At 45.0% G+C, this 61,901-nt stretch overlaps 1 protein-coding gene across 1 annotated transcript; it reads left to right on the plus strand.

Annotated features, from left to right (window-relative positions):
* Nucleotides 1-17,004: 17,004 nt before the first annotated feature.
* PTTG1IP (PTTG1 interacting protein) lies at nt 17,005-46,483 on the plus strand. The gene is made up of 7 exons (XM_077825626.1): nt 17,005-17,186; nt 26,053-26,105; nt 32,861-32,969; nt 37,305-37,410; nt 37,549-37,614; nt 38,745-38,791; nt 43,921-46,483. Exons 1-7 carry the CDS (start codon nt 17,087-17,089, stop codon nt 43,965-43,967), a joined length of 528 nt encoding a protein of 175 aa, XP_077681752.1. The 5' UTR covers nt 17,005-17,086; the 3' UTR covers nt 43,968-46,483.
* Nucleotides 46,484-61,901: the final 15,418 nt, after the last annotated feature.

Consider the following 61,901-nt stretch of genomic DNA (forward strand, 5'->3'; position numbering starts at 1 on the left):
CTCTTAGTCATCAGAAAAGGGAAGCCAATTCCTGTTGGGGCCCAAGGATCTCACCTAGCCTATCCCTTTGTCTTTAGATAACCCTGCTGTGATGCTGGGAGCACATTCCCCTGCACAGAGAGCAGGTAGTATATTCCGCCTTTTCTACCCAGCATTGCCATCCAGTCCCTGGAGAGGGTGCTGTACCTGGAGGGAGTCACTGAGTTGTGGAGCTGATGGATGAGCAGAGAGCATGGCAACTGGTGGAGGAGACCCTGTCCGAGGGATCTGCTGTCCTTACCAGGTGAGGACAGAGACTGTCAGATTCAGGCTTCCATTCTGGAGACCTGTAGGATCACACCAGGGGAGGACGTTAAGGGACCGAACAGAATCGACTGAGTGCAGATTTGTTGAGCATACTTCAATCTGAGCTATTATTCTATGGCTGTAGTGAAGTACCCACACCTTCTCCCTGAACATCCAAGACTCCACCTTCCCAGCTTCCATGCCAGGGAGAGTGCTGTCCATTTCCATAAATCTGCCTCTGTACAGCTAATGTACCAACATGCCTAACTTCCTGTGGGACAGGGAGAGTTGCTGTCATTTAAAAGAACGCAGGCTCCAAACCTTCTCTGAAACCTCCCACCCTGCCCAAGTCACCTTCCTACCAGTAGCCATCTCTGCGCTTGACTGTTGCTAAATGGGGCAAGAATTTGCTTTACGTTGACGAAAGGAGATTGTTTCCGTTTGCTGAGTCTCAAAAATGACTGACCCCTTTTGGGTCAAATGTCACAGAAAAACTTCCCCTGGACAAAAACCTGGCCCAAGACACTCAGCCTGGAGGAGAGCGCATTCGAAAGGTCTGATCCCCTGTGATTACTACTAGTCAGTTCAGGGTATTCCATCAGACAGTGTTACAGTCCAATCCAGTCTCCCTGTTTCTTGTACTTCCTCCTTCCCCCTCTCATGGCACTGAACACTGCTCTCCTTGCAGGGGGAAAATGTTGCTGTGTCTGGACCATGCTCACAAAACTGAAGAGGCCAGAGAGACAGTCCAGGGTAAATTGTGCTCTTTGTCTTGAACATTAATGGCTGGGTTTGGCACATTGGCCAGCCACAGGACAACACAGAAAATATTATTAATAGGGAACAGACACACACTCCCCCCGCCATCCATCCCCCACAGTGGAGGGCTCCAGCTTCCCCACCCCTTAGTGTTGATTGGTGCCACTTCACAGAATGTGCTTATTATAACCATGAGGCTCCTGTACCTGCACACTGCCCCCCCCCACCAACTAATTCACTCAATTACACAACACCCCCAATCAGGGTAGGGCCTTGTCAAGGTTCCTTCCCCACTCTAAACTCTAGGGTACAGATGTGGGGACCTGCATGAAAACCTCCTAAGCTTACTTTTACCAGCTTAGGTTAAAACTTCCCCAAGGTACAAATTAATTTTACCCTTTGCCCTTGGAATTTCCACTGCCACCACCAAACTTTAACTGGGTTTACTGGGAAACGTAGTTTGGACACGTCTTCCCCCCCAAAATCCTCCCAACCCTTGCACCCCACTTCCTGGGGAAGGTTTGGTAAAAATCCTCACCAATTTGCATAGGTGACCACAGACCCAAACCCTTGGATCTTAGAACAATGAAAAAGCATTCAGTTTTTTTACAAGAAGACTTTTAATAGAAGTAAAGGAATCACTTCTGTAAAATCAGGATGGTAGATACCTTACAGGGTAATTAGATTCAAAACATAGAGAATCTAGGCAAAACCTTAAGTTACAAAAAAGACACACAGACAGGGATAGTCATTCTATTCAGCACAGTTCTTTTCTCAGCCATTTAAAGAAATCCTAATCTAACACATACCTAGCTAGATTGCTTACTAAAAGTTCTAAGACTCCATTCCTGTGCTGTCCCTGGCAAAAGCAGCATACAGATAGATCCAGACCCTTTGTTTTTCTCCCTCCCCCCAGCTTTTGAAAGTATCTTGTCTCCTCACTGGTCATTTTGATCAGGTGCCAGCGAGGTTACCTTTAGCTTCTTAACACTTTACAGGTGAGAGGACTTTTCCTCTGGCCAGGAGGGATTTTAAAAGGGTTTACCCTTCCCTTTATATTTATGACAGGCCTGACATACACAATCTGGATCAAGACTGGGAACCCGCCTCCCAGAGAGGCCATGATACTAACATGGGACCATTGGGAAATCCAGGTGACAATATCACTTTGGATCCCAAAGTCAACCCACCATGTTGGGCATGAACGGATATTGCAGAGTCAACAGGTGCCAGGCCAGATCTTACTCCCCAATATCCACTGAGACACTCTGTCTCTCTCTCTCTTTCCTGTGAGGGTGGGTGGAGGAGGAGGTCCAGCATGTTTCCAGTGTTAGGAATGGGAGAACAGTCACTTATAGGTTAAGGCCAACATTTTCAAAAAGTTTAATATCCACAACAGGGACCAGCGTGCTATTCCTATCTCAGCACTTCAAAAAGCACCTAATGTGATGAGATCTCTTGAAAAATAGAGACACAGGTATCACAATGGGAGCTGGTGGGAGCTGAATGTGTTTGAAAATCGGGCCTCACTTGTGGGTGTGGCAAATCAGGCTCTGAGCTCTTTTAAAAATCTTGGCCAAGGTCACACAGGAAGTTTGTGGCAGAGCTGGGAGTTTAGCCCAGATTTCTTAAGTGCCTTAACGACAAGATCGTCCTTCTGCTTTGAAGTCTTTTATTATGGACAAAAAAGACAGAAGTAGGAGTGACATATGTAAGAATGTATGATTATACATCTTGTACCTGATTCTCCTTTCCCTTTACACTGGTGAAAGTCTGTTCCAGGGAGTTACTCCTAATCTCCATCAGTATAAGTAGGAGATTCAGATCTGCTGTCTTCATGTTCTTCTTAGTGATATATTACTTTCTGAAATAAAATTATAATGAAAGAATAAAGAGCAGAATTCTGTGTGCTCAGTGGAGCCAAAGACTCTCCTTACTCTACTACAGTCCTGAATAGATTATCACAGCACAGAAACTAAGCCTTGGAGCTCTGGAATTCCTCAAGCAGCTCCCAACTAAGCCCCCATGATGAAAAACTATCAGAAGAATTATTCAGATCTTCAATTCCCCCTCCACTCACTCCCTTGACTCCCTGCATCTCCCTCTTCAAAGCCAAACTCCACGCAAACTTACTGATTCTAGCACCCACAGCAGCATCTCCAACAAGATGCCAAGCCCCGGAAAGGATTCCAATAGCTCCTTTTTTTCTTATTTACCATCCCAGAACAAACCTCTTCAGTATTTGGGGCTAAGTCACCACTCATCCTGTGAACAGGCTGAGGGCTAGTCTACACTAGAAGTGCTACAGTGGGGCAGCTGCACCAATGCAGCTGCGCTAGTGTGTCTGGTGAAGACTGCCGATTGGAGAGAATTCTCCCGTCCGGATAAAAAAATCACCTCCGCAAGAGGCGGTAGCTAAATTGGCGGGAGAAGCTTTCCTGTGGACACAGCGCTGTCCACACCAGTGCTTAGGTCGGTGTAATTTATGTAGCTCAGGGGGATGGATTATTCACATGCCTGAGCAACATATATTATGCCGACATAAGTGGTAATGTGTAAAAGCCCTGAGAGCAGCTGAAGCCAGGCTCTGGGTAAGCACTGTACCGGGTTTATGGCGCCGGGCCCAGAGTCAGAAGGGGTCCCGGCCAGCCCGACTGTTTTGCGGGTGCCTCGGCAGATGAGCTGTTTCATATGGGTAGCCTGCGCGCAGCTGCGATTAGCTGTTTGGCGGGCAGGCCCAGATCAACTGTTTCGTGCCTCCCTGCTCCGGCAGGGACTGAGTGAGTCTCAAAAAAAAAAAGCCTTAGGGTTAGGCATGGGCGGAAGTGCTGGGCTATCAGCAGCAGCACAGCCAGCCCCTGCTCACCTAGGGTCGCCCCACACCTCTTGGGCTGATGGCCATGGCATCCACCTGTATGGTTGCTCTCTGCCAGCCAGGCTCAACTCTGGCCACAGCAGGCATCATGTGACCCAAGGGAGCCCAGCTAGGCTAGGGCTGGGTGCAGTCGTGGATTAGGAGGAGGAGAAGCCCTGGACCCTGGCAGGAGCCACGCTGGGGGTGGGATGGGGGGAAGGTGAAGCCCCAGACCCTGGCAGGAGTCACACTGGCGGTGGGAGGGGGGCAGATGGTGGAGAAGCCCTGGACCCTGGCAGAAGATGTGGGGCTGAAGTCCCAGGCTCAGGATCCCCAGCCACCCTAGTGGCAGAAGCTGCAGGGCTGAAGCCCCAAGCCCACTCTGTGCGGAGCTGGTCTGAGCCCCACTCTCCCCCGTCCCCTCTGCAGAGCTGGCTCTCACTCTCAGGCTGTGGAGAAATTCAGCCCAAATCTACCCACATTGGTATCTCCATTTCCCCCATCATCACACAACCATGAATGGATTTAGCCTGGGAGGCAGGGTCAGCATTAGCCCCAGTTGGCAGGTGGGATCTAGGGCACACAGAGGTGAAGTGACTTTCCCCAGGCTACGCAGGGAGTCTGTGGCAGAGCAGAGAATCAAATCAAGAACACCTGAGCCCGAGGCCTGTACCTTAACCACTAGGCAACCTTCCCACCCAAGGAGGGGGAACCTCCTCTGCCACTCTGAGTGTGTGGGTGGGAGCAGGCACTAGACAGATCAAGAAGGGGGAAACATCAGCAAGGGGAGCAAGGACTTAGAGAAGAAACAAGAGAAAGGGAAAGGGGCAGGGAGAGCGAAAGGAAGAGAGAGGGGAAAGACTCTCCACTGCTTGTCCCTCCCATCCACCTTCTTCCCACAGCCATCAGTGGCCCTCCCTCAGCTCTCAAACAGGCCCTAAGCAGTTGTGAAGCCCAGAGCGAACATAATGTCTTTAAACTGGGATGTTAGTGAAGATAGCTTGTAGCTGAGTGTACTGATTTTAATATACTGTAATTCATGCTAATATAATGATATAGTTCATTACTATTTTAATAATGATTACATTGTTAAGATGCCAATGATAGACACACATTCAATAACAGAATATGAAAGAAGTGTATAAATATGCTGAAAATTGCCAGTTTTGGGGGGAGACTAAGTCCCCCCAAACACACACACCTTGCCTTCAAAGCAGGAGGGGGCAGAAAGGAGTGAGCAGTGGGCAGGAGATGCTCAGGGGAGAGGACCTAAGGGGAGGGGGCAGATCGGGGGCAGGAAGAGGTGGAGTGGGGCAGAGTGAGTGTGGGGCCTTGGGGAAGGGGGCGGAGCCAGGATGGGGCACCCACCAGCAAAACCAGAAGTCAGCACCTATGCCTGCATCTGTACCACCCTGATGAGCTGCCCCAGACACCCTCCCCGCTGAGCCCCAACCACCTACACCTGGACCCCCACCCAAATGAACCCCACCTCCCCTGCACCAGACACCCCTCTTCCCGCTGAGCTCCAACCACTTTCACTTGGTCCCCCCTACAGCCTCCCATTGCCCCTCTACCTGGAACCTCCCTGTGCATCCAGATCCCCCACTGAACTGCCTGCACCCAGACTGCCCCCCACACAACCCTCTTACCCCCATCTGGATCCCCCCACACTAAGTCCCTCTGCACTTGGATCCTGCTGCCAGGCTGAGCCTCCCTGCCCACATCTGGTGTGCCTGGCGCAAAAGGGGCAGGGCCCCAGGGTATTTCTATGGCAGGCATGGCCCTTGTGCTGTGTCAGAATCAGGTTCAGCCTCACTGCCAAGTCCCTGTCCCAGGGAGGCTGCAAGGTATTCTCCCACCTCAGTGGCCTGTGCTCCCCACTGCCTTGGTGGAGTTTCCACATTTATTTATTGTAAAAAAAAATGCAGAATTTTAAAATATTATGCACAGAATTTGCTGCAGAATTCCCTCAGGAATATGGGGTGCTGTACAGCTATGATGGTGGGACTGTGAAGGGAGTACTGGACAGTAGGGGATCTGTGGGTGGGGGAGCTGGTCAAGGGGTATGGTGTGCAGGGTGCTGTGCGGTTGTGATGGGATGTCAGCAGGGGGGGTCTTTGGGAAGTTAACCCATTCCCTTCTCCTTTCCTCCCTCTACGGCCTCCCGTAACCTGCAAAGGAACCTTTCACTCCGCACTCACACCTGCAACCTTTCCCACAATACATTTTACCACATATACAAGCGCTAGCAACATGCAATGCTAAATTGCTTACCCAGGGGTCCCCATTGGGGAGGGGAGGGGCAGTTATATTGTGACATTCCCCCCCTTGATCCTGAATCAACCTTTTGTTGTGAGGGGTCACCACTTAGGTTGTTTTTTTTTTATTTTGTTTTTTTGACATGGTGGCTCGTGTTACCGTTGGCCTCTTACACAAACAGCAATATAGCACAAAAAATGGTTAGGGCGGCAACAATTGCATGCACCAGCCAGTAGTGGGTTTTGGCTTCATTAGTAACATAGCATAGCACACTTCTTTGTTGGCATAGATGCCCCATCCGGATGGCTGTCGCAAAGGCAGCCTTTTTTAGATTAAATGTGTGCTGCACCACAGTAAAGGAGGAGGCATTTTTGTGGAACACGGTTAGTTGGTTTTGGGTGTGCGTTAATGGAAGAAACACAATGGGCGTAATTTATGAAAAATTAAACACAATATAGTTAGAAATATTAGCCATACTTTGCATAACTGCGGGTTAATGCACCGAAAAATTTTGCGCCTGAGAGTGCAACAGCAACTTAAGGGGCACCCTAGGATAGGCGGTTTTTTAAACACATGCGGAGCTGTTGGTGAACATGTGTGCTTTAGTAGGGGCGTATTTTGATGCCTCCCCTTTCCAGCAGATGTGTTGACCCACCTTATAAAAGCGGCCTGGCATTGCCTTTTTTTTTTTTTTTACACATTATTTGGGGGGGCTTTCTCAGCACAGTTGCCAGGTGTTGCCCTTTGCAGTTTATATCTGCTGATAGTTAGAGGATGTAGTCAGCACATACCGCTTAGCCGTGTCATTGGGGGAGCCAGCTTTTATACGTTGCGATGGACCACCCAGTTCCAGAGGCAGCCTTTTTAAAGGCCTGGCTGGATTTTTATAGCTGGGGCCCACACTTTTTTTATGGGGCCAAATGCTGTAAAGGAGCAGGCAGTGCTTGTGCAAGTTTAGTTTGTGTGCCTTCAGGAGTAGTGAAAAGGCCATTGCTTTTGGGGCATTTTTGAGTGGAAATAAATTTTTTTAGGCCAGGCTTTATAGAGCACATTTTTTTGGATGCTGTGGACTTGCTGGGTTAAATATTGTTGGAGCTGGGAGCACACCGAATTCCACACTAGTTGGTCCCCAGCTTCAGTTATGGTTCTATTTAGTTCCCACAAGGTGTTCCATGTGTGGAGGGCCAATTTGGCAGTGTGTTTGAGGGCAGAGGTGGCCGATGTAAGGTGCATGAGATTTGCACTTGTGACCAGCCTCATGGCCTTTTTTAACTGTTTTAACTGTTTGTCTTTTATGGCCCCTTGCTGAATGTTTTAAATATTAGCTGCCGTATTGGCCCCATTTTACAAGGAGCTTACTAAGGTTTGCCTTTTTTGAGGGGGACAAGGACAATGTTTGTCTAAGGAGGGCAAGTTGGAGGGCGGCCCCCTTTGTACAATTGGGAAGGAAGGCGGGGACCTGAAAGCGTGTTAGGGGCAGGTAAATATTTAAAGCTTTTAAGGTGGCATTAAGGAGGATTTAGCGTTGAGTGGCTGCTTCCCATTTGGTGGCTGGTAACATTTGCCACCACCGTTGGTGGGGGGAGATATGGAGGTGCATTTTTAGAATTACTTTTTGAAGACTAGGGACTATGCGGAGGAGGCTACAATTTATAAGGGATGCTGGAAATTGTTTGGGGCATGTAATATTTACCTATCCACACTGGCGGGACGTGTGTGTGGATGAGTGGGTGATATACGTGATATACCAACATTTGGAACTGTGGGGGTTAGGTTGAACCCAACACCATCTGGGGACTAATATGGTGACTACCTTTTTATGCCAGATGTTAATGTGGAGTGTTGACAGCATATTAAACTTTTTTGTGATATTGAAAACCTTTTTATGTACCTTTTTATTGGTGGTTTACTTGAGCCATTGCTTTAAAACAATTTTTTTTAAGTGGAACCATGAGCGCTGGCAGTATGGATAGAGATTTTTTTTTTCAAGGGAGGGGCCATTGTTTCCAGGTGGAAATAAACTTTTTGGGAGGGGGGTTTAGGTGTCGATGGGATGTAACGTTGTCCCCTGTGGTGCTACTTGGTGGGGTACGCGGGTTTTTTGGGTTAATTTTGTTTGGGATTTAATTGGGGAGGGATATGCAGGGCCGGGGACCTGGGGATTTTGGCAGGGGGCCGCCCTTGGAAAAATACCCAGGTAATATGTGATGCCACATTTTTAGGATGCTAAGCCACAATTGCCCCCCTGCCAATGGATAATTGACTTTTTTTTTTTTACCACAGCCAATTTTGAACAGTGGTAAAATTAACAAAGATGTTGGACACCTGAGGATTTTTACAGGAATGGACCACCATAGATACATTGTGTTACACTGGCGAATTTTGCAGGCCTGAAGCAGCAAGAGTGGTTTATCACTTTTGTTTAGGGTGTTTTGGGGCTTTTGCTATTACTGCCCTGTTTTGTTAACAGAGCAAATGGGAAAAGAAAAAGAACAATGTAAATGCATTTATTTGAGAAACTGAGGTAGGTTTAAAAATTTTTAAGGCATTAGTTGTTTTGTTACAGCCTTTTTTGGCTTTTGTTATGGATGCTGTTTGCCTGGTTTAGGAGGTTACAACAACATTTTGTTTAGGGATTAGGGACTGCTATTGTTTGCCAAAGGGCTTTTTGTTTTGCTTTAGGCCACCACAGGAGGTACAGGGTTTGTTTTTTTGGGATTTATGGAAGGTCCAGGGCCACCCACCAGGTATTTTGCTGTGGCCCTATGGTGTTTATTTGAACTATGCATTGCCCCCACGGCTTCTCCCCTTCAGCCTTGCGCCACCCTGTGGCTCGGGCCCCATTGTTAGCTTGAACCATGGAGAGTTTTTGGAGGTATTTTTCCTCCTTATAATTATAATTATTTAAATAATTTTATGGACAGATGGAGACCCGGATGGTCTAGGCAGGTGGCTGGTCCACAACTGAGGCCCACAACGCCATGACTAGAAACATATGTTTTGAGCTGATTGGCATGCACCCATTTTAGTTTACTGGGTAGCTGACGTTGGTACACTACCGGGGAGATGTGATTTACAGTGGAGTACAGACCCACCCACTTGGCGTTTAGAGTGTGGGTCACCTTTTTTAGCTTTTGCAACATTACCTTTTTTTTAATTTGCCATTTTGGGATGTTTTTAATGACGATTTTTTTACGCTTGACCTTTTTTTTATTTCAAGCGGCCTTTACGGCTTTGCGGGTATTTACATGGCTTTTTTTTTCCCCTGGGCAAAGCTGAGACTTTTTTGGCTGTGGCAAACAGTAAATGTGATTATTGCTAAACACAGTACTTACATTACATTTACATTTGTTTATTAGAAGGTTGCTAACATTTTAATTTTTTTAAACACGTTTTTTAGGAATTAACACAAACACATTGCCCATTATACAGTACTTTGGTTTTATTATTTAATTTATTTAACATACAGGATTTTAGTGAAATGTTTTTACTACAGGGCTTTGGAGTAACAGGCAAGGACAAGCACACCCACTTTTGGGGAGTCCACTCGGTACAACCTGTGGTGTTTAATAGCATTTTTTCCTCCCAGCCCACTGGCTCAAGGTTTGGGGTAGCCAGAAGGATTTTATGTGCCATATGAGGAGTGGGCTAACTTTTTATATTTTTGCTTTTAGAGCTTGTTGGTGTGCATTTTTAACAACAATTTTTTTAATTAAAAGGCCTGGCCTTACTATGCTAGAAACACACTGCATTTATTTGTATTGATAAGTATTAAACCGTGTTTTTTTTTGCTTTGCTTTAGCAAGTGTATTAAAACCTTAGTGTTTTTTGATATTACCCAAAACATTTTTTGTTTTAAGGTGGACAAAGCAAGTATTTGCATTTTAATACATCCCATAGCTATAGCAGTATGGTTTTTTATTTTTATTTGTTTTTGTATTAGGCTGTTTTGTAGCTGGAACAAAGAGCTTAAGTTATTTTTAATTACCCTTAGGTTTACCGTATTTATAATTTTTGCTTTAAAACCAATGTTTTTTAATATGGTGCCTACTACCTGAGGATGTTTTTTTTGCAGTATTTTTTTTAATACACAACAGTGCTAGCAACAAGACAAACAACACACGAGAAAACATAGAACACAGAACACAATTTTTATTGTGACAGTAGATTTATGGAATTTTGGGTTACTTTTTAGCTGGTGTCAGCTTTTTTTGATTTTTTGAAAGACAAAAATAACATGTTTTCCCCCTTTGGGGGTGGCAGATTATTGCTTAAAAGAAAAAAATATATATATATATATATATATATATATATTTACAAATACCCTTGCTGATTGCAGGCAAAACAGAGGAATTACCCCCATATTTTTTTGTGTTTGTTTTATAGGCAGGCCAGGTTTTAATGGCTTTTCCTTTTATTAGTTAGATAATTTGCATTAACACAGACGCTTTTTGGTTTGCCTTTGAATTTAAAGCCATTAGCAGCTTAGAGACTTTGTTTTAAAAGAGGCACAATTAACTTTTACAGGGTTTTGATTATTTTTTATTTTTAACTTTTGCTTTAAAACATACAAAAATTTGAAAAAGAAGACACAAACTATTGCGGCTTTTTTTGGAGCCCTAATAGGATTTTAATTAAGTAGTATGGTATGTTTCCATTTTTTTTACCCCTTTTACAATATACACTGCACATTTTTTTACACTGCTTTGTTTTTACATAGCTGTATATAGATTACATTTTTTTTAACATTTGGGGCAGTTAGATTTTAATAGAACCCCCTTATATATTTTTTTAGCAAATTTGAGTAAATTGTACATAGTTAAAGTATTTTAATTAGATAATTTTTTTGCCTGGACTATTTACAGACATTTTTTTGGAAAAGGGCCCATATTTTTTTTTTTACAATGGTTGCAAAGAAACCAAGAATTTTTTTTTATAACACTTTTTTTTTAACAGTGTTATGATGTTTACCCGCTTAATTCCCTCCAGCCTTTGCAGAGTTAACTTTTTACTTTTTTTTTTTAATTACTTGCTTATTTTTTAAAATGACACGTTTATGAACTTAGATTTTACCATTTTAAGTACTATTTTAGGGATTTGATTTTTTTATGTTTGCACTTACTTTTTTTTTTTACTTTTGCCACTATGCCCTTAGGACTTTTAACCTGTTTTTAACTTTTTATTTGTTGCCTGGCTGCTTGTTTGGGCCCAGTTTTGCTGTACCGTCCCTTTCCATGGGCACTGGCTTTGTTTTACTACCAGTTTAGCAAGGAGTGTGGGCTCCTTAATTAGCCCCCACCACTCCTGGTCTCTTTTCTGAAACATTTTTTTTTAAATTGTGAAATTACCACAATATCACTTACAAGAAATACTACACTGCCCAAACTTTTATATTCTTTAGAGTTTGGTATAACAGAGCAAGATTTGTTTAAAATGAGTAATTTTTTAAACAAAGTATTATTTTTGGATTGCTTTTTTTAAAACATTTTTTACACTGGTGCTACCACTATTTGCCCACACTTCTATATCCTTCAGAGTTGGGTCTTATATAGAAAATACTGCTTGAACATATTTTTTTCTGAATTTTTTTTACCTTTATAACTTTTTTGTTACACTTTGTTAGTACAGCTTTTAAGGTTTTTTTAGTTACTTGAAATTTTACGTTGCCCACGCCTGCACCAGGGCTTACAATGTTTATTCCCCTGGGCTGGAAGGAGAGATGCTAAGCCTCCCTCTGTATTACTCGGTCCTTTACCACTGAGGGTTTATACACCAAATTTAAAACCCTTTTCATGCAGAGTGAGAAACCCTTTTTTTTTTTATGCTTAGTTATGCTACGACTGAGGGTGTATGCACCAAGGATTTTTTTTTTGCACTTGGAGTGAGGGTTTTTAAGCCCTCCTCCTATTGCCTGGCACTTTTACGGCCGGCGGTAGATCCACCTACACCTTTCCCCCGCCGACCAGGGTGGAGAGAGGAACGCTAAACCTTCCTTTGTTTTTTAGTTATGCTACGACTGAGGGTGGGGCATATCTTTAATCCTAAAATCCTTAACATGAAATACCAACCATGCCGGGCAGAGCAAACATGGAATACCAAGGGCAGACCAGTTGGTGTGCTCCGCAGGGCCACCCCCCTCTGCAGTTCTCCACCAAAACTGTGACAGATTTATGTTACCAACCTGCCTGAGGCGTCAGGTGATCAGGCTGAGGCCGCAGGTTTGTTAGGGGAGGAGATGAAGGAGCACACCAACTGACTAAGTTTTAAAGTTTTATTAATAAAATAACAGCGGTTAGTGCTGGGGCTTCCCATGTTACTCAGGGGAAGAAAAAAAGCGTTAGTGTCCGTGCCCTAACCCACTTTTATACTTACACACGCACAACCCGAGGCTGGCCAAGCCTGGGTGTAACATCAGAAGTAGAGGGGGGAAGGGTGTACAAGAGTTCTGTTCTGTGCACAGGCCGTCAGAGTCCACTGTTGATCTTCGATTTACTTGAGCTCTTGGGAGGGTTTTAAGTCCTGGGGTCTTTTGGGGGCATTCTGTTCAGGGACCTCTGTCCCCCATACTCTTTGTACCAGTCCAAACCGGCCTTCCATGGCTTCCTCAGCTTTCCCAAAACACACCAGCTTCAGGGACGCAACACTGTGGTTTTCCCCCTCGCTGACCTTTACTGTCTCACTAGTTTTTGCAGCCCCTGCAGTTCTGTTCAGCTGAATCCTCCTTTCTCACAGCTGGTCGGAGTTGGAATCCAGGCCCCCGTCTTTTTTGGCAGGCAGCCAAGAGTTGGTTGTGTGTCGTGGCTTTGGGCTGGAGTTAGCGTCTTATCTTCAGACCTAGCTGGAGTGTCGAGTTAACCCATTCCCTTCTGCTTTCCTCCCTCTACGGCCTCTTGTAACCTGCAAAGGAACCTTTCACTCCATACTCACACCTGCAACCCTTCCCACAATACATTTTACCACGTATACAAGTGATAGCAACATGCAATGCTAACTGCTTACCCAGGGGTCCCCATGGGGGAGGGGGGCAGTCATATTGTGACAGGGGCATTGGGCATAGGGATCTGTGGGGGAGGTCTCTGGGCATAGGGATCTGTAGGGAAAGTCTCTGGGTGAAGGGATGCTGGGCATAAGGACAAGCGGGCAGTGTGGAAGGGGCACGCTGGCAGTGCAGGGCTGGGCGGGCCAGTGTGTATCTAGCAGTTGTGGATTTGTAAACAGTGCCCTGTTCTGGGCTGAGTGGGGCCACTTCCGCTGCGCTGCGCCTTATTGCCCCCAAACAGCCCCTCATTCCGCAGACTGCCCCTCATTACATGCCCTATTTCCCCAATGGAGGCCCACAAATATGTTTGGCACCGGGCCCACAAAAAGTTAATCCGGCCCCGAGTATGCATAAATGATGCTTGCACCCACAATGGCCTATCATTTGCACAGGCAGAGCCTGTGAAACAATTGATTTAATTCACAGTAAATGGAAAGGGAATGGGGAAAGGGTAACTTATTGAAGCTGACACATGTGCTGGGCTTCCTATTTCTCTGTAAATGTTCCTCCTTTTCTAAGGGACATGCACTGACCACATCTTGGACTCAAGAGTTATTCAGCTAAAACTCCCATCTTCTTCAGGGAGCGCTTTGCATGATCAAGTTTGGAGGAAAAAGCAAAGAATTTGGCACTATTAGTAGCAATCAAATAGGTGGAGCTAGCAGCCCTGACTATTATTAAAATTTCCCTTGCTTTTCATAATAAGACACTTTTCAGAGTAACAGCCGTGTTAGTCTGTATTCGCAAAAAGAAAAGGAGTACTTGTGGCACCTTAGAGACTAACCAATTTATTTGAGCATGCGCTTTCGTGAGCTACAGCTCACTTCATCGGATGCATACCGTGGAAACTGCAGCAGATATATACACACAGAGATCATGAAACAATACCTCCTCCCACCCCACTGTCCTGCTGGTAATAGCTTATCTAAAGTGATCATCAAGTTGGGCCATTTCCAGCACAAATCCAGGTTTTCTCACCCTCCACCCCCCTACACACAAACTCACTCTTCTGCTGGTAATAGCCCATCCAAAGTGACAACTCTCTTCACAATGTGCATGATAATCAAGGTGGGCCATTTCCTGCACAAATCCAGGTTCTCTCACCCCCTCGCCCCCCTCCAAAAACCACACACACAAACTCACTCTCCTGCTGGTAATAGCTCATCCAAAGTGACCACTCTCCCTACAATGTGCATGATAATCAAGGTGGGCCATTTCCAGCACAAATCCAGGTTTTCTCACCCCCCCACCCCCATACACACACAAACTCACTCTCCTGCTGGTAATAGCTCATCCAAAGTGACCACTTTCCCTACAATGTGCATGGTAATCAAGGTGGGCCATGTCCAGCACAAATCCAGGCTCTCTCATCCCCCCTTTCCCCCCCCCCCCCCGGGACACACACACACACACACACAAACTCACTCTCCTGTTTTCAGTACCTTATAACTTTGCCAAACTTAAACCTTTTGGACTGAAATTCTACTGGCCTCAGACTGAATACTTTTGGAAAGTTTCTGTCGAAGTTTCAGCCATTTCCAAGAATGAGGCGAGGGAAAAAATACATTGTTGTGCCACATTAAAAAAAAATTCTTACAGTTGTTTTTTTTTTAAAAGCTTTCACACCTTCATGCTTTTGGTGCAGGGACTTGAAACTTGGCATGGGGTGGCCTTTGTGTCCGGAATGTGCATTTTGCCATCCCCTATGAAAATCCACCCAAGTGTGAACAAATCTTTGACAAGTGAGTTTGCTTGTGTTCAGAGACTTTGTAGACTGTAGCTAAACTCTCTGAAGATACTGTCCTCCTCACTGAGCATACTCCAGACTCTTTCAGTTCCTGCTGTTGACTAGCCTGCACATGCATACCCAGAAAGTGACTGAGCATGCTAAAGACCAGGGATACAAGCATCAAGCAGAACTTTCCCTGCAATTGTTGCTCCCAGCTGCTGCAGACTGGTGTAGGGCAGGGCACCAGAACTGGGAGCATGGAAACTTTCCCCTTGTGCTCTCAGTGACCTGGTCACCACCCTCTGCTGGCAACCAGGCAGTGTAGAAAAGGAAGGTGCCTGACAGAGGTGACAAAGAGTCTGTGGGGGAAAGGGAGGGGAGTGGGATTGATTAGGAGAGGAGACTGGGCCTGAGAGCTGGAGAGGGAAATGGGGTGTGGGGACTGGGAGCCAGTGAGGGAGGAAAGACTCATATTTATGAAAGAGCGGAGGGAGGTGAGGACACTGTGACCAACTCAGAGGGGGAAAAAAGACTGGGCCTTGGGAACCCATAGTGGGAGAATGGAGATGGTGAGGCGGAGGAGACAGATCTGATGAAAAGCCACGGTGCATGGGGAAAATTGGAACTGTTCTGAGCAAAGAGACTGGGACAAGGTAACAGATAGAAGGTGATGGGGATGGAAGGGAGACTGAAATTGAATAACATACTATTCGCTCCATCATAGGATTGGCATGAATGGCGAAGGCCAGAAGGACCATTATGATCATCTGGTCAGACCTCCTGCATAACACAGGCTAGACAACCTCACTCTGATGACTACAGCAGTGGTATTCAACCTGTGGTCCACGGACCTGTGGGTGTCTGCAGACGATATCTAAGGGGTTATAAATTAATAGTTCCATTAGTTAATTATCCTTACAGTTTAAAAAGTGTGCCTTATTTCTAGTCTGAATTTGTCTAGCTTCAGCTTCCAATCACTGGATCTTGCTATGCCTTTTTTCTGTTAGTAAACACCTTTTTAATTTATCAGAACTCTTGTTCCCATGTACGTATGCATTATGATACAGTGTTTTCACATACTGTTTTCCCACAGGCTGTCTCTGCTTGCTTCAGTACCCAGAAGATCACAACTGGTGAAAAGAAGAGCATTGTGCCTGCTACAGACCAAAATCATTGGTGCCTCCTTCAGAGAGTGCAATCCACCAGAAACCAGGATCAGATGTTATGATCTTGCAAACCAGTATCTTACATCCAACCTTTCTTTGTAGAACAACTTGAAAACGTGGCAACTAGTTGATTCCCACAGCACTTAATCGCTGCTCTTCACATTCCCCGACTCCTGGTACAGAACGTAGGGGGGTGATTTTCAGGGGGCTGCAGCAGAGTCTCACCGTCACTGCTCAGCAGCTTCCCAGGGGGTCAGTGAGGAGGTTCTGCTCCCCTCCAGCTCCTGGGTTACAGTGAATAGGAAGTTTGGGGAATTAAACTAGTTCCTGTTTGATGTGTGTGCGAGGTGTCTCTGCATGTCGATTGCCAGTGCAATCACTGCACACTGCAAACAGCCCTCAGCTCAGCTCCGGGGGAGGTTAGAGAGCGGGCGGGAGGCGATCGGGCCGGGGAGGGGTGGGGAGGAATTGGGCTTGGGGACTATGGGCGAGGGGGTTTCAGGGGCGGGTGGCAGGCAGCGGGTGCTGGGGCCTGTGGCGGGATTATTCCACGTATCGAGCCCGAGGGGTCGGGAGGTGGCGGGGTGTGGGGAAGGGGCGTTGGGGTGGTGCTGGGGGGGGGGGGGGTTGGGAGTGCAGGACCTGAGACGGGGGGAACAATTGGAGGTGGTGGAGTCTGGAGGGAGGTTGGGGGCGGGACCCGAGACGGGGGGGGGGGCGGCTGAGAGTGGTGCGAGGACGGGGCCGCGGTTGGGGGGCGGAGCCCGAGGCGGGGCCGGGGCCGGGGCCAAGGCTCGGGTCGCTCCCCTCAGACATGGTCGGGCCGCGCGGGCCCTGTTGCCCGGCAGGGGGCGAGCGTGGCCGGCTCTCGAAGTGCGGCCGCGCGCGCCCCCGCGAGCAAATAGCAGGTCTCGCGGCGCTGTCGCGGAAGGTCGCGGGGCGGGGGCCGGACGAGATAGCTGCGAGCGCTGGGCTGGGCGGCTGCGAGACCCGCGATGGCTCTGGGCAGCGGGCTCCTTCTCTGCGCCCCGCTGGCGCTACTGCTGCTGGCAATGGCCCCGGACAGTGCCTCCCCGGCTGCTGCGTCGGAGGGAGGTAAGAGAGCCCGGCCCCCCACGCAGAGCCTGCCCCACACAGCTCCCGGTGTCCTGCCCTTTCCCCCCCGTCTCCTGCCCCGCACCTCCCCCCACCCGTCACAGCCTGACCCACACAGCCCCCGGTGTCCTGTCCCCCCCAAGCCGGACCCCCCTCGGTCTCCTGCCCGGCACCTCCCCCCACACGCCACAGCCTGCCCCATACAGCCCCCGGTGTCCTGCCCCCCCAAACCGGACCCCCCCCGTCTCCTGCCCCGCACCTCCCCCCACACGCCACAGCCTGCCCCCCCAAGCCCGACCCGCCGGTCTCCTGCCCCGCACCTCCCACCCCCACACGCCACAGCCTGCCCCACACAGCCCCCGGTGTCCTGTCCTGCCCCCCCCCCCCCCGATCTCCTGCCCCGCACCTGCCCCCCCACACGCCACAGCCTGCCCGACACAGCCCCCGGTCCCCTGCCCCGCACCTCCCTCCACACGCCACAGCCTGCCCTACACAGTCCGTGGTGTCCTGGCCCCATCTCTTCTGTCCCTGGCGCCTTGCCAACCCCCCCCCTCCCCCCCGTATCCGACCCCCGTGCCTCGCACTTCCTCCCCGATCCCCCCAGGTGTCTTGCCCCGCACTTCCTGCCTCTGGTGTCTCTTCTTCCTCCCCCCGTATCCGACACATCCCCCAAGTGTCCAGTCCCCTACAATCATCTGAGACTCTAATTCCCCTCCACCCCTGCCCTGCGACTGCTGCTGTTGACAACTCGCGTTAGCTTCTAGCGGAGAGAAGGCCATTGGTAGTTTCCCCTGGAGCTGGTGGAGTTGCGATCCTGGGTTTTACCGCTACTTGCTTGTTTGAACATAGCAACTTCACTAGTGTCTGGTCTTCGTTAGGATTTTCCCCACTGCCAGCTAACAGAGGAAGAATGCACCCCTTTCTCACTGTGAAGACAAGACCTTGCAATAGTTGGTCTCAGTATTTAGCCTTCTAAGCACAGTGGGCCATGTTACAGCCTTGCCTTATCAAAGAGTGGAGTGTGCTAATCAGGGAAGTCATTAAAATGTGGTTAGACAGCATGTAAACTTAAAACTAGAACTGTGCTAACTGTGTCGGATGACATCTGTTTTGGAAGTCTATCCCCATTGTGGTAGTGGCTTTAATGTCACTCTCAACTTCTGGAAGATGTGCATTGAATTTGTAAGTTGCTGTGGTGAATCAAAAATAACTGAAGAAAGTTAGTAGCTATACATAGACTAAATTTGCTGATAGTACTTGCCTTGTTTGTAGCCCCTCTTGTAAGACTCTCTGAAGTGATTTAACAGATTTTCTGATGAAATAGGTTTCATTTTGTGATCCTTACTTGTGACTATAAAACTAACATTGAAAACTTAGCTTTTTTGTATATTTAAAAACTTAATAATGCTACAACAAAACATCTGTGCTGTCTTCTTATCGCAATAGAAGGCTTTTGAGTCTGTCAGCTTAAAATTTTAAGCTTCATTAGTTGTCTTGGCTCTTGTCTTTTTTCCTGTTCTGCAAACTCTTGTTAGCAAAAAGAAAAGGAGTGCTTGTGGCACCTTAGAGACTAACAAATTTATTGGTTAGTCTCTAAGGTGCCACAAGCACTCCTTTTCTTTTTGCTAACAAGACTAACACAGCTGCTATTCTGAAACCTGTCATTATGCAAGGCACAGAGGGAATAGTGTGTATGGTTGGTTTCACAATGCTGTCTTCGCTAATCTCTCTCCTTAGTCATGTTAGGCATTACTTGTAACACTAACAGGTGAACACCTTTTCACACAAAGGTGTGATTATAAATTGGTGTTCTGCTAACAAGATAGGTTTCAAAGTAGCTATCTTGTTAGCAGAACACCAATTTATAATCACACCTTTGTGTGAAAAGGTGTTCACCTGTTAGTGTTACAAGTAATGCCTAACATGACTAAGGAGAGAGATTAGCCAAGACAGCATTGTGAAACCAACCATACACACTATTCCCTCTGTGCCTTGCATAATGACAGGTTTCAGAGTAGCAGCCGTGTTAGTCTGTATTCGCAAAAAGAAAAGGAGTACTTGTGGCACCTTAGAGACTAACCAATTTATTTGAGCATAAGCTTTTGTGAGCTACAGCTCCCTTCATTGGAAGTTCATATTGAAGTTCTCTTATAGTTGTTACGAATTTTCAGTGCAGGGATGTCAGTTACTGAATTATGTGAATTGGTGGGTAAGCGAACAAACAAAGCAAGGACAGTGTATTGCTATGTATTTTATTAGTTTTGATAACTTAAGTTTTTAACTTTTCACTGTATTGATAAGATTGTATCTCTGAAACACTATGAAGTAATAGCTTACTGCTTAGTAATAGCTGACTGCTATAAAGGGGGCTTCTGTTTCAGGCTTTGAGAGGTGCCCTTCCACACATGAACAAGCTCCAGTTCTATTTTAACCTCCTGAAGGTCCAGAGAAGTCTGAGCAGGCTACCTGATTTCTCTGCCAGAGTGTGGTATTACAAATGTATGGAATGCATCTCTTAAACATGATGGATGGTGAGAAATACTTTGAGTTGAAAGCATTATTTTTCATTTGATGTAACTGCCTTCATCCCAGTGCACTGTTTCCACCGTCTTCCTCCTAGTTAACAAATTTCAAAATCTTAGGGTGGAGGTTTTGGGTCTTGTGATCAGATTTTCACAAACTCTAAAACGTTTCCAAAATGCTATGTATTCCTTGTACATACTTTACAATTACAGATCAACAAGGCGGCTTCCCCAAACCAGACAAGAGGAGAAGCTTGCGAGAAGATGGGTTTTGAAGTGTGCCCTGATGTCATGTGACTTTTGACTAAAGTTAGGAATGAATTTAAAGATTACAGCCCATCACAGAAAACACCCTGACACTGCCCAACAGCTCCCTCTTTTCTTGAGGGGACTCCAACTTGAGTGCTTTGACTGACTGACTGCAGCTGCATTAACATGGCACCAGGAGAAAGGCATCTCAAATACGAAGGTTGCAAGCCATTTAAGATTCTTGGTCAAAACCATCCCCTTCCATTCACTCAAGCCAGCGTGCAGGCAGTATAGGTCATGAAGCACTGGTGTCATGTGTTCACTGTGAGAAACTTCTCCAATAAGCAAGCTGCCACCTTTGCTGCAGGTTTCCGTTTGTGAGTTGATTTAAAGTGCATCCCTCTCACGCATTTCAGAAGTCTAATCCTCAGGTTATAAAGGCATAGGCCATGGCAGAAAGATTGAATTGAAAAGAAAAAGTTTCAACTTCTTGGCTAGTGCCTGGCTAACCACCTCCACCCCTGTTTGCACCTGTTCAGGTGACTGCTGCTATATGATCATCAAAGAGTAAGTGGGGATCTAGCAATACTATCAGATGCCTAGATTCTAAGGCCAGAAGGGACCACTGTGATCCACCAATCTGACCTCCTGCATAGCACAGGCCATAGGACTTCCCTGAAAAAAATCTTGTTTGAACTAAAGCATGTCTTTAAAAAAAAAAAATCAAGTCTTGATTTAAAAATCTCCATTGATGGAGAATCCACCACATCCTTTGGTAAATTTTCCAATGTTTATTTACCTTCACTGTTTAAAAAAAAAAAAAAAAAAAATTATGCCTCATGTCCGGTCTGACTGTCCGTTTTCAACTTCTAGCCATTGGATCTTGTTATACCTTTGTCTGCTAGACTGAAGAGCCTATTAGATATGTTCCCTGTGTAGGTACTTACAAACTGTGATCAAGTCGCCCCTTAACCATCTCTTTTTTTAAACTAAATAGACTCGAGCTCAGTCTGTCACTAGAAGTCAGGTTTGCCAATCCTTTAATTTCTTGTGCCTCTTCTCTGAACCTTCTCCAATATATCAGCATTCTTCTTTAATTGTTGGCACCAGAACTGGACACAATATTCCAGCAGCAATTGCACCAGTGCCAAATACAGAGGTAAAATAACCTCTTTTCTTCACACAAAATTCACGTTTGTTACATCCAAGGATCTCATTAGCTGTTTTGGTCAGTGTCGCACTGGGTGCTCATGTTCAGTTGATTATTTACTAGGACCCCCAAAGTCCTTTTCAGAGTCACTGCTTCCCAGAGTTTCTTCTGAAGGCGAAGAGAGCAGGGTGGCAGCAAGCATCCTAAAAGCATACTACCCTACTTTATGTCACACTGGCTTTTCTTCATTCTTCAACAAGTGAAATAACAACCTGGCCCTGCACCCTGCATTTTAACAGCTGCACAAGTTGGAAGAACAGAAGCAGAAGGTGGGTGGGGGACAGTATGAGGAGGTAGCACCAGAAGTAAACATTCTAGGCCTGTCTCAAGGTTTCAGTGAATACTCGGCCAAGGATTGAGGTGGCTCTTCCCGATTAGCTTGTGAAGAATGTCACTTTCACAGGCCCTCTACTTAGCACTCATAAAGGTCTACTTAGATTAGGGGTGAAAGTAGGTGCTTTTCAAAATAAAATGAAAAACTGAACTGGATAATAGAACTGCAAAAGTATTAAATTGTCTACACTACGGGCTTGTCTACACTGGCAGTTTACAGCGCTGCAACTGTCTCGCTCAGGAGTGTGAAAAAACACCCCCCTGAGCGCAGCAAATTTCAGCGCTGTGAAGAGCCAGTGTAGACAGTGCACCAGTGCTGGGAGCCACGCCCGTCGTGGAGGTGGGTTTTTTAGAGCATTGGGAGAGCTCTCCCAGCGCTGCGCCGTGACCACACAAGGCACGTTAAAACAGTCCTGCGGCAGCGCTTTAGCGTTGCCAGTGTAGACTAGCCCTAAGAGTCTGTCCACACTAGGACATGCACATTATTAGTCAAGATGAACCCTAGGCTCCCCTCTAGGGTTCACATTGACAGTCTAACATTAAAAACTACAACTTGCCATCACTACACTAAAATTTTAAGATGTTTAAGCTGGTATGTTTTAAGAGTGTACCTCTCTATCCTACCCAGGTGGATTGATTTAAATAATGGTGATTTAATTCAACAAGTGGAAAGTCTAGATTTAAATAATCAATTTCAATCAGCTTTTCCATTTGTACTTCAGTTCTTTCGTATAAAGAAAGATGCATTCTCACTGGTGTATTCATTAAAATATGTAGACTTAGAACTAAATAGAGCCTTTATGCTATATTTGGTATACCTTTTTGCTACCTAAGAGGGTACACTATAATGATATACATTTATTTAAAGAGTGTTATAGTTTAATATTTTCAGCTTCTTAATTGTACATTTTAGTAGGTTAGAAAATGGTGAATGAGGGGTGGAGTCATACATATTCATAATTTGAGAACTGAGCCAATCAGAGTTCAGGGAGAGGGAAGCTATAAAATAGGAGTATGAGACTATCCCGATGGGCTCAGTGGATGATCCTGGTGAGATATGAATTTCAGGATGTTACCCCCAGTAGCACAGCCCCTGGAAACCCCACAGAATCAAACACTTAATACAGAACATGACCTGTTGTGCCATCTTATAAAGCTTGCCCTTCAAATTGAAATGTTTTTTTCCTGATTCTTTACAAAGAAAAGTAATCTTTAACTCAGTGTTTGGTAGTGGCTCATGGATTCAGGGTATTTATTTTTATTTAAAGGTTTTAATGATTATAATTTTAGGCCTTAGCATATTTTCCATTAAATTCAGATTTAATTTTAAACAGATTTATTTTTAACAAGAAAAACTTATTAAAATTTAACTAAAATCAAAAATCTTATTTAAAGGGGGAAAAATGCAATTCTTTGATTTCCCCCCCCAACATCATCAGTTTTTATCCACCTTGTATCCTAGTGAGAGTGAGTGAGAGAGGTCATAGGTGTTAAGATGCACTTTAAAAAGAAATTGAGGTAGCCAACATGATTTGAAGGACCTCTTTCCTAGTCTTCTTGTTGTTTTTACTGATACAGACTAACACGGCTACCACTCTGAAACCTGTCACCGTGCAAGGCATTGCGTTTAGCTGTATGAAGTGGATAGTCTCTAAGTGCCACAAGGACTCCTCGTTGTTTTTTCATAATGTAGAAGGGTCTTTATCTTGTATTAGGGCTCTCCCAGTAGTGTGGATTTGTGAAATTCTGCTACAGTTGTTAGCAGTATCTTTGTTTGTTCAATGAGACGTATCACACAAAGTATCTAACAAGCTGGTAGAAAGCAGCAGAAGAGCAAATGTAGCTTAATTCAGACTTTAAACTTCACCGATTGCATATTTGCTGCCCATCAGCTTGTTGCTTGAATTGACTGTTCTAAAGCTGCATTCTTGTTGAATCAAAATTGAACAACTCAAGGACTGGAAAGTCAGAAGGTCTTAGAAATTGGGGCTTGCTAAACAGCAGTAACATAGTGCTGGCTTGAATTAACTGATCTTGGACTGAATCACAAGTTTACTGTACTTTTTTAACTATATAATTAGTGTTAACATAAAAGTCCCATGATTTCTCTTCTGTCCCCAACGTTTGTAACTGTGTTTAGGGGTGTGGAGTGGCTGTTCCACGACTCCCTTCAACTTGGTAGTAATGACAGTGAATATTAGTACTTTATAAAGTCTCTGCTTCAGATCTAGTTTAGGAGTACAGAGTCTGACTTCTAAAATGTAGAGCGGTGTGTAAACATCTCTATCTTACCTATGTTCATAGAATGCTGACTCACTTCAAGGGCTGTACCCTGAGGATATAAACCTAAAAGAAACCATAGCTCTGCTCCCTAATCACATGACTGATCTCCGCTGTAAATGAAAACACAAAACTGACCAGCTGCATTGTAGCTAATGGAAAATCATTACTACAAATGTTCTTATGAACAAATACCCTTTCTTTTCTGGTTTACAAAAGATATTTTAAAGGTATTTTAATGTGTAGTACATCATCTTCCACAGACCATCGATTGAATGCTCAATAATTTCACTAAAATCTTGTCAGAAAAGTTGTGTCTCCCCGCAAAATAGGGTACTGCTGATATTTTAAAATTCTCAACTACTCCTCAAACATTCAGTAATTAAAAGTGCTCTTCAAATGCTATGTTTGAAAAGGAAATAATCTTTCTGAAGTTTACTAGATGGAGGAAGCATTCTAATGAAGTGGGTTCTTAGAGGTCTTGTCTCCTGTACTTCTAACACTCTGTTTTGGTTGAAGGGAGGAAACGTGGCGCTATAGCACACTAGGGTATCCAAGAGACTATCGAATGTTAATAGGGACTATTGGGGAGACCTGTGATTTAGAAGATTTTTTTATTTCATGGAATATCATGGTTGGAAGGGACCTCAGGAGGTCATCTAGTCCAAACCCCTACTCAAAGCAGGACCAATCCCCAACTAAATCATCCCAGCCAGGGCTTTGTCAAGCCTGACCTTAAAAACTTCAAAGGAAGGAGATTCTACCACCTCCCTAGGTAGCATGCATTCTGTAAATTAAAATCTGCGGACATAGCATGTTTAAGCTTCTAAACGATGACAAAAACACAGAAACCTTTTTATAACTACCTAAAACCAGTGAGGTATTGTACCAATAAAGTATGCAAGCCCTTCAGTTCAGGGACAATATACCTTGAGTACTTGTGGCACCTTAGAGACTAACCAATTTATTTGAGCATAAGCTTTCGTGAGCTACAGCTCACTTCATCGGATGCATACTGTGGAAAGCACAGAAGATCTTTTTATACACACAAAGCATTAAAAAATGGGTGTTTACATTGTAAGGAGAGTGATCACTTTAGATAAGCTATTACCAGCAGGAGAGTGGGTGGGGGGAGAGAAAACCTTTTGTAGTGGTAAACACCCATTTTTTCATGTTGTGTGTATAAAAAGATCTGTACTTTCCACAGTATGCATCCGATAAAGTGAGCTGTAGCTCACGAAAGCTTATGCTCAAATAAATTGGTTAGTCTCTAAGGTGCCACAAGTACTCCTTTTCTTTTTGCGAATACAGACTAACACGGCTGTTACTCTGAAACCTATACCCTGAGTGTATACTAGCCAGGAAACTATTCATGCTCTCTCCACATTTTCACCTCAGTTATATTTGGTTTTGTTCTTTATAGATAACAGAACATGATTACAGTGAACAGGGCATAATATTAACAGAAGAGTGTAGTGAAGAGTTTGTCAGAAACCATGATCTGTTGCAGTTTGAAGGATTTTGTGTGCTTGGATTTGAAGAAAACTAAAAACTGCAACTAACATTTCTGAGCCTCCTGCTTGAGGTAACTCACATACCAAGAGGAAGACGAGCTCAATTGTTTTTTTCATCAAGAGGGTCATTGCAAATAGGAGGCTGAGCAACATTGGTGGAGTTCTTTTTAAAACTTTTATTTAATTGCAAATCTGATACTTGGGACCTGGCATAACCTGCTTCCCCAACAATTAAGTAATAAAACATTGGACTAAATCTATGATAGCTCGCATGTTTTCATAGTTAAATGTTAAACAGCCTAGAATGAGCCTGCGTGGAAGAGACTTTTCATAATAAGCTTGCAGTAATGCTATCTAGTCTCAAGACTGTGTGTCTCCCGAAACTGTTTAAATTGTGTTACACTAATGGCATGAGAATTGCAACAATAGATGATAATTATGTGGAAAGGAGCCTCTACAAATAGATGTTATGTGTGCAAATAGAGTGGGAATATCTTGATGGTATGGTGCTGCTTCTCCAGTTTTCTGAGACAAAGCACTAGTGCACAGGAATAAGGTAAGAAGTTGCTGCACTTTACAGTAGAGTAATTAGTCAAGGAAAAATGTCTGGCAATGCTGCTTTGTTTTTTTAGAAACTATATGTAGTACAGCCTGGCTGTGAGGATACAGCAAAGTTAAATGTTCAGGCATTATTTATTTTCAAAATGTTGTTTGTATGGGCCTAGCTAAATACTAATATGGCTCTTTCCTCTCCACAGCTTGTCCTCAATACACAAACAAAACTTGTGAAGAGTGTCTGAAAAAAGTCTCAGTAAGTAGTAGAAAAACAAATCTATTTCCTTTATTTAAGTGAACTTGCTGTGTCAACCTGCCAAAAGTTCATAGTTTTGTGAAGCAGCTGAAAAGATCTGTCTTGGCATTTTGAAGTGGGGAGCAGCCACTATGCTAGCTGACTTCAAAGGGAGCTGCAAGTGCTAAGCACCTGTGGTGGGGTGGTTTTGTTTTTAAATGTTTAATCCAAACCCTTGGAAAGGGTTCCTGAAGAACCTTGCCTTCCCCTCCAGGTTCTGATGATCTCTGCCACATTCCTTGTTTGGATGACCTACTGTTCCCCACCAGTATTTTAGGGGACTGTTTGGAGTCCTGCTTTTCCTTTTTGTCACTGTGTGGGTGCTGGCTAAACTGCCTCACTTCTCCAGTGGGCTGAGTGGATTGAAAGAACAGATCACAATCTGAGGATATGCTGGAAATAGCGTGTCTCCTCTAGCACTCCTAGACCCAAGTGGAATTCAGATGGGGGTAGGGGAAGTTATCAAACACCTCAGTTTTGGAGGTTTGGCTTTACAGGTAGGAAGAATCCAAAGTTTTGGCTCTTGAATTCAGGTATAGAAGTAGTCTTACTGAAACAAACCTTACAAGATTGTGGAAGGCCTAAAAGTGACACTGGGCCTTGACCTCCACCTCAGATGTCTTCTAATGACGTGTGTGTTTGTTTTTCTAACTGCCTAGTGTCAGGACTCTGATTTTAAATTGGCTTGCTGAGAAACTCCGAATGCCTCTGAATTTGTACCTGCTCACCATATGAAGGTGAATGTTGGTGCAGATAGGTGAAACTTAGTGGTACTAAGGCTAGGGGAAACCATACATTCATAGGTATGAAGTTGTCCCTTATATCAGTCAGTTCTGAGCTGCAAATTCAGAGTTGTAACGTTCCCTAACTGTGGGAAAGTGAGAAATTGAGAGAGACTCCAATGTTCTATGAAACGAAACAGTGAACACAAAAACAAGTTTATTTCTCATGCCTGGAAATGCACATTGTCCTTGCATTTCTGAGTGGAACACTGTTGAGTCTCTTGTATCTTCTCTTGAAACTCTAACACTTAACTGCTTTTTTTAAGCATCTAGTCAATTACAAAGTTCCAACCAAGCCAAACCTACCTATTCAAAATATGTGGAACTGATGCTGAGCTGGCTATGCAGGAATTGTAGGTCTTATAAAAAGGATAGCTTTGAATTCAAAGCTATCATGTCTTCCACTACTTACACAATCTTCTCTCTTTTTCTGATCCAGTAAACTGACATAACCTTTTTTTACAAACTTGGAGTAGAAATCTGGATCTGTTAATCCTTTTTAAAAGAAGGAGTTCAGGATAACAATCCATCAGCCCTGTTTCTGCTTCTTCCACAATATAGATTTAGCCTAGAACTTTGTGGCATCAGTGGGGATAATGGAAAAGTACCATGGCTTCTCTGCACTGTCTTGGCTTTGTTTTTGTGTGGCTTTGTTTATTTAGTTAGATCAAGCCAGACTCCTATAGAGACTACAACAGTAATGTCCTTAGCCTGTGAAGTCCCTCCAACATCTTCAGTTGTTGTTGGAAGCTTGTCACACCTCCGAAGAGTCCTTGTTGTGCACATGTAGCATGTTTTGCCCAGTACGAATTCTAGTTGACTTACAGTAACTTGATGGAAAGCAAAAGGGGAAAGTTCCCCACCAGAAGAGAACACTGTTGATAAAGGGTGACAGAGGAGTGATGGGAAGAAACTCAATTCTATTTCCAGGCCCCAGCCACCTGACCTCCACGTGACAAAGGTTAATACCCCTAGCACATGACTGGGTCAGCATGCACAGGCTCCACTGGCTACGGTTCCACTCAGCTGTGCTCTGGGAGACAATTACGTTGAATTTCTTTTAAGAAAAATGTCTAGTTGCTTCTGGAGTTCTGCCCCTGGCTTTCATGAATGGCAGATTATTTTAAACCCCACCTCTGGATTACAGAGATTTACCAAAACTACTCTACCATCCTGTGGTTTCCATGTTCTGTAGAATATAATGTCGTATGGTAACTTTAAATCCTTTACCACCTCCTGGAAGGAGTTGTGCTTCCTTTGTGAACAGCTAAGGATCTGGCTACACTGCAGTCAGGAGATATGATGAGAGCACCTGTAGGTGTACCCATCCTAGCTTTCATCAGGCTAGTTCACTAAAAAATAGCAGTGAGACACAATGGTTTAGACTAGCCACCCAAATATATAATCAGGGTCACAGGCAGGCTTGTGGTTAGGTGACTAGCCCACACCACCACCTGTTCTGCTGTGACTTCACTGCTATTTTTAGCAAGATAGCTCGATCGAAGCTAGGGTAGGTATCCCTACGTGTGCTGCCATCATGCCTCCCAGTTGCACTGTAAACAGACCCTAAGAGGTCACTGAAACAGCAATGAAGAGACTCTTCCCCCAGTAATGTTATGGGTCAGTTGTTCCTCACGCTCTGCCTAATAAACTGCATCTCTGATGTAACCCAGCTCCTGAGCTGAGGATATTGTGGGAAATCAACCTCAAAATACTATATCCCAAGAGGCTTAGAATAACACTGGGCATAACAATGCGGACACTTGCATTGCATAAAAGAAGAATAAAAATCAGCTCATCTAGATTACACTGGAAATTGGCTTTAGAGCTTCTTTACAATACAGTTAACTGCTGGAAAAATTCACTCTGCTGCCACAGTCCAGCCCTGATCCAGCTCTACAATCGGTTACCATCACTAATTACATCTGTGGTAGAGCAAGAAAGCTTTGTTTTATCTGGAGTATAACACGGCTGCTACTCTGAAACCTGTTAGAGGTCAGTATTTCTAACCTGCATCACTATGCCTGAGTATTTCCTGATATTAGTAATCAAATCTTTGATAAGCTTCTCCTTAAACTCCTCATGTGATACACTTCTCATAGCGGCCTCAAATCAGACGAATGTCTTGTGAGTGCTCAAGTCTTTAACTGTATTGCCCATTGTTCTAGGATTGTAAGGCTGAACATAAACACATGTTAATTATCTTGAACACAGTATCTTTTCTCTATTTGGGAATTATGAAAGCATTGTACAACTGGCTAGCTCCTATATGAGGAGATACCAGTTGGTGCCCAGAATTTACTAACTGGGTGTTTTGGAATTGGCGGCTGTGATTGCAGAGCCATTGGCCATTATCTTTGAAAACTCGTGGCAAACGGGGGAAGTCCCAGATGACTGGAAAAAGGCTAATGTAGTGCCAATCTTTAAAAAAGGGAAGAAGGAGGATCCTGGGAACTACAGGCCAGTCAGCCTCACCTCAGTCCCCGGAAAAATCATGGAGCAGGTCCTCAAGGAATCAATCCTGAAGCACTTACATGAGAGGAAAGTGATCAGGAACAGTCAGCATGGATTCACCAAGGGCAAGTCATGCCTGACTAAGCTAATCACCTTCTATGATGAAATTACTGGTTCTGTGGATGAAGGGAAAGCAGTGGATGTATTGTTTCTTGACTTTAGCAAAGCTTTTGACACTCTCCCACAGTATTCTTGTCAGCAAGTTAAAGAAGTATGGGCTGGATGAATGCACTGTAAGGTGGGTAGAAAGTTGGCTAGATTGTCGGGCTCAATGGGTAGTGATCAATGGCTCCATGTCTAGTTGGCAGCCAGTGTCAAGTGGAGTGCCCCAGGGGTCGGTCCTGGGGCCGGTTTTGTTCAATATCTTCATAAATGATCTGGAGGATGGTGTGGATTGCACTCTCAGCAAATTTGTGGATGATACTAAACTGGGAGGAGTGGTAGATACGCTGGAGGGCAGGGATAGGATACAGAGGGACCTAGACAAATTGGAGGATTGGGCCAAAAGAAATCTGATGAGGTTCAATAAGTATAAGTGCAGGGTCCTGCACTTAGGAGGGAAGAACCCAATGCACAGCTACAGACTAGAGACCGAATGGCTAGGCAGCAGTTCTGCGGAAAAGGACCTAGGGGTGACAGTGGACGAGAAGCTGGATATGAGTCAGCAGTGTGCCCTTGTTGCCAAGAAGGCCAACGGCATTTTGGGATGTATAAGTAGGGGCATAGCGAGCAGACTGAGGGATGTGATCGTTCCCCTCTATTCGACATTGGTGAGGCCTCATCTGGAGTACTGTGTCCAGTTTTGGGCCCCATGCTACAAGAAGGATGTGGATAAATTGGAGAGAGTCCAGCGAAGGGCAACAAAAATGATTAGGGGTCTGGAACACATGACTTATGAGGAGAGGCTGAGGGAACTGGGATTGTTTCTTCTGCAGAAGAGAAGAATGAGGGGAGATTTGATAGCTGCTTTCAACTACCTGAGAGGTGGTTCCAGAGAGGATGGTTCTAGACTATTCTCAGTGGTAGAAGAGGACAGGACAAGGAGTAATGGTCTCAAGTTGCAGTGGGGGAGGTTTAGGTTGGATATTAGGAAAAACGTTTTCACTAGGAGGGTGGTGAAACACTGGAATGCGTTACCTAGGGAGGTGGTAGAATCTCCTTCCTTAGAAGTTTTTAAGGTCAGGCTTGACAAAGCCCTGGCTGGGATGATTTAATTGGGGATTGGTCCTGCTTTGAGCATGGGGTTAGACTAGATGACCTCCTGAGGTCCCTTCCAACCCTGATATTCTATGATTCTGTGAATGACGGCTGGGTTAGATTTGATAGGTGGATGGCAGGACAGACTTGATTCCCATAATCTTCTGTTCCTGCCATCAAACAGTATAAATAGGTGTAGTCTTGGGTAGAGGTGGTTGAGGTACTTGTGTGAATGGTAGCTGAGGAAACTTTTCAAACCTTGGTCTTAATGTCAACAAACTTGTTCAAGTTCCAGTTGTAGGGCTAAATTCTACCTTCAGTTAAAGGTTTAACTGAACTGGTTCTATAAAAGGTTCTGTCAGACAAGGATTCTGGCAATGCTACAGCTCCAGATGTCTTTTAAACTGTCATCTTAGGCCTTGTGTACACTGCAGAAAACATGGAACTCCGTGCCACTTCTAGTCACTCTTCAGAGCAGTGCTTCCCATTGGGGCCAGGGGAAAAGAGGACAGTCATACATTCCCTTCCCTCCCCAAAGCACCTGTCAAACACTGTCCACTCACATGCTTCCTGTTTCACAAGAGTTCAAACTACCAGCATAACCACATGAGCTCAGACAAAGTCCTATAGTTGTTTTTGCTGGTATACTAGTGCTACCATAGGCCAGAAGCATAGGTGGCACAGCTGCATTGGCTCATTTGGTCTGTCCTGCACTATAAATGTTAAGAACCCAGCACACTTAGGTCTTCACGTCAACAAACAAAAAGACAAGATGCAACAGTGGTGGGTAAAGGATGCAGGGGAAGGGAGGATGTATGTTATACTAAGATCAGAGTTACTCTAGGTGTGTGCACATCTTACTTAACAGAATCCCCCAAAGCTGTAGATAGATAAGGAGCACTTAGTCATTGAGTTTAAGGCCAGAAAGGACCATCAGATCATTTAGTCTGACCTCATGTATAGCACAAACCACCAGCACCCACATACTAAACCCAACAAATTACAGCCCATTACTTAATCTACAGGTTTCTGAATGCATTGCTGCGTGCTCTTTCTGTTCGCTATACCATGATTGCTCTGTCCTGTAGTCCTGATTCCTTCTTGTCTGGAGCTACTGCGGCTGCTGTAATCCCATTTTATGAGATAGTGTGAGCAACCCTGAGGCCTCCTTTTTGTCCTTTTAAAAAACCAACTTGTAAATCTTCCACTTTGCTGCAGCATCTCCAACAGAAACTCCCATAAACTTCTGCTTCAAAGAGCTGTGCCAGGACCTGCAGAGAAACTTCAAAAACTGTGTCCCCCTACTCCTGTGACAGTTGGGGGGGAGTGCTGTATGTGAAGACAGTGAATCCGGTCAAAGAAAAATTAGCTAGGGTGGATACTAACCTTTCACATTTCCCCGGTTCTGTAACAGTTATTGAATGCTTTGCTCATGAAACTATTTAAAGTCTTGTAGTCCAGAAAGCCTTTGCATTACCTGTCTACTGTTGACTGTGATTATTTGCATTTTAAGGGCTCTAATGATAACATTCTCCCTAGGCTCCAGGGAAAATTCTTTGTAACACCCTTATGTCTGATATGAAAATCAGTGGCTCTTTTTCACTTGTATTTGCTTTGGGGTGAAAAGTACAAATGTTACATATTAAAAGTTGACTTGCCAAACTAAGTCTAAGTCCTGACTTAGAGCGACATTTCCATTTGTTTACAAAGTTTCCTCCCTTATTTATTCAACAACCTTCATATAGGAAGCATATTTGAGCCTTTTTATTTTACAAAAATGTACTGTAACTATTATAAACCCATAGCTATTTACAAAGCTTGTTTCCGGACAGCCTTAGTTGAGGCACACTTTCATACCAACAAACATCAGCAGCAAAGCATGACATTCATGACTTGCAAACTTTTTTCAAAAGTGCAGATACTGAGCTTTCATCATGCCTCAGGAATCTGCTGTTCTATATATCCACAGCACCACATAACCTAACACTTAACCATAGCAGTTCTCAGCAATCGCCTTAACTATCTGTAGTCAAATACAGATTACTCTCATCAGCCCTGTGCCCTTGAATATTGGAATATAGTAAGTCATGTCATACATTGTAGTTTGTAAACTTGCCTGGCTCGTTACAATGCTCTTAGCTTGAATAGCCTTTGTTACCTAGTAGTATCATTGCACTCAAACAATCTTGCACTTGCATCTCACTTGCTTTGCTTCTCTTTCAGTGTCTGTGGTGCAGCAGCAACAAGAAATGCATGGATTATCCTGTTAAAAACCTTCTCCCTCCTCACTCTCTCTGTGAGTTGAGTTCTGCACGCTGGGGAGTCTGCTGGGGTAAGTGGATTTTATGTCAGTGATTTTGTGGAAAATGTACAGTAACTAAAAATTGGTGGCACCTTATCAATTCTACAGCCTTTGTTACATCCAGTGTAACAAGCAAGAGAAGAAACTTTTCCCCAGGTTTCTCTAATGTGATGCCACTACGTTTTATCAGAGATCCTAGCTATATCAAGAGTTCTCAAAGACCACATCTTAATGCAGTGTCTTCTGGACCACCTCCTTTTCTGCTGGCAATAGAATAACTCATATAACTACCTACCTACATAGAAAAGTAGTATTTGGAAAGCATTTAATGTGATAGTAGCTTCTTCATGTGGTTTAGGGGCCAGAAATAAGAGCCACCAGGTCTCTGTAGATTAGAACATCAGCAAATGCTTGACATACTACTGATGGTACACAGGCTAGAATCTGGGAACTAGGGGCCACATTGTCCTCTTGCATGGTGAAAAGCAGAAGAGTTATGTCCAGCTAATATAGCAAGATGAATGTTGACATACCATCTATACTTACTTTTCTGGCCTTTACAAAAAAACCCAACCTTTACTAGTATCTGGTTTGACCTCCTGTATAGTACTAGTCATAAAACTTCAGTTTGTGATTGCCCATTTAGCCCAGTAACTTGTGGCCAAACAAGACCATATTCTAGAACAAGTTCTCTTTAACCAACAGAAGTTGATCCAATAAGATATTACCTGAACCAGTATACATGTCTGATATGGGATCCACAGTATTTCAGCCTCCTGCATCCACAGGAATGGGCCCCTCTTCCTGCCCTTTATGCACTGGGCTGCCCTGTTTAACCAAGGAAATGATGTGGTACACCTGCAGGCATTTGGAGCTGTTCACGCTTTAAGAATGGCTTTTCCTCCCTTTTCTGTCATTGTATATGGTAGGGATTTCTTCATTAAAGGTCATAGCAGAATTCATTCTTTAAAATGAACCTGGATAGCTGTCTAAAAGATGCTCTAGTTCAACTATCGATTGAGTTAGATGGAGGAATTATGGGGTGAAATTCTCTGGCCTGTGCTATGCTGGGCAGACTAGATGATCATAATAGTCCTTTCTGGCCTTGAGTCTATAAGTGAAGTTACATACATGCAGCAGTCTTGAGGAGAAAGACAAAGATGCGTTGCCTCTGCATTGCCCAGTGAACCCAAACGTGGCTGATCTAGGTTTGCTCTCTGAGTCTCTTGTCTTATCCTTTGTTTTTATTAATGTTTTAGTAGTGGTTACGTAAAGAGCTATTCACTGTTACATTACATTTCCTTGAAAGAACTGTAGTGCCTTGTTAGACGTTTTTTGCTCCTTTAGAACATAGTGCTCATTTGTTGTGTAATGGTTTCTGTTGTCACCTGCCTCATGGGAGGGGTCTGTCTTGGCCATGACTAAAATGCTAAGCATACGGGCAATCCTAATAAAAAATATTTACGCTCAATATTCCTAAATTCTAACGGGTGTTCAAGGACTGTTCCCTACCTTCTAATTACTTGCATTAGGGGACAAAACGTTGTGTTCCTTCCTGAGTCTTTGTACAGCTGATCTTTGGCAGTTTAGTAGTAGGTGTGGTACATCCAATTCCATTTGCTCCTGATGGATGGGGATAGTTAAACAGTAAAACCTCACGGCATAGCGTGGAAAAACGAAGGCAAATTGACTCCTTTCCTGCCTGATGCAGATATGGAATCACAACCATAATATCTCGAGCACTGGCTTACAGACTTTGCTATCCCCATGGGGCATGCAGTTGCAGCCTTTGAAGGTATAATAAAAGGCAATGAGGGCAGAGCCTGGTAAACAGTGACTGATATTAACTTTTGATGAGTTCTGAGCAGGGGTGCATTTCATGCAGGTGTTTGTTTCAGCTAGGTCCAAAAGCTCTGCCACTGAAGTCTACTCCTGTTTTAGGTAATACACTTAAAGGTGAGAGAGTGGACCTCCGATCTGGGCTTGCATGTTGAAGCTCAGTGCCAGCTTGTGGTACGCTGTCTGCTTGGCCCACCTCTGAAATGGCATTGTCCACAGTGCTTGGGAAGACTATCAGTAAGAAATTAGCCTGAAGAAAAAATAAGAAGGGTATTTCTGCTCAGTTAATCTTGAGGGATATTTAGTTGAAACACATTAAATCAACCAAGGGTCTGGGGACCCCGGGGGGGGCCTCGAACAGGTTTCAGGCAGTCCACCAAGCAGGGCCAGTGTTAGACTCACTGGGCCCCAGGGCAGAAAGCTGAAGCCCTGCTGCATGAAGCTGAAGCCCAGGGCTCTGATCCCCACCACCGGGGCTGAAGCCAAAATCTGAGCAACTTAGCTTTGTGGGGGGGCCCTGTGGCAATTGCGCTGCTTGCCCTTAATGCCAGCCCTGGCTTTTATAAGCAGAAAACCAGTTGTGGCACAGGTGGGCCATGGAGGTTTTTTAGCAGGTTTGGGGAACCTCAAAGAAAAAGGTTGAGAACCCCTGCATTAAATGATTTAGTCTGCTGATAAAATTCCAGTTTCTGAAAACTGTCTGAACAATTGGTCTGAGCTTTCCAACTAGGTATATTTGCCTTGAGCAGTTGACAGGATAATAGAGATCTAGAAAATCTTTCTTGCAACCAGAACTAGGGAATTCCTCGAGACCTGCCTCTTCCATTTGTGGAAGACCCCTCTGCCCAAATGCAAATGTTCAAGCAGATCTGACTAGCAAGTGTCTCAAAAGGACTCTGTAGGCTGACTAAAGGAGTGCCATGCAAATCAAGACTGGAAGGGGGGAAAAAAAAATCTTGCTTTGCTGCTAGAAAGTTTGGAAACTGGAAAGTTTGCTGCTATGACAGTTCATTTAGCCTGGAAGGTAGCCGATGTGAATCAATAAATGCTCCATGTGGAAGTGAGGAGGGTCTTCCCGTTTCCTGGCCAACTGCAGGATTAACATTGACTGACAAAGGAGGGGAACACCTGCAGTCTTCCACAGCCAGTATGCTACTATGTGATGACTGTAGTAGGAAAAAGGTGAGAAAATGAGGGATTAGAGGCCCTTGTCAAAAAAAAAAAAAAAAGGATATGGGCAGAGACTAGACGGGGCAGGGGGGGGAAGGATGGCAGAAATAGGGGTACAGAGGAGATGAGAAATCCAAATTGGGAGCAGGACAAAATGACTTCCTTGGTTTTTGAAGGGGTTGGTTAAATTCCTGTGATTTCCAGCCCTGTTAGGTGGTGGCGATTGGTGGGCAAAACTTGAAATCTGTGCTTTTCTTTTTAATTGTCCCCTCTCCCTTCCTCCTTGCCTCTCCAAGAATAGGAATCTATATAGCGATGACTGCCTTCAGGAAAAGGAGAGTGGCCATATTAATTGTAGTTCTGAGACATTAAATCTGTAAGTGGGGGGTTTCTGTCCATCTCCGCTCAAGAGATGGTAACGGTACCAGACACACAGGGTGGTGGTTTGCACCAACAGAGGAATCAACACTTGCTCTTGAATTTGTCCAGGAAGTTATTCTGCAAGCCGGTTTCTACCTGCAGTAACTGATCTGCGAGTCAAGGTTCTTCCATTTCTAGTCATATTCTCACTGAAGTGGTAATGGTCTATAGTGAGTTATCAGGCCATTTTGGATTTGTAAGAGGGTATGAATAAAACATTTTCAATGTTGACGTTTTGTCTGCGTACAGAATTTCTTAAGACCTCCTACCAGTAGTATGACTGAAATAAGACTGCTTAAAACTGCTTTTATAATTTAGCTATAAATTGTAACTTTCAAATTTGTGCTATTGCAATTTTTCAAGTAGGTTATAGCAACATCAATGACTTTGATATCAAGTTATATTCAAATTGCCTCACCCTGCAAGCATACCAACTAGCTGGTAATTATTTCCACAGGAACCATTGTCTGACCTCTCAGAACACATTGGTGTCCTTGCAAGTTCTTGATAGGTGCAGTAATAGCCAGTAACTAAAGTGTACAGTTATGCTAGGGTTGCCAGTTTTGGTTGGCCGTATTCCTGGAGGTTTCGTTGGATGATTTAATCTTTTAATTCCTGGAGATGCCAGGACAATCCTGGAGGATTGGCAACCCTAAGTTATGCATCAGTTAGTTGTATAACACCCCTGTACTGTGGTAGCCTTCCTGCTTGGGATGATTGTAGTTGACTGTAATACCTGTACTGCTTTCTACAGGAGAAAAGAACAAAAAAATTTGAAACAAATGAGTCAAGCTAATATTTCTGACTTTTAAATGCAACTAAGCTTCCAGAAAACAATGGCTTCTGTGTCATAACGCAAAGGCCTCAAGGTTGTAATTCTCACTTTCTTAACATCTTCATACGCTTTTATACTTATAAATGTTTTGACTCTTTCAGTGAACTTTGAAGCCTTGATCATCGCAATGTCTGTGGTAGGAGGAGTGATCCTTGTTGCTCTCTGCATCTGCTGCTTCTGCTGTTGCAGGAAAAAGAAGAGCAAAAAGCAAGTATCTGAAAATCTAATTCCTACTTTACAGCACTTTTAGAAAGTTACAAAACTTAACTAGATGCCCAAACCCTGGTGAATGCCAAACACAGCCAGTTGATGGTTGTTTATGACAATCTCTATTATTCCTGTCAGGCCAGACAAAGACGATGAAAAAGCTGCCAGAGAAAGGGAACAGAGGAGAGTACGGCAAGAAGAGAGGTGAGTACCCAGTGTGAGGTAATGGGATGGGCAAGGCAGAAATGGATCATCTTCTGCTTAAAATAACTTTCTGTAAACAGATCAACACACCTGTCTTGATATTGGAGAAATGGAATGCTATATATGTTCAGTCTTGCTCAAATTGTAAAATATTAATCATCAGTATATTTACTGGTCTCCTAATAACATGAGGTAGTTGGTAATTTAAATGTACCATCACGTACACAGTCCTAGGTATCTGCATCCAGACTCAATCTCAACACCCCCATGGCCCAAGATGAGGGGCTCCTTTGGTGACAGCCGTGGAAGTACTTAGCCATTGGAGAACCTAAAACTGCTTCCCAGTGCCAGATCTCAAAGGGACATATGACTTTACCTCCAACCAGCAATCTGTGCAACTGGATTAAAAATGTCTATGTATTTGTGTAAATTTCATTAGTGAGGCCCTGTTCTTTTGGCTAATGCTTAATCTTAATGTAATATTATCAAGCATTTCTGGAGACTGTTTCCATACGTGACTGGATGAACTTGTTAAATTAAAAGAATGTTGTCAAGATACATAAACTTGAGATTTGAAAACCTTGACTTGACATACTAACTCATTAGAATGTGAAACTGTTAACACCTCACCTACCTTGTCTCTCTAAAAGGAACTATCTTTTACTGGACCAACTTTTGTTGGTGAGAAAGATAAGCTTTTGAGCTTACACAGATCTGTGTAAGCTCAAAAGCTTATCTTTCTCACCAACAAAAGTTGGTCCAGTAAAAGATACTACCTCACCCACCTTGTCTTTCTAATTCCTGGGACCAACTGCTACGACATTCTGGGACCAGTGGCTGCAACAACACTGCACACTTAGTTCCTTTAACAGTTTTTTTATAATCTGTTTGTACTGTAACTATTTCTGATGGGTTTCCTCTTGAGTCCCGGGTTGTTTAATGCTTTTTTTTTTTCCTCCTCATGAAGGCCTTTTGGGGGCAGGGAAACACAATCTGTATGCAGACTGGTAACTGTCTAACCCTATGTATATTGGCTCCAGAAACTGGTACTTTGGAGGAAAAAGTATAGGAAGAGACAGATAACTTCATTAGCTTATACTTTTTTAAAAGTCTCTAATTTGTTTTTGCAGGAGAGCTGAGATGAAATCTCGACATGATGAAATCCGGAAAAAATATGGTAAAATTCATAAGTTCACAAGTGACTTTCTTTTTCAAGTGATTCTTCAAATCCATATATTGCACTAAAGTATTTGATACCTTGCTATAAACAAAACATTGACTGCATGCATCACCAAATGATCAGTTGCACTTCGGGGAGGAATACAAGAATTACTATTGTCTGTTTGTATTTGGTCTGACACCCAGTACCACCTGTTTGAGTGATCTAGGAGTGAGTAGGAGGGGGGCAGAAACTGCATAATAAGTCATGCAGCTTAATAGTTCATTACATTAAACCAAAATAAGTTTTTTTCATGAGATTACAGTTAAACTTAATAAAGGCAGAAGAAAGCCACAAATAGACACTGAAAACAATGCAGTTACAGTGAACATTCAGACACAGCCCTTCCACAGCGCCAGATGGGAATGCTGGTCAGCTTGTTCTGTATGTTGCTTTTCCTGCTTTCCTGGGGTTTAATTGAAATCTGCCAAAACAAAGGTGAGGAGGAAGCTCTGAGATTCCGGGTAGGAGGCAATAAGATTTTTTCCCCTCAAGTGATTAAAAATAACAAAAGCCAAAGGATACAACCTGTCCAGCCAATGGGCCAGATACTCAAGAAGTGGCACCTTACTCTACAATAATCCTGTAGGATCAGATTCTTCACCTCAGGTGCAATGAGGTTGGGGGCTGTCAGGGAACTGGCTGCATGTGGGGGAAGTTTTTCAGTGGTCATCTCTGGCCACTGTGAGGTGTGCAGTGGATTTAGCAGAGACTGGAGATTGCAGCTGATTGACTCCAGGCGGAATGCTCATGTGAGTAATGGTTCACCAGTGAGAGTACATGGCTTGCAGCCTGGCCCAAAGGGAGCAGGTGACATCAGGCTCTCATCCCTTTCATCCTCTTGTGCAGCGTCTGTAAACCCTTATTCCTTCTTCGGAGGGACTCCTTGGGACTGAAGTGAGGGAAGAGATCCTGGAGTGGGTGAAAGGAGGTGAGAGGAGGGTGAGGGCCATAATCTGAGAGAGTGAGGTTGGGCACTTGAGGGAGCAACAGCCAGTGGCAGCACAGTAAACAAATAGAAGCAGTGAGAGATAAAAAGGCATCTTTTAAAAAGTGGAAGTCAAATCCCAGTGACGTAAATAGAAAGGAGCATAAACACTGCCAAATGAAGTGTAAAAATGTAATAAGAAAAGCCAAAAAGGAGTTTGAAAAACAGCTAGCCAAAAACTCAAAAGATGAAAAAGCATTTTTATTAAGTGCATCAGAAGCAGGAAGCCTGCTAAACAACCAGTGGGGCCCCTGGACGATCGAGATACAAAGAGCACTTAAAGACGACAAAGTCATTGCAGAGAAACTAAATGAATTCTTTGCTTCAGTCTTCACGACTGCGGATGTTAGGGAGATTTCCAAACCTGAGCTGTCCTTTGTAGGTGACAAATCTGAGGAATTGTCACAGATTGAAGTGTCATTAGAGGAGGTTTTGGAATTAATTGAGAAACTTAGCAGTAACAAGTCACCGGGACCAGATGGCATTCACCCAAGAGTTCTGAAAGAACTCAAATATGAAATTGCGGAACTATTAACTATGATTTGTAACCTGTCCTTTAGATCAGCTTCTGTACCCAATGACTGGAAGATAGTTAATGTAACCCCAATATTTAAAAAGGGCTCTAGAGGTGATCCTGGCAATTACAGACTGGTAAGTCTAATATCAGTACCGGGCAAATTAGTTGAAACAATAGTAAAGAATAAAATTGTCAGACACCTAGAAGAACATAAATTGTTGGGCAAAAGTCAACATGGTTTCTGTAAAGGGAAATAATGTTTTACTAATCTATTAGAGTTCTTTGAAGGGGTCAACTAACATGTTGCAGTGGGTTGGACTAGATGACCTCTTAAGGTCCCTTCCACCCTTATATTCTATGATTCTGTGTGGACAAGGGGAATCCAGTGGACATAGTGTACTTAGATTTCCAGAAAGCCTTTGACAAGGTTCCTCACCAAAGGCTCTTAAGTAAATTAAGTTGTCATGGATAAGGGGGAAGATCCTTTCATGGATTAAGAACTGGTTAAAAGACAGGAACAAAGGGTAGGAAAAAATGGTAAATTTTCAGAATGGAGAGGGGTAACTAGTGGTGGTCCCCAAGGGTCAGTCCTAGGCATAAGTGATCTGGAGAAAGGGGTAAACAGTGAGGTGGCAAAGTTTGCAGATGATACTAAACTTCTCAAGATAGTTAAGACCAAAGCAGACTGTGAAGAACTTCAAAAAGATCTCACAAAACTAAGTGATTAGGCGACAAAATGGCAAATGAAATGTAATGTGGATAAACGTAAAGTACTGCACATTGGAAAAAATAACCCCAACTATATATACAAGATGATGGGGGACTAATTTAGCTACAGCTAATCAGGAAAGAGATCTTGGAGTCATCGTGGATAGTTCTGAAGATGTCCACGCAGTGTGCAGTGGCAGTTAAAAAAGTGAACAGGATGTTAGGAATCATCAAAGGATAGAGAATAAGACTGAGAATATCTTATTGCCCGTATAAATCCATGGTACACCCACATCTTGAATACTGCGTACAGACGTGATCTCCTCATCACAAAAAAGATATACTGGCATTAGAAAAGGTTCAGAGAAGGGCAACTAAAATGATTAGGGGTTTGGAACAGGTCCCATATGAGGAGAGATTAAAGAGGCTAGGACTTTTCTGTTTGGAAAAGAGGAGACTAAGGGGGAATATGATAGAGGTATATAAAATCATGAGTGGTGTGGAGAAAGTGAATGAGGAAAAGTTATTTACTTGTTCCTATAAGAACTAGGGGCCACCAAATGAGGAGGTTCTTTTTCACACAGCGCACAGTCAACCTGTGGAACTCCTTGCCTGAGGAGGTTGTGATGGCTAGGCCTATAACAGGGTTTAAAAGAAAACTAGATAAATTCATGGAGGTTAAGTCCATTAATGGGTATTAGCCAGGATGGGTAAGGAATGGTGTCCCTAGCCTCTGTTTGTCAGAGGGTGGAGATGGACGGCAGGAGAGAGATCACTAGATCATTACCTGTTAGGTTCACTCCCTCTGGGGCACCTGGCATTGGCCACTGTCAGAAGACAGGATACTGAGCTGGATGGACCTTTGGTCTGACCCAGTATGGCCATTCTTTTGTTCTTACCTTGAGTCCAGGTTTCAGAGTTGCCTTCACAGCCTGATGTTGAAGCTGCTGCCCTACTGGGGTGGGATGGGCAGGGAAAGCCACAGGGCCCTGGGTGGGTCCCTCTTAGTGCAGCCACAGAGAGGAGGCTGGAAAGCCTTGACTTGCCCTTACTTGTAGCTGATGTTGGCTGCTGTAGAGGATGAACTCTGTGGATCTGAGGACTTAAACTGTCTCCTACAAAGTCCTCTTGCCTGCTGTCCCCATTCCTCTTGTGGAATGGGGGAAGAGTAGATGAGGCTGCTGGGCCTGGTGCCTTTGGGGAAGGAGAGGAACCAGAAGGCTCTGCTTAGCCAGTAGCTATTGCCATAGGAAGTCTGTGTTGTCTTAATGCTCTGGCCTGGTCCAAAGCCCTACTGCACAGCTTCCAGAGTGTGAGAAGCTCTCTTCTGTTTCACTCAGTGGTCCCTGTGCTCCATCTTTCTACGAGTAGGGATGGTGGGAGAGCTGGTGCTGGCTGCTTTGGAGAAAGGAGCTGTGGGGCACAGCAGCCTGACCTCAACCTTTGGGAAGGGGCTTTGGTAGAGCTGGTGACCACCTTTCATAGACAGCTGGAAGGAAACTTTTTTTCTTTTACATCTTTCAGGAAAGTGGGATGAGGGGAATTACTGCAGCTTTCATTTAGCCAGACCCCTCATTCGGAACACACTTCTTTCTTAAAGTCCAACCTTTACCAAAAAACACTTTGATCAGCCCTATGCTTGGACTTCCAGTTGTTTTCTTAAACATCCTTCAAAGAGGAAAGAGCCTATACACTACTGACCTTTCTCTTTTTTTTGTTGTTTAAGGAGAAACTTGCCACTGCTTTACACAAACATCTTAGTGTGGAATTGGGTTTTGTTAGACTTGCAGGGCGGAAATACTTAAATGCAGTGTCCATTGTTTTGGGTGTGAGTGCTACCATTTCAATGTTTACCTGATTTGTGAGCACAATTGTATATACTGCAAATGCTATCATTTAGTTAAATAATTGAGTCAAGCCTGTACAGTCATGCTAAGAGCCTGAGGTATCTACACGCCCAATTTTCATTGAAATCCGTGTGAGTTAGGCTTCTAAATACCTTTGAGGCTCTAAGCCAGGAGTGGGCAAAGTTTTTGGTCCGAGGGCCACATCTGGGTATGGAAATTTTATGGCGGGCCATGAATGCTCACAAAATTGGGGGTTGGGGTGCAGGCTCTGGAGTGTAGCCAGAAATGAGGAGTTCAGGGTGTGGGAGGGGGCTCTGGACTGAGGTAGGGGGTTGGGATGCGGGGGAGGGAGGGGATGAGGGCTCCGGCTGGAGGTGCAGGCTCTGGGGTGGGGCTGGGGATGAGGGAGCAGGAGGGTGCTCTGGGCTGGGACTGAGGGGTGTGGAGGATGGGAGGGGGAGCAGGGCTGGGGCAGGGAGCTTGGGTGCCAGAGGGGGTCAAAGGCGCAGGCTCTGGGCAGTGCTTACCTCAAGTAGCTCCCAGAAGCAGCAGCATGTCCCCCCTCCGGCTCCTATGTGGAGACATGGCCAGGCAGCTCTGTGCACTACCCTGTGCGCAAGCACCGCCCTTGCAGCTCCCATTGGCTGTGGTTCCCCCTGGCTGCCCCTATATGTAGGAGCCAGAGGGGGGACTTGCTGCTGCTTCCGGGAGCCGTGTGGAGTGGGGTAAGCCCCTGACCCCGCTCCCCAGCTGGAGCGCCAGAGCGGGGCAAGTCCTGGATCCTGCTCCCCAGCAGGAGCTCGAGGGCCAGCTGTGCTCCCCCATAGTTTGCCCACCTCTGCTCTAAGCCTTTACTTTACATAACACTTGCATAAGTGACCGAAAGCAGACTTGGTACTGAGTGAAGGAATGTTTGATTTATTTCTACGATCAGAGTGCACTCAACTTGTCTACTCTTCTTCTCCCACCCCCACCTCCCTTTCAATCCTGAAATGTATTAGTCTGACTGGAGCTTTTTTCTTTTCAGGCTTGTTTAAGGAAGAGAACCCTTATGCCAAATTTGAAAACAACTAACTGGTCTCCCTAGAAGTACCACGCAACACCAAAGCTCCTCTACCTTTGCCGACTGGAGCTTTACAGTATAGGCTTAGAGACTTTGCATTCCAAACACCAAAAAAATCAAATTAATGAGATGCTGCGACAGCCTTAAATTGCCAAAAAGACTGTCATGAGCTTCAGTAGAAAGCTTTGTGCTAACTTGGGACAGAGCCTACTGTAATCCCAATGAGCTGTTACAAGCAGCAAGACTGAACCAGAAAGAACCTGACTTTACCTCAAGACATTCTAACATAGCTCAACAGACTGTGCAGCATTGTCTGGGAGTCGATTTTAAGTCTTTGCTATTTCTGTTGTCTGACTTGCCAGACGCTTTGTAATACAATGGTTTCAAAGAACAGCTTATTGAACCAGTCTTGCCCTTCTGCCCTACTACTTTTTTATTCACCAAATAAAGCTTTAAATCTGAGGGCAGGGCAGGACTGGAGTGGGGGTGGGGGCTAGTTTGGTCCTACATAAGGTATAGCAGCAATTCAGAGTATCAGGGTAGATGAATAAAAGAAGACTTCTTAGATTATCAAGGCCTTAACTGTCACTTGAAGTGCCTATGCAGTTCTGTGTGTGTTACTCAGCAATTCTTTCAACTTTTGTAAGGGTTTTTTTAATTATTCTGAGGGAGGGAAGGGAGTTTAGTCTTATTTGCACTTAATGAGTAGATGCTCGTTCTCCTTTCAGAATTCATTTTGTTTAAAAGTCTGTCCTACCTCTGCTCTGTGCCTTTCTGTAACTTCTCCTATAATAGTAAAAGTAATTCAAGACTGATATTTTGTAACAATATAAGATTTAGATGTAATACTAGGATTTTGATCCATTAGATAAAATTATAAAGACTGTAAAGCTTTAGCAATACTGATTTGATTCTTCTAAGCCTGATTGACTTTTGCTTTAACACAAAGTATAATTTGTGTTCAAGAATGTGTTGGCAAACCCATGCTGTAGCTGACGCAGCATATAATCTCTAAAAGAATGTTCTAATAACCAAACGGTCAGAAGTATGGAAAGGCTTTCATACAGCAGGAGCAACTGTGAAACCTTTTAGTTGAGCTGCAATGTGGCCTCTGCTTTGCATTTAATATAATCTGCTGTCCTTGCAAGTGTAAGTGCAGTAACCAGCTTTTCGGGTAGTTCTGCATTGTCCTAGGCACAGCAGCCTGGAATGTTGCCTGGTGCCTGAGGGCTTGAGCCAAGTAGCTATGTATAGTTACTAATATGTGTGTTTTAAAGTGCCGTAGAGAAGTGGAAAGATGGGATGAAAACATCTTATAGGAGATGGGTTTTAGTTTTCTATGAAACACTCAAAATATATCAAATAATTGACAACCTTGAGAGCAGACAGCTGGAAGCGGTTGCTGGTTTTTTCTGAGACACACTTCTGAACAGGTGAGGCAACTTGATTTTTGAAGTTTGAAAGTGTTTTGGGCACATGAAACACAAACGGTGGTAACATTCATTGTTACATTCCAGATCATCTCAGAACTTTCTCAAGTCAGTGGCCAAGTGCCCATTAATATACAGACCAGCCATAAATATTTTGATGAATGTTGAAGTATCAATTTTTTATTCCAAGGAAACAATTTTTGTGTAGAATACTGTGTAATGTCTTTTGAGTAAGACATGTCTGCTCTGAAAAGACTGCCTGTTAAAATGATAACTTGGGATCCCTTTCCTTGCAGACTTCTAAAAACTAACCTGGAGGTGATATTTCAGTACATCATCTGGGATCTTGTAATATTGCTGGGGAATTCTTAAAACACTTTGTAATGTCACACTCTTATGGCTGTCCGGTCTCCTAGAACAGTGTTTCTCAAACTAGGGCTGCCGTTTGTTCAGGGAAAGCTCCTCGTGGGCTGGGCCGGTTTGTTTACCTGCTGCGTTGGCCGATCGCGGCTCCCACTGGCCGCGGTTCGCTGCTCCAGGCCAATGGGGGCTGCAGGAAGGGTGGCCAGCACATCCATCGGCCCGTGTCGCTTCTCGCAGCTCCCATTGATCTGGAGCAGCAAACTGCGGCCAGTGGGAGCCACGACTGGCCAAACCTGTGGACACAGCAGGTAAGCAAACCGGCCCAACCTGCCAGGGGCTTTCCCTGAACAAGTGGTGGCCCTTGTTTGAGAACCACTGTCCTAGAACATAATAAATGCCAAACCTTGGAGCTGAACTTTTAACGCTTTCAAAACTAATCCATCGTGTGTAAAACCTTATGGATATTGATCGGCTTGAAGGGCACAGTAGCGTTGAGCTGTGTAAAGCTCTTCCGCATACTAGTAAGATGTGATTTCACTTCCACTTACACTGGACATATGGGCACAAGAAACTTGCATATAGTCTTTAATCTCTATACTGTGGGGTGTGGGTTTTTTTTTCCCCCCTGCCTTCCTTTCAGCAGTTTGAAGACAACTTCAGGCAAGCAACCAATAGCTAAATATTTAAATGCATTACTTGGCTAATGCTCAATAAACAGATTTAGTAAGTATAAATAGTGTGCCATGTGTGTTTCTTCTTTATGATAAACTACAGTACTCCTTTTGGTATTGCCCTCTTTAAAATGGCATATTAAAGAAAAGGTAGATGTTCTTTGGCTTATTTAGACGTATATATATTTGGTGAAAAGCAGCATTGCTCCTTGGATAGTCTAAAACGGGTGGGCAAACTATAGCCCGCAGGCTAGATCCGGACACTCAGGGCTTTGGATCCAGCCCACAGGATTGCCACCCCCAAGGTGCTGCGGGCCCTGCTCAGGGAAGCAGCCAGCACCATGTCCTTGCGGCCCCTGGGGGGAGGGGGGAGGCAGAGGGCTCTGTACGCTGCTCTTGCCTGTGGGTACCTTCCCCGAAGCTCCCATTGGCCACAATTCCCTGTTCCCAGCCAATGGGACCTTCGGGGAAGGTACCCACAGGCAAGAGCAGTGCATGGAGCCCTCTGCCTGTCCCCCCTCCCCCTGAGGCTGCAGGGGTGTGGTGCTGGCCATTTCTTGGAGCAGCACAGGGACAGGGCAGGCACGTAGGAAGCCTGTCCTGGCCCCGGTGTGTGCTGCTGCCACCCCGGAGCCGCTCCAGGTAAGTGACACCGGGCCGGAGCCCACACCCCTTCTGCACCACATCCCAACTCCCTGCCACACATCTCCTGCACCCCAACCCCCCTGCCCTGAGCCGCCCCCTCCTGCACTCCACACCCCTCCCGGCACCACTGCCCTGAGCCCCCTCCTGCACACCGCGTCTCCCCAACTCTGTCTACCCCAAGTTCTTAACTACTAGCCACTTGGACTTTTCCCATGTAGTTTATTACCCCAAAGGCATGAAACCAGCCCGTGCTTAAATTTACTTTTTCCCTTGGGTGCCTAGAGCCTGACTGTCACAGAGGTGTGTGGGAAACAAGTTCTCTTCTGGGAGGTGTTGAGTGGTGCAGGGGAAGGGTAGCTGACCCGTGGGCCACTGTACCTTCATGCGTTGGTAAACTTAAGCTTTGTCTACACCCAGGAAACTGGCTGGTATAGATACTCAGTATAATTTAGCAGCTTCGCAGGCAGCAGTATGTACCCAGAGCCCCAGGTGGGCAGGGCTAAACTGTGCTGCCATGGTGTCACTCTATTGTTACTCAAGCTAACTTTGATCTAGCTAGATTAAAATGTGGTTTGTAAATTGCTTGTCCCTAACACTGTTAGTGGAAAAGCTCTCCTTTGTCCATTGATCACTGGAGGGAAAGGACTATAGACTCTTCCATTTTATTTTAAAAAAAAAAATCAACTAACCTTTGCTCCTCTTCATTAGATAGTGACAAAATCATTTACTGGATTCATTTCTTCCATTTGGTTTTTTGCTACAATGTAAAGCAAGGAAATTTTCAGATTGGGCTTTTTGTGTGTCATAATCCAGAAACCTAATTTACCTCAAATTTGATAGTCCATATCTCCCCTCCATGCTTAATCTGGCAGCACTGGGGCCTGTGTTCCTTTGATGCTAGAGAAGATGGGAATGGGCAGCATCAAGCTTATACTAGCAACTCTTGCCTCCTCACCTATGGTTGGGCACTATTGTTTCATATCCAGCTATCCCACTATGTTATGGCACTTTACAGGCAGAATACAAAAGGCATGTCCTAAGGAGAGTTGATGCTAATATACAATTAATTACCTTGGTGTAGAAAGATTAGAGTGGCAGATATACAGGCTCAGGAGACAGACATGCACGACTCATGCCTTGGGCACCTCTCTCCAGATATCAGGCAATAAACAGGCATTTTTGGAGAGAGACACTTGCCCCCCTAACACTTTTTCCTAGGGGAGGGTGAACTGGCCTAGGAGCCAGAGGATTTCTGGTCTTACCTCTACTACTGAGCATTGGAAATGATTTTTTTTTTTTTTTGGGTGTCATTCATAACTCTTATGACTGACCCAGGCTGCATCTCCCCAGCCTGGGAGCTTGGTGAATCTTACAAATGAGGTGACCTTTGTCCAGCCTGTTACTTCAGACAGAGCTGCAAATAAAACCCAGGTCTCTTAACTTAGTGTGATGGGGTGTATTAACCCTGAACTGATGATGGAGGGGTTAAAGAAGTGCTTTGGGAAAGGCTGGCCCCACCTCTTCAGCCCTATCAGTCAGGTTACGTTGAAATAAGGGCTTAAAAGCTCTGGGTGAGAGCAGACAGTAGCTGTACCACTCAAGTTTTTTCAGTGTGCAGACAGTACAAGGTGCCCATCAGCAGCCTGAGAATTGCGACACTAGCCACATAGCTTTTCAGACATGTACCTGGTGTGTGCTTGGCTGTCCGCTCTAGAAACGCTCAACCATGTCCTGCTCTAGAGCCTGGCCCTGCGATCTCCACCATTCCATTGCTGTCTCCTAAAGTGGTGTAAAACCACTAGAAAAGAATGGCTCGGGTCCCCCTCTAGGGGCTGGGGGACGGTGGATAATTGTTCGCTTTAGCTACAGTTGCTCCTTCAGCATTACGGGAAGATATCTGTGCTGTGGCTTGGAAGTGCCTGGGTGCAAAGCTTTCTGATCACCTATGTGGGGAAGAGTCTATGATCATAGAATGCATATGCATGAGAGGGCAGAAGATGTCTGCATGGGAAAACTTTATTTTTAGCACTTTCTACCTCTGAAGGGCTTGACTTTGCAATTTTAAAACAAACCATGTTAAAAGAATGTAATAGGACCCTGAGATCATTGTAATTATTGAAAACTTTGCTCGTGCACCATGTCTTTAGAAGTGAAGCTGGATGTTGTGTTAACACTGGGCTCGTTTAAGAGAACTGTCCTATTAAGAACAGGGTGGAGCACTCGCTGGTAGGGTTTGCAGGAGCCAGAGTAGGGTGAGTTTGCCTGTGTGGCCAGAGTGTGGGAGACTCTGCCTGGGCATATTCCAAAAAGGGGAGAACATGGCAGAAGTTAGAAAGCAAGTGTCATTCTTGAGGGCACCCTGGGAGCAGGAGCTGTTGTTCAGCATGTTACCAGTAAATCACAAAGCCTGTCCCTTCTCCTGTTGCTATCAGAATACAGCCCAACTCAGCAGGGATTAGAAGCTGTTCTTATCCAATGGCTAGGCAGCGGCATCTCAGATGAGTTTGTCCTAGTCCCAGCTCCCATGTCTGCATGACTTGGCAGACTCAGCAGAGAAGGGACTGTGGTACTACGCTCCTCCAGGGAATGCGTTCCCTAGATGCAGGCTGACAGGGCAGTGGGGGCGGTGAGGACTTGCCGTGCTAGTAAACAGGACTCGATTCATCTGTATGCAGTTCAGATTCCCCAGCCTAGCTGCATCTGGGGCTGGCAGGTCAATTCTTCCTCCTCCAAAATCTGAACAGTCTCCCCATCTGAAACCTGGGTAGGTCCAGAGGCCTCCTAAATGTCATTATGGCAAAAGCAAAGCTGGCAGTTCCTCAATCCAGGAGGAAGAAGACTACTCCTGGGGAGGCGCTCTGACTCTTATGCCATCTTCCTTGACCTTGTAAGTTTATGTATCTAGGCAGATTTCTGCTGGGGGGCATCCACCTACTGGCTTCACAGAACATCATCTCTAGGGCACCACTCTGTTCCCATCCAGCCTTGTATTGACCGCGTGCCTATCCACGTGCTCTTCGATTTGACCTAGTCCTTCTTACCCCCTCCTCCCTTTTTCAGAGGATAAGCCATGTGTCTGGGGGGAACGACCATCTTGTGGCTACTTTCTACTTGCTAGAGGTCAAATAGGCCAATGCCTTTCACCTGCCCTAAATCCAACTCCCTTGTAAAGGGTGAAGCTTAGTTATATGCAAACTAGCTTACTTGATCTGCATGGAGTGGCCCAAAACTTAGTAGCTATGGCTACATGCATCTGCGATCTGTTCAGTCTTCCTGGTTTGCTGCACAGAGGCCCATTGCTCTCAATTCTAGAAGTATCAGTACCTTAAGATAGTCCCGAGAGGGGAAAGAGTCTGTTACAAGGTAGGGTGTGAATCAGAAGTCACAATCTAGTACCCACCTGACCAAAAGCATCATGCCAGCACTGCAACCTCTTGGAACACTGCCGCTTGTCCTTTTATCATTGTCATTGCCCCCCCCCACCCTGCCCAATTCACTCATACTCAGTTGAATTGTAACTTCCGCTCCACCGTCTTTTCACTCTCCTCCATTCCTCTCTCATCTCCTTCCTGTTTAACTTCCATCTCCATAGTACTAGACTCCTTTGGTCTCCTTGATCAGCACTCTGCCTAACCCCCTCCCTCCCCAAGCACCATTCTTCTCTGTTCCCTGTCCATGAGTTTGTATTTACTTCCAGATCACTAACAAAAGCTACTGAATAGCATCTGACCTAGCCCTGATCCCTACAGCAACCTCATTAGAAACACCCATTCAATGATAAATCCCTACTGACAACTACTTTGAGATCTGGCAGCCAGTCCTCAAGCCAGTTAGTGTGTGTATTATTGATAGTATATAGTGCTCACTGTTTAATCAGAGTGCAGTGTTGTTTTTTTAAAGTTGATTTTGTTGTATCATGCACCACCAAGTACTTGGCAGTATATTTTATATGTGAGCAGGAAGAACAGACACACCAGGATATAAGCAGGAAGGGTAAAAGAAACGTAATAGTGATTAAGACAAGAACTGGAATAAAGATGCTGTATGTAAAAAAAAAAAAAAAAAGATGTATATTAAAAGAATAGAAAAGCTGCAAGAAGAGATTATGCAAAATGTTAGTGGTTAAGATGCACACAGCCAGGAAATTAAGACAATCCCTCTCCACAACCTGCTGTTTGTTAATAATTTTGGCAAATGAGAGTTTAAAGCCAACTCATTTTAAGCATCACCTGAAATCAACATGCACTGGATTTAAAGATAAACCATTGAAATTTTTTTCAAGAACAAATTAATTGAATTACCCACCGAAAAGAAAACGATAAAATCTGATTTTATTAGTAGCAGTGATCCCTCAAAAGTATGTATCAAGCTAGTTTGTGCATTGCAAAAGCAGGAAAGCTAAACACTGTCAAAAACTGATTTTACTAGTTGCGAGAGATGTGGTGTTAGTAATGTTGAAAGAGAAAGCAAAACACTTTAGCCCTCCTTTCTCTATCAAGGGCCATGGCTTCACACAGAACACAAGTCATGTTAGAAAATGTCAAAGAACAACGTGTGCCTATAATAAGATGTAACCACTTCTCTGTTCTGCACTTAGATGAGTGGACAGTCATGGGAAACACTGCTAACTTTTTGACATGTGTGTAAAGCTACCAAGGCAATAGACCCGTCAAAGAAGTTTTCCTGTTTTGGGAACCTTTCCCCACTCATACCGCTGCAGACGGTGTTCTCAAAGCTTTGAACGAGGTTGCTGCCTAGTGGGCGTCTGTGCCTGCTCTGTTGAAGAATGTACAGGTGGTACCCAGGCCTTGACTAGCTGCCACAGCGCATGGATTGCTTGTGTTGGGGCTATCGCTCCATGGGCTGAGTGGATTTAGCATTCTTCATATGGGTCCTGCGATTTGCTGGGGAGTAGCAGTAGCACAAGCACACAGATCCCAGGCTGATATATTTTCTCACTGGCCTGGGTCTGCTGGTGTCATAGGAGGTTCTCCCTGGCAAGTCGCCCCACAAGACCCAGACATTCCCACATCTGCTGGATGTACTGTGGTATGCTTGGGGAGTGTTCTTCTCAGCCTCCTTAAGGAGATCTAGGCTTACTTGGGCGCAGTTGGCCATACAGTAACTCCAGCGTGAAAAGCCCAGCAGTGCCTGTAGCACCTTCTGCACCCCACAGAAAGGGTACAGCAGAAGCCTGGCTCAGTGTTTGGGGTCTGTTTTCATGATTTTTTTCACCCTTTGTTTTAGGGTCTGATTGAACTTCTCTACCAGTTCATACATATGGAAGGGACTGGACTGAACTGAGGTTTGGCAGGGTCTGACCTACAGAGCTGCCACACTTCCTGTAGTAAGCGGATCATGAAGTTTAATCCCTTGCTGGGTGAAGACCGGGGACAAACCTACCCATCAACAGACCTACGCCAGTTCCTTTGCTATTGGCTGGACTGTCATGGCTGAGAGGATCACACTGAGTCACCACTCAGGCAGCTGGCAACAATTCAGCTAAACTGACTTACCCTGCAGTGACTCAGTTCTCAGCAATGCAGTGGCAGCCCATCCCTAAGCAGAACCCAGGTCAGATGATGCCCCAGCTCAGGTATTTTCCCCAACCCCACCAGAGCTGCAGCCAATCTGTCTAACAGTCCTACCTGGACAGGGACCTTCCTGCTGCCTCGTACGGTAACAGACTCACTAGACTCCCTGCCTGATCCAGTTTCTGCTCTAGTCCTGTCCTTGCTCTACTCTAACCTTGCTCCAGCCTTCTTACTGACCCCTTCCAGCCCTGCCTCTGCCTCCTGGCCTCCCCCGCCCAATCCTCACTACCCAGATTCAACCCTTGGCCTGCACCTTGACTCCACCTATAGTACTGATTGAGCTTGCATATGGGCTCTGATCTTAGTTCTGACTCCAGCCTGTCCCAATTCCAGCACTGCCCTTGGCCCCATCCTAAGTCTGGCACTGACCTCTACTCAAACCACTAGGCCTTACTACCATGAGCTAGTGCCCAACACCCTGCCTCAGTTTCCCTTTGAGTCTCCAGAAATATCTTACAGCAAAAAGGTCTTTAAAGTAATATTCCTCCTCCGTGAAGGTCTAGTTTGAGCCTTTCCAGAAGCCCCTTTTGGCCCCTCTCCTTAAGTCCAGGATTTGACAGCAACTGGGTGCTGGTTGATTTCTTTCCCTCCAGCAGCTCTCTCCGGCTTGGAGCCTCCTTTTGACACCCCTGCCCAGTCATCAAATCATTCTCATGATCCTCCCCAGGTGGGTGTAATAACCCCAAACACCTGTTGGTACTGGCTAGGCGAGAAGGGAGCCTTGCCTCCCCCCATAAAGCTCCTAGTCCTGGGCCCTCACAGAGAAAACCCAGACCAGTGTTCCTACTCCTCCCCTCTCCCAGAGGATGATTGTCCCAGGAGAACCAACTTCCTTCTCTCCCTTCCCCCCCCACCCCCCATGATTGCTTCAAGGCCTTCTGTGGAAGAAGGTATTTATCTCCTTCTGCCTTCCAGGGCCAGTACCCCATTACAATCCTGAATCCACTAACCCTGACACTGTTTGCCCCCTACATTGTACTGGGGGCCACATATGCCTGGTAACACCTATCATCTGCTGAGGCAGTCAGAGACCCACAGAGCTCTATGGCCTCATACCCAGTGTAGTTGCACTTCATAAGGAGGAAGGACTGACTAATATGTCCTGGCTTCCTACAACAGAAACAGATCATTGAGTTGCTAGTCTTTGGTTAATCCTCCAGAAGTCCTCCACAGATGCCTGGGTATAGTTCTGATGAAATGTCTCAGGGCACCTTGTGGAATCCAGCAAGTGGCAGTCTCTTGCTCTATGGGTTTTCCTGATTGCCCATGGTGGGTCCTCTGCGAGCTGGGCCTGTGGCCATCTGGCTTGGGCTGATCAACCTTGCGGGGCCAACCTGTGGCCGGACGGTCTTTGGCAGTTTGAACCGTGACTGCTAGTGAGCTGGGATTATGCTGCTGTGTCTCAATAGGAGCCAGAAGAACTAAGTATTGCTTTAATGCCACCAAGTCTACAGTGTCCATTGCAGTGTGGGCCTTTAGACAAAGCCTAATCCTGGCATTGGGCAACAGTCCAGGGTGGTGAACTGGAAGGGGAAGACTCTGTCCAGAATTGGTGGTGATGTCCCTTGGGACACTCCTATCCTGTCAAGTATAGCGGCCTTTAGGCTATCCTCTAAAGGCTGGTAGGTGCTGTGGATTTCTCTGGATTGGAAAGGTACAAGTCATACAGCCCAGGTCTCCTTAGCCCACTAGGCCATTACTGCTGTCCACTTGAACATGATAGGCCTCTGGATCATCACCTGGCCCCAGCTTGGAAAGGGCCAGGCCAGTACCTAGTGTTGCTACTCTGATGGGGCTAGGCTGGCCACCTGCTGGAGCGCTGACTCTTGAAACTCTCTCTTGCTGTTGACTATGTTGCTGCTGTTGAATCATGGGGCCTCTTGTTGTCCCTTGAGAAACAGTCACTAGGCCTCAGCCTGGGCCTGTCATCAGGCAGGAGTGGCAAGAGCTCTTCCATCAGCCCCTTCTTCCCAAAGGGGAATTCGGACATCCTACTGTGGTACCAGTTGTCACAGGGTGGAGTGAGCCAGAGGAGCTTTTTGCTAAGTGACCCTGCCTCATCTTACAGAAATCAAATGACTATTGAACCTAGGGTGGCCACCTGGGCCTTACATATCACAGTAAACAGCCTTGTGTTGACTTTGACAAAAAAGGTGCAGTGTGAGTTAGGCTCTGGCCAGGCTTCTTGGGTTACAACACAGAGATCAAAGAATCATAGACGATCAGGAGGTCCTCTAGTCCAACCCCCTGCTCAAAGCAGGACCAACCCCAACTAAATCATCCCAGCCAGGGCTCTGTCAAGCCGGGCCTTAAAAGCCTCTAAGGATGGAGATTCCACCACCTCCCGAGGTAACTCATTCCAGTGCTTCACGCCCTTCCTAGTGAAATACTTTTTCCTAATATCTAAACTAGACCTCCCGCACTGCAGCTTGAGACCATTTCTCCTTGTTCTGTAAAGTAAAAGAAGCAGCTGGAGGCAAAAAGGCATTCTTTAAACATTGGAAAGTAAATACTACTGAGGAAAATAGAAAGGAACAAACTCTGGCAAGTCAAGTGTAAAAGTATAATTAGGCAGGCCAAAAAAGAATCGGAAAAGCGACTAGCAAAAGACTCAAATTGTAGTCCTCCCAGGGTTCAGGTCCTTAATTAGTGCAACAGGGGCTTGTCATAGTATTCCTTGGATGGAATATCTCTGTAGCCCTCCACAGGCTCAGCTCTCAGTCGAGGGGCCTTAGTACCCTTGCTGGTTTCCTGTAGCTCTCCCTGGGCTCAGTCTTTAACGAGGCCCACAGTCTTTAGATAGTCCTGGCCCTGGTATGGGACCGTCTTTATTCTCTCTAGCCCCAGCTCTTCAGCTGAATCGTTCAGTTCAATCAATCTCCTTCTGAGGGTATCTCAGTTCAATCACTACCAACCTTCTTCGGGGTTTTCAATCCCTTCTCCTGGGCCTCTGTAAATTCCCCTTCTTCAGGACTTATGTCACTTTCCTAATGGCTGGTGGGGGGGGACCCCAAGCCCACCCACTATTCCAAGTCCCATCCCAGGGACCCCATCAGTAGCAGCCATCTGATGTGTCCTTTTTCTGTATGCTACATTTCCCTGGGCCACTTCCCTGCAAACCCTGATACCTTCCTTTAGCCTTAGCTCAGGGCAATATTGTACTCAGTCCCAGCAGCTAGCCAGGAGCTCTTTCTTGCTCCTCCAGTCCCTGCTAGCAACTTCTCTGTTCATGCTTGTACAGGTCCTTCAGCCAGCCAGGAACATCATCCTCACTCCTCTGGCTCTAGACAGCAACTGACTCTCAATGATACTGCAACTCCTTTTATAGGGGCTTGCAACACTCTGACTGGCTTCTCTGTGTAGCCTCCCTGATTTGCTGCTTCCACCACAGCCTCTCTAAGCTGCTTGGAGAACGCTCCTCCACTGCCCTTTTTCTGGGAAGGGATGTGGTAGGACCCCAAGGACCCCCAGCAGGGCCCCTGGGCCTTGTAAACCCAGTCACAAACTGTTGCCAGGGGATGTTGTAAAGGCAAAAAGTATAACTGGGTTCCAAAAAGAATTAGATAAGTTCATGGAGTTTAGGTCCATCAATTGCTATTAGTCAAGATGGTCAGGGATGGTCAGGGGTCAGGACTCCGCGTGTCCCTAGCCTCTGTCTGCCAGAAGTTGGGACTGAAGGACAGGGATGCATCATTTGATAATTGTCTTCTTCTGTTCATTCTCTCTGAAGCACCTGCCATTGGCCACTGTGGGAAGACAGTGATAACGAGATGACTGGTTCTGTGGATGAAGGGAAAGCAGTGGTCGCGTTGTTCCTTGACTTTAGCAAAGCTTTTGACACTGTCTCCCACAGTATTCTTGCCAGCAAGTTAAAGAAGTATGGGCTGGATGAATGGACAATAAGGTGGATAGAAAGCTGGCTAGATTGTCGGGCTCAACGGGTAGTGATCAATGGCTCCATGTCTAGTTGGCAGCCGGTATCAAGTGGAGTGCCCCAAGGGTCGGTCCTGGGGCCGGTTTTGTTCAATATCTTCATAAATGATCTGGAGGATGGTGTGGATTGCACCCTCAGCAAGTCTGCAGATGACACTAAACTGGAAGGAGAGGTAGATACGCTGGAGGGTAGGGATAGGATACAGAAGGCCCTAGACAAATTGAAGGATTGGGACAAAAGAAATCTGATGAGGTTCAACAAGGACAAATGCAGAGTCCTGCACTTAGGACGGAAGATTCCCATGCACCGCTACAGACTAGGGACCGAATGACTCGGCAGCAGTTCTGCAGAAAAGGACCTAGGGGTTACAGTGGACGAGAAGCTGGATATGAGTCAACAGTGTGCCCTTGTTGCCAAGGAGGCCAATGGAATTTTGGGATGTATAAATAGGGGCATTGCCAGCAGATTGAGGGACATGATCGTTCCCCTCTATTCGACATTGGTGAGGCCTCATTTGGAGTACTGTGTCCAGTTTTGGGCCCCACACTACAAGAAGGATGTGGAAAAATTGGAAAGCATCCAGCGGAGGGCAACAAAAATGATTAGGGGACTGGAACACATGACTTATGAGGAGAGGCTGAGGGAACTGGGATTGTTTCTTCTGCAGAAGAGAAGAATGAGGGGGGATTTGATAGCTGCTTTCAACTACCTGAAAGGGGGTTCCAAAGAGGATGGCTCTAGACTGTTCTCAGCGGTAGCACATGACAGAACAAGGAGTAACGGTCTCAAGTTGCAGTGGGGGAGATTTAGGTTGGATATTAGGAAAAACTTTTTCACTAGGAGGGTGGTGAAACACTGGAATGTGTTACCTGGGGAGGTGGTGGAATCTCCTTCCTTAGAAGTTTTTAAGGTAGGCTTGACAAAGCCCTGGCTGGGATGATTTAATTGGGGATTGGTCCTGCTTTGAGCAGGGGGTTGTACTAGATGACCTCCTGAGGTCCCTTCCAATCCTGATATTCTATGATTCTGTGACATGATACTGGGCTACATGGAGCATTGATGTGACCCAGTATGGCTGTTCTTATTTATCTTATTATGCCCCAGCAGATTTATGTACTCTGTTGGAAAAAGAGAGCTGATTTAAGGCTCAGAACAGAGAATGGGAAGGAGTCCTTATGTCTGGCTTGGCTGAGTGCCAGGAGCATCCTCCATTCAGTAGCCAGAAATCTTGAAGTGGGGTAGGAGGGCAATTAGTTGAGTTGGGAATAGAGCTGGGTGCTCTATTTTGTCCATCCTGCAATAAAATTCCCATTCTGTAGCAAAATGAATCCAAGACCTTTCCTGAAAAATGAGATTGAGGGTAAGAGAACAGCCAATAGCCTAGCGGTTAGGGCTCTCATCTGGGAGACCCAGCTTCAAGTCCCGACTGCAAATCAGGCAGAGCAAGATCTTGAAACTGGGTCTCCCAGGTGAGTGCTCCTCACCACTGGGCTAGTGTCTATTCTGGGTTCTTGTGTTTTCACTCTGGTTTTGACCAGAGATTCCATCCTGGATCTGAGAAAACTTATGTTTCTGTGAAAAAAATTTAGTTTCAATGAATCAGCATTTTCTGATCGAAAAAACATTTCATCCAAAAATTCCCAACCAGCTCTAGTTGGGATATGGAAAGGATAGGTTCTGTAGGAACAGAAAGACCTGGACAAAAGAGAGAGACTATTGAAAGGGAGTACGGGTTAGGCAACTCCAAGAAAAAGACACTTTCTGTAACTGAAGCAGAGACGTTAAAGCAGTAAATTTAGCATTGGAAAGAAGGCAGAGATAAGCTAAAGAATAAAGCATTAGGTCAGACATTAGCAGGAAAAGAGGAAGGAAATTGTGGTGGGAGGGTGGGTTTTGATTGAGCAATCACAGTTAAAAAGAGACATTTGCTTGCTGGCAACCACCCATTAGCTAGAAACAATGACCAACATCATCACCTGCACATGTTCCAAATTGGTTTTCTTTCCCTGACCTGCTTTACCCCCCTTGTTCTAAAGGACTGTTTTCTGGGAGATTGGGAGCTCTTCTGTGTGAAGGGAAAAGCCCCTCCAGCAGTGACATGCTTAGAATCACAAGCTAGACTAAACCTGACTTGGATCTCTCTGTGTTGAGGTGTGGTGGAATCACTGAGTCACAGAGCACCTGCTTCAGAATCCAGGACTCTTAGCAGCAGCACTGAATACATAACAGACCATAATAGATTTTCAGTTTATCAGGTTACTCTTTTTTGTTGTAATGGACTGGGTGTGGCAGAAGTTCTCAAACTGCACCTCATGATTTGTCCAGGGAGAGATGGTTGTTCCCATCCTTGTTTCCTGCTGCTAAATTATATAAAAAGACCACTAAAAATACGTTCCTCCTATTACTTTTTTAGGTAAAAACTGTTGTAGTTGCCCAAGAGATGTTATTAGAGATTTATGAATGAAAAGTGATGCGTAACAGCTAGGTATTATTTATTATTAGTCAATGGAAGGGGTGGTTTGTACAATTATGAATGGGGGGAGGTAGCTCAGGAGAAAAAATTCTTATGAAAATAACCTTGGGACAATGGTTTATGTGTATCACTAGACAGACAAGATGGGTGAGGTAATATCTTTTACTGGACTAACTTCTAATATCCTCAAAAAGAAATGGAGTACTTGTGGCACCTTAGAGACTAACCAATTTATTTGAGCATGAGCTTTCGTGAGCTACAGCTCACTTCATCAGATGCATACTGTGGAAACTGCAGCAGACTTTATATATACACAGAGAATATGAAACAATACCTCCTCCCACCCCACTGTCCTGCTGGTAATAGCTTATCTAAAGTAATCGTCAGGTTAGGCCATTTCCAGCACAAATCCAGGTTTTCTCACCCTCCACCCCCCCACACAAATTCACTCTCCTGCTGGTGATAGCCCATCCAAAGTGACAACTCTTTACACAATGTGCATGATAATGAAGTTAGGCCCCACACTGTCCTGCTGGTAATAGCTCGTCCAAATCAGCAGGAGAGTGAGTCTGTGTGTATGGGGGTGGGTTTTTGGAGGGGGGTGAGGGAGTGAGAGAACCTGGATTTGTGCAGGAAATGGCCTAACTTCATTATCATGCACATTGTGTAAAGAGTTGTCACTTTGGATGGGCTATCACCAGCAGGAGAGTGAATTTGTGTGGGGGGGTGGAGGGTGAGAAAACCTGGATTTGTGCTGGAAATGGCCTAACCTGACGATTACTTTAGATAAGCTATTACCAGCAGGACAGTGGGGTGGGAGGAGGTATTGTTTCATATTCTCTGTGTATATATAAAGTCTGCTGCAGTTTCCACAGTATGCATCTGATGAAGTGAGCTGTAGCTCACGAAAGCTCATGCTCAAATAAATTGGTTAGTCTCTAAGGTGCCACAAGTACTCCTTTTCTTTTTGCGAATACAGACTAACACGGCTGTTACTCTGAAACCTTCTAATATCCTGGGACCCCCGCAGCTACAACTATGCTGCATACAACGTATGTGTGTCACTGTCCTCTACTGGAGAGAATCAGAACTGTTTCACTAAGTTATCATTTACTGCTCAGTTTCTTAATTATCTCAAGAAGTAGGGGCCTGTGCTTTTCGAGCAGCAGCTCTAGTTTGACTCCAGGAAGTTCTGAGAGGCCAGGTTGTGCAACAGAGTGACAACGGCGGAGTACCTGGAAGACCACAGATTTCCTATACCATTGATTACAAATTGTTATACTGGTTAGGGTTCAGTCTTGTCTGGCCCTAGCTATCTTCATTGCTAAAATAACTTACCTGTTTGCAGGTGACCTCTGTCATCCCATCACTAGTGGCTGTACCAATTCAAGGAATGCTTTTTAAGAATAACTGCTGCAAATCATATAGTGCACATGCAGTAATTCCTAATAGAAAATAGGTAGAAAGACTATTTCTGTTAGGATACTGGATGGTGGGAAATTACTTTGGCTGCTATACAAAAGTCATGGGACCAGCAGTCAGTCTCTCTTCCTCACCAAAAGAGAGCAATTTATGGTGTAAGCAAGCCTGGGATTGCTAACCCTGTCCCTTATATGTAACTCATATTAATTCTACAAGGGAAGTACATTGCATTGACATGTGTGAACTACTGCTTGGGTGTGCACACATCTATATACATACATGCATATGTATGTGTGAGGGGTTGTGAGTATACATATATGCACTCATGCATTCATAAGTATGATACTATGTATGCATCTGTGTGATTTTGTATGAAGTCTTTTCATAGATTCCATGGCTAGACGGAACCATAGTGATCATCTAGTCTGATCTCATGTCTAACATGTCTTGTATATGCATTAGCATGTTATGCATATCCATTCCTAGGAAAATACGCCCCCAACATATGTATACATACGTGCAGTTTTTTGTACATGAACATGTGTGCTTTTGTGTATGAGTCTGAATTGTTTCGGGGCATTTATGTGTACACATTTAGTATGCCTGTATATTACTGCTGTATATGCACAAGTATGTGGTTCCTTTGTTTTTGTGAGCATATACAGTTGTGTGTTTTGTGTATCTGCATATGTGCAAAGCTGTGTACGCATACATGTATGCTCATTCACATGTCTATGTTTTTGGGCAATGTAGGAGAAAACAGAACGTATGTATACTTTGTGCAAGTTTTCTTTCATGTGCGCGCACAGGTTGGGATGTGGATACAGCTTCAGTGTGTATGTGGGTTTTCAAGATGGCTGTTTAGAGCATATATGTTTGTTCATGTTTTTTCATGTACCAGCATATTTGTGCCTGATTTCCTGTGTGCATGTGGTCATACATGTTTATGCAGGTACCTGCATCACTGTGTATGTGTTCATTTCTACATATATGTAGTGTCCATTAGCTATGCATATGGGTAGAGCTATACACTTCCATGAACGTAGGTGTTTGTGCGGAAGCGGGGGGGCAGTCATGAGCACACACACATAGGGATCCAAATATTTGTATACCCATATGCAGCCTCAGTTTTCCCATCTTTAAAATGCGGGTAACAATACTGATCTCAACCTGCTGGTGAAAAGTGTTATTGCAGAGCTGTTATTGCATTATCTGTACTTGTACCTTTGGGTGTCTCAGACAGGGGAGCTACCACTACCCAAACTACCACATACCTTACTTGCTGCCTCCCCATGGCAAAGGTGCTTCTGGCTAGCAGTTGTGATTGTGGCAGCCCCAGGCCCTTTGACAGGCAATAGAACACCAGGGCCCCTTTCGCTCCTCCCCCACTCTCCCTGGGAGCTGATCCTGGGG

Source organism: Eretmochelys imbricata, chromosome 9, assembly GCF_965152235.1.
Source record: "Eretmochelys imbricata isolate rEreImb1 chromosome 9, rEreImb1.hap1, whole genome shotgun sequence".
Lineage (NCBI taxonomy): Eukaryota > Metazoa > Chordata > Testudines > Cheloniidae > Eretmochelys > Eretmochelys imbricata.

What these genes read in the sequence shown, in the direction of transcription:
- PTTG1IP (XM_077825626.1), top strand. Translation starts at nt 17,087, where the DNA reads ATGGCTCTGGGCAGCGGGCTCCTTCTCTGCGCCCCGCTGGCGCTACTG. An exon ending in AGTGTCTGAAAAAAGTCTCA is followed by an intron (nt 26,106 to 32,860) that starts GTAAGTAGTAGA and finishes CTTCTCTTTCAG; the next exon opens with TGTCTGTGGTGCAGCAGCAA. An exon ending in AGGAAAAAGAAGAGCAAAAA is followed by an intron (nt 37,411 to 37,548) that starts GCAAGTATCTGA and finishes TATTCCTGTCAG; the next exon opens with GCCAGACAAAGACGATGAAA.